Source organism: Calliphora vicina, chromosome 1 (assembly GCF_958450345.1).
Source record: "Calliphora vicina chromosome 1, idCalVici1.1, whole genome shotgun sequence".
Lineage (NCBI taxonomy): Eukaryota > Metazoa > Arthropoda > Insecta > Diptera > Calliphoridae > Calliphora > Calliphora vicina.
In genome coordinates, this window is record NC_088780.1 from 82517697 (window position 1) to 82582405 (window position 64709).

At 30.8% G+C, this 64709-nt stretch overlaps 6 protein-coding genes across 7 annotated transcripts in view; 3 read left to right on the forward strand and 3 right to left on the reverse strand.

Moving 5' to 3' along the window:
- The window catches only part of Zw10 (Zeste-white 10), a 10614-nt gene extending 6515 nt beyond the window's left edge, over positions 1–4099 (reverse strand). Inside the window, exons 1-2 of the mRNA XM_065515018.1 lie at positions 3293–4099; positions 2602–3225 (exon numbers count right to left, since the gene is read on the reverse strand). Coding sequence (XP_065371090.1) covers positions 2602–3225; positions 3293–3985 — 1317 coding nt within the window. The 5' untranslated portion in view covers positions 3986–4099. The remainder of the gene's footprint in view (positions 1–2601; positions 3226–3292) is intronic.
- A 1347-nt stretch (positions 4100–5446) lies between these two features.
- Positions 5447–6911, forward strand: LOC135949527 (probable histone-lysine N-methyltransferase set-23). Its single transcript, XM_065499116.1, has 2 exons — positions 5447–6170; positions 6232–6911. Exons 1-2 carry the CDS (start codon positions 5480–5482, stop codon positions 6396–6398), a joined length of 858 nt encoding a protein of 285 aa, XP_065355188.1. The 5' UTR covers positions 5447–5479; the 3' UTR covers positions 6399–6911.
- A 6205-nt stretch (positions 6912–13116) lies between these two features.
- On the reverse strand, positions 13117–14030 carry LOC135949528 (lysophospholipase-like protein 1). Its single transcript, XM_065499117.1, has 2 exons — positions 13874–14030; positions 13117–13804 (listed from the first exon to the last, which is right to left on the reverse strand). The coding sequence occupies exons 1-2, from the start codon at positions 13962–13964 to the stop codon at positions 13182–13184; spliced, it is 714 nt and encodes a 237-aa protein (XP_065355189.1). The 5' UTR covers positions 13965–14030; the 3' UTR covers positions 13117–13181.
- Positions 14031–20461: 6431 nt separating this feature from the next.
- Positions 20462–39370, forward strand: Keap1. 2 transcript variants are annotated; one of them, XM_065515020.1, is made up of 5 exons: positions 20462–20600; positions 34221–34555; positions 35174–35431; positions 35499–36181; positions 36256–39370. In XM_065515020.1, the coding sequence occupies exons 2-5, from the start codon at positions 34229–34231 to the stop codon at positions 37439–37441; spliced, it is 2454 nt and encodes an 817-aa protein (XP_065371092.1). In that variant the 5' UTR covers positions 20462–20600; positions 34221–34228; the 3' UTR covers positions 37442–39370. The 2 variants fall into 2 exon arrangements, with proteins under 2 accessions (XP_065371092.1, XP_065371091.1); XM_065515019.1 differs by lacking the exon at positions 20462–20600 and adding an exon at positions 30433–31089.
- Positions 39082–45323, reverse strand: mRpS11 (mitochondrial ribosomal protein S11). The gene is made up of 5 exons (XM_065515021.1): positions 45064–45323; positions 44878–45008; positions 44719–44819; positions 44577–44642; positions 39082–39325 (listed from the first exon to the last, which is right to left on the reverse strand). Exons 1-5 carry the CDS (start codon positions 45261–45263, stop codon positions 39218–39220), a joined length of 606 nt encoding a protein of 201 aa, XP_065371093.1. The 5' UTR covers positions 45264–45323; the 3' UTR covers positions 39082–39217.
- A 1652-nt stretch (positions 45324–46975) lies between these two features.
- Positions 46976–50410, forward strand: Ns1 (Nucleostemin 1). The gene is made up of 6 exons (XM_065515022.1): positions 46976–47102; positions 47165–47511; positions 47608–48143; positions 49286–49542; positions 49609–50022; positions 50107–50410. Exons 1-6 carry the CDS (start codon positions 47081–47083, stop codon positions 50283–50285), a joined length of 1755 nt encoding a protein of 584 aa, XP_065371094.1. The 5' UTR covers positions 46976–47080; the 3' UTR covers positions 50286–50410.
- Positions 50411–64709: the final 14299 nt, after the last annotated feature.

Below are 64709 nucleotides of genomic sequence, written 5' to 3' on the forward strand. Positions count from 1 at the left end.
ATATTTTTATGTTGTTGAAAAATGTTTGAAATTTTTCTTGGAAAATTTTTTATTTATTTTTATGATTTTCAGCTACAAAATGAGATTTTTTTTAAGGGGATGATATGCTTTATGTTTATTTATATTTTATTATGTTTAATGATATTTTTAATTTTCAGATATTGTTGATTCATCTTAAAATATTGGCCAGTATATGGCTATTATGGAAATAGTTTTGAATTAATTCATTAGATAATGCAATTATAATTCAATTTATTATAAAATATTATTAAATTTATGCAAAAAAAGCAAACATTTCCATCATGTACAAATTAATAATATTTATGAACATGTTCTTATTCTGAATGAAAAAAGTTTGAAAAAAAAAATCAAGTTCGATTAATAATATTTATTACAAAATTCATTCCAATTATGAATTTCTTTTTTCTGTGTTATATTTAACATAATTTCTCTTCTCTCTTTACAATTTGCTTTTTTACCCATACGGATTACTTTTCTGTGGAATTCGTGATATACGGAATTCATGTCACCTAATTTTATGATGATCGGTCCTTAATTAGTCATAGCTCCCGCTTCCGAAAATTACTTTAACGTGCATAAATCTCTTAAAACTGTTGGTATACACATAAAATTCAACTCTCATAAAGAAATTAATCACACGACCTAATTTCATGACGATCGGCCCATAATTGGTCATAGCTCCCATATAACCCATTTCCGAAAATCACTCACGAATATAAATTATTGAAATTTTAAAAGAAAAATTATAAAAGCAAATGAAACTCTTACCAAAGTTTCGTTGCAATCTATTTTACTGCATATTGCTGAAAAATTTTTTGAGATGCAAAAAGACGCTGTAATGGAAGAGGAGAAGACAGATTTTTTAAGCTCCAAATTAATATTAAGCTGTATCTCAGATCCATTAATTTCCACATCATTTTTATATAGGCGCTTACAAAAGCGGAAAAGTTCCACTCTTCCACCTGAAGTAATTCACTATACCCACCAAGACGATGAAATTAATGAAAGTTAAGAGTACCTTTTTGATTTAAATTTACAACATGAATTAGATTTAAGCAATTACTAAAAGTTTTAGTATAATTAAAATAAATTAATGTATTAAGTTTGCATTAATGATTGCAAAAGGGTTAATTTTTGGTCGTTAGTGGGTTAAATTCAATTTTTTTTAATATAATTATTCTTACTTATGAAATTCTTTAAGGTTTTGGTTTGAATACCATGATTTTGTAGTCGTTATTAATTTAGCACAGAAAAAGTAGTCATTTAATCTATAGTGCATAGATGAGGGATATTTTACTGAACATTTTACCATCAAAAAGTCATTTTCGTGAAAATCAAAGATAGAGGGTTTGAATATAGGCCCTCGATATACTTTTTATTACATTAGGAACTAATTTTAGATAGACTAAATGTATTGTAAATCATTACGGTACGTGTAGCGAAGCACACCGGGTTTTAGCTAGTTTTTAATATATGTAGCCATTTGGCCAATGACAAATTATATTACAAGTATTCCTATTATCTATTAAACATCTGCATTAGGGTGGTTTTATCTCATAGGGTAAAAAAAATTTTCCATGAAAAATAAAAAATAAAATGATTTTTAGAGACTTATAGATTTGAGCATATCTTCTTAACGGTTTATGATATCCCCATATTTTTTTTTTATTATTTATGGACAAATGTTATATTTTTCAAATATGTTAAAGGTAAATGGTATTATTAGGAAAATTATACATATATAAACCACTGAATTGCGTGAAAATATAAGTAAATTTTTGCTTAACAGACTTGCATGGACTTTACTTCAATTTTTTAATAATAAAATAAAATTTTTCTTAAAACTATAAGTGTAAATTTCATCTTTAAACATTTCTCTACAAAACTGCATCATTTGATTTTTGAAATTGTGTGTTTGAAAAATTGACTTTTTGACACCAAAATCCCTCTGTGTGGTATACCGTTAATTTGTATTATGTCAGGTATTAGGGTGGTTTTATCTCATAGGGTAAAAAAAATTTCAGAATTTTTTTGGAGGCACCCCCTAAAATGTTTCTTTCAAAGTTATGAAATCTCTATTTTTTGCAGTTTGGCGACTTCGGCGACCTATATCTCTGGAACGGCTAAAGCTATTTGCCCGTGTCATACATCAAATTAAAAGCCATACTGTTTATAACTATTTTTTTATATTCTAATCAATAGTGTTGCAATTTAAAACCTTTTTCGGAAACCATTCCATTATTGTTTTTATAGTGCTTTATTAATTTAAAACATTATCATTAAACAAACCGCATAAACAACATACTTTTTAATTTAGTTTTTAACAAAACTTACTTTTTTACTTTATTTTTTAACAAAAGGTTCTTTTTCCGATATTAAAATGGTTTTATATCAAACATCCTTTACATTTAATGTGGTGACTTATAGCAGTTAGATGTATCTATTGATAAGTAAAAAACTTGTTACCATTTCCAGGTTCATGCAGTTTTTTAAGGGGCGAAATAAATAAAACTCATTTTCCCAAAAATTTTAAATGTGCGAAAAAGTACATTTTGTGTAAACTATAAAATTAATACTTACCAAAGTACTTTTCGATATCATGCACTGAGGAAATAAAAATGGATTTTTGGCCACCTCCTCGGGTGTGTTGCCTTCAGCTATGGTAGCCATGTCTTGCAGATCTTTCTGCATTATTTCACGTGCGCTTTCTAAAACTTTCTTACTGAAACGTTGCCTGAAAAATGAATCAAATTTATGCGTAAACTCCGCTAGAGCACGGTCTGTCTCGGGATCAATAAAAAAAGCATCTGCCAATGTTTGTTCGAAACGTAAAACATCATCGACCAATGTTGACTCCTGAAAATCGTCCATGGTTTCTGGTACTGCATATGTCAGACACTCGTTAACAATGAGCTTTAGTAGTCGTTCTTTAATGTGACTTCCAATTATTGTAAACACATGTTGATCCGCCGACACATTAACATTTATATTGGCCAAACAATCTAATAGCGATTTGATATGTATAAATACTTGTTTGTATGAAGGCCTTAAGCTTCTTCCCAACTCCTTTAGGGAATACGATATATTGAGTTGTGAATATTCAGCATTATCTGTCGAATATTCCACAGAAACAGGTTTTGTTACCATCGGTACCAAGCAATTGTCCAATAAGAAATCACATATTTTCATAGGATTGTAACGAGCCTTAAACAAAAAACAAAAGTTATATAAATGTGGATCTAGTTAGTATTCAAACATTTTCCTACTCTACCTGGAATAGAGCCATAACAGTATCCTGCAATTGAGTAACATCTTTTGATACTTGAAGCGTAACATTTTTGGCAGACGGGAACGTTTTCTCCGAAAACTGAACAAGACGATCAAATCTTTGCTGCAAGTTTTGCTGCAATATATTGGCTTGAATATGATACTTCACTTTAATGGTGTCGTAACAATCGCACTTTTGAAACAATCGATCGACTTCAGAAGCTGATTCACTACAAATCAAACATTTTAGTTTTCCCAATAGATCTAGAACAATCAAGTAATCTTTGGTTGCATTGGCTTCTTCAACACATTGAAATAAATCATCGATCTTTAAGATGCGATAAGAAACACGTAGACCTAAAGATACTTCACGTAGCTCATCCACACAGTGCGTCAATTCAGCGTTGGCTTCGGTCAATGCCAGTCTTGCATCGCTTCCAATATTTTTCAATAAATGTTCTGTTTCACGCAATAAAGTCTCTCCTTCGTCAATGTACATGTCCGAGGTGGTGTGATTTGGCATAAAGTCTACATAGTTATCCTCAATGTGTTTACGTACGCGCTCCTGAAACCGCTTGATCTGATCCAAAATCCGTATAACGCTTGTTTTCGTACTTTCAGTACTCGAGAAACCACCATTTAGTTCTTGTTTTATATTTTCTACCATTGTGCCCACCATCGTTTTACTATCATCCATTTGTAGAAATCACTTATATATCCTATATCACTTTATTTTTTGCGAACGCAAGACGCTAAATTTAGTTTGCTGACTTTTTACAAAAACAGTGCACCACAATGCGAATTAATACATGGCAAAGCTGAATATTTTTTTAGAAATTAAACTGTCAAATTCACTTTTGTTTGCGGCTAAACACTACAACAAACAAAAAAGCAACAATGGGCATTCATGCTTTGACATCGCAAACATATTTATCAAAAAGAAACTGCGTGTTGTTTTTGTATTTGTTGTATACCTGCCGCAATCTTGTATAAATTCGCCTTGGTGGAGACATTTAAACAAATGCCGTTAAAACAGGGATGGAAAAGTTTACAAGATGAATCAAGGCGTATTTAACAAGGTGACAGCAGTGGCGAATTGAAATAAATCAGCTGTGCTGCCGATGGCACCTTATTAAATGCACCTTGGTGCCATCGAGAGCACAGCTGATTACAGAACTAGCACACGATAATGTCAAACTACATATATAATAAATATTCTACGGAACGCCATTATGTGAAATTCCATATATAAAAAATAAGTGAATTTAAGAAGGTGACAGCAGTGGCGAATTGAAATAAATACAGGCGAATTCACTTATTTTTTATATATAGAGTTTGACATACGGACGTACGGGCGGATACAAGGCGTATTTAACAAGGTGACAGCAGTGGCGAATTGAAATAAATACAGGCGAATTCACTTATTTTTTATATATAGAGTTTGACATACGGACGTACGGGCGAATATTTTTTATATATGTAGTTTGACATTTGTGCGTGCTATTTCTATAATCAGCTGTGCTGCCGATGGCACCTTATTAAATGCACCTTGGGCGGATATTTTTTATATATGTAGTTTGACATTTGTGCGTGCTATTGCTATAATCAGCTGTGCTGCCGATGGCACCTTATTAAATGCACCTTGAATACGCCTTGATATGGAATTTAACATAAATGCGTACCGGCGAAAACAAGGCGTATTTAACAAGGTGGCAGCAGTGGCGAATTGAAAAAAATTCAGGCGAATTCACTTATTTTTTATATATGGAGTTTGACATAATGGCGTTCCGGCGAATATTTTTTTATAAATGTAGTTTGACATTATCGCGTGCTAGTTCTGTAATCATCTGTGTTCTCGATGGCACCTTATTAAATGCACCTTGGGCGAATATTTTTTATATGTGTAGTTTGACATTATCAAGGTGCATTTAATAAGGTGCCATCGGCAGCACAGCTGATTATAGAAATAGCTCGCACAAATGTCAAACTACATATATAAAAAATATTCGCCCGTACGTCCGTATGTCAAACTCTATATATAAAAAATAAGTGAATTCGCCTGTATTTATTTCAATTCGCCACTGCTGTCACCTTGTTAAATACGCCTTGGACATTATCGTATGCTACTTCAATAATCAGCTGTGCTCCCGATGACACCTTATTAAATGCACCTTGCATCTCGCATTGGTCTATGGATTTATCGTGTGAAATTGTTGATGATTATGATCATTTAGATAATGATATTGAATATATTTTGGAAAATGTGCTTAGTGAAGAAGTCCAGAAATGCAGAAAGGACAGTGATGAATGCACAAAACTGAATGAAATGTTTAATACTCTTTTACTAAATAAATGTGAATGTAGTGAAGGACTTCAATGTTTAAAATGTTTCCATGGAGGTAATTACATATTCGATGAAGATTTCCAAGAACTTGTACTTAACAATTCTCCTAACATACCACATTTGATATACGAATGCACCCATTTATGTACGTGCAAGCCTGAAAAATGCCAAAACCGTTTAGTGCAATGCGGACCCCGAAAGTTTTTAAAAATAGTTGATTCTGCAAAATATGGTTCAAGAGGATTAATAACTACTCGAGATATACCTAAAGGAGCATTTATTTGTGAATATGCTGGTGAATTGTTAACAATGCAGGAAGCTAAGAAGGTTTTAAGAAATAATGAAATTGAACATAAAATGAATTATGTTTTATTTTTAAAGGAATCTTGTATACATTCATCAGCAAACAGTAACAGCGAAATATTAACCATAGTGAATCCTTGTAAAAAAGGAAATATTGGACGTTACCTGAATCATAGTTGTGAACCAAATTGTCAAATAGTTAGTGTTCGTATTGATTGTCCAATACCAAAAATAGGTAAGGCTTTAGCTGAGTGCAAATAAGTACATTTTTTAATAAATTTTTTAATTTATTTCAGCCATTTTCTCCTCTCGTTACATCAAAACGGGCGAAGAAGTTTGTTTTAATTATAATGAAGGTGTTAATTGCAATAGAACAAAAAGTGCATCAGAAATTATCAAAATTCCTTGTCTTTGCGGATCTGAAAATTGTGCAAAATACTTACCAAATTCGGAATGTTTGTAAAAGCAAAAGTTCTTACGCTTTAAACACGCCAATTATTTTATTTATTTTTGTGTTATAGTAATACAAAGCCATCTAGGCCAAAAAAAGTATTACAAAGTATCAAACAAGGCGTATTAACAAGGTGAGTGCATAAAATCAGCTGTTTCTTAATTCGCTGTGGTTTTATGTACACTATATGTCAAACATTGTTTATGTTTACATTTGTTATTGTAAATAACATAGTAATATTTTAATTCGCCTTGATTTTGACATTTAACGTACATTTTAACAAAAACAAATTGCCTGTTGTTTTTGCATTGTTGTATTTGTTGCCGAGACGCACTCACCTTGTTAATACGCCTTGGTATCAAATATTCTAAGTAAAGACCAATAAAATAACAATATCAGCCCAATTATGAATAAAAATTCCCTTTTCTCATTTTTCCTATTCAAATTCAATGGAAAAAAACTCCCGGGGGACAAACTCCCGCGGAATTTTTTATTCATAATTGGGCTGTATAAGAATATTTAAAAGTATGTATTTTTAATATTATCATTTAATCATTAATGGTAATTAAAAACAGCTAATCGTCCGTATATGGTAACACTTAATTTCAATTGTAAATAAATGAAAAGATCTCAAAAGCTTAAGACGAAATACATTATTGCTGTGAGAAAATATACGTAACTCATGCGGAAGACAGTTCCAAGACCATGTTACTCTTACAACGAAAGACCTTTCCAAATAGATAGTATGTAATTTTAAGTAGTATCAGTATTTTCGAGAGAAAATACACTTTTTGCACAAATGATTTGATATGTCACTTTTAATAATACGATAGGAGAAAACTAAGTTACGAAAACTTACAAACTGGTCAAAGTAGCAACCCAAAAAACTCTTAAGCCCTAATTTTATAAATCACGTCACCAAAGTGATATTATGTGCATAGCAAAAACAAAATTTCCCACATTTCAAAACAGAATCTGCCAATAACAACGATCCGCGGTCACCGTTGTCATATTGCGACACAAAAGTATTTCGTGCTTTGCTCAGGCTTGATCCAAGCCTAGTTGCGTCAACAGCTTTGATGTTTGTTTTGTAATCGCATATCTGTAATTAAAAATTATTTTCTCAAACTTATTTCATTCAAAATAAGAACATGTTCATAAATATTATAAAATTTTACATGACGGAAATTTTTGCTTTTTTTACTTAATTTTTTTAATAAATTGCATTATAATTGTATTATATAATGAATTAGTGCAAGAATATTTGCATAATAGCCATATATTGGCCAATATTTTAAGATAAAAAGGAGAATATCTGAAACTTAAAAATTATCATTAAACATTAAACAACACAGTACAACATTTTTTAGTTCATTGCTTTGGGACTCAATTCTGACAATTACACGTGAAAGTAGCCCCAAAATTAAGAACTTCTGCATCATTAGTTTTGTCAAGTTGGCTGCCGTATTAATTTAATGGCCATAGGAATTTTTTTTCCTCAAGGTGGATTTTTATCACTTTTTCTATATTTTAGCACGGTTATATCTCGTATACCGTACGGAATATGTCTTTTGTGGCTGAAGCAAAGTTGTAGATATTCAATAGTAGAAAAAAAGTATGGAACACACCTACCCGAAAAAGGTGCATCCAGTGCCTTAAAAATCGCAAAAATGCCCATTTTTTTTAAAATTTTTTACCAATTTTTCACCTTTTTTGCTCAATAACTGGATTACAAATCCAATTATGGACTGATCACCATGAAATTAGGACGTGTGATTTGTGTCTACATAATGTATGTATACCATAATTTTTAACACATTTATTCACTTTAAAGTGATTTTCGGAAGCGGGTCTTATTTGGGAGCTATGAATAATTATGGACCGATCATAATAAAATTTTTTGACATGAATTTTGTATATATAAAACTTATTTGGAGCGAAATTTGTGTATATACATTAGAGTGACAGCCGATTTTTTTTTTTTAGATTTCAAAGAGTGCCGGGTGGAATATTGTGACACTAGGCCTAAATGTTAAGTGCTGAAAATTTGAGCCAAATCGGGCAACGATTTCTGGACGCGCATCGAGGTCAAAGTTCAGATATATGCAAAATTTTACTGTTAATATGGAATAAATAGGTGAAACTCGTTAACTTTCTGCATTTTTTTCTAGAAATGTGTAGATTTATTTATATTAATGAATATTACATTAAAAAAAAATTTTGGAAATTAACCCTGTATCTCCTTTGGTTCAAAATGACCCAAAAACTGTATTATCGCCAAAATTAGAGAAAAATGCAAATTTTTCAGTTTTTGAAAAAATTTTGCTACTAAATAAATACTTTTGCAATTGAATGCAAAAGAATCGAAATATGTACGTAATTATCGTTGCAATGAGTTATAAATGACAAAATTTGATTAAAAAATGTTAAAGTTATTACAAATTCGCCAGACCATTAACGTGTTTCAGGCCACTTGAACAAAAAATTTAGGAAAAAAATTAAGATATTTCGAGAAAAATTAAAATAAAAGCTCATTTTTACTTAAAATATGTCCATATTTACTTGTATATGAGTTTTTGTCTTCGTAGGATACCGTTAACCTATTCGCAGGTATGGCAAAAAAAAATAATTTTTTTTAACGGCTGTTTCAAAACTCCATTTTCAAATTTTTAAAAATTTTGTTAAACAAATTTCAGAGTTTTTCGATCATCACATTGGGGTTTATTGAGATCAAAATAGGGAATAAAAATATGAAAAAATTATGTCAATACCTCTTACAGTTTTTCCGTACCTGCGAATTAAATTTTGCGTTTTTCAAGAAAAACTATTTTTTTGTCCATATTTAGGCGAATGAGTCCAATTTCCTTACTGTTATAAACTTTATGTAAAACCTATTCATAATATTATAGTCCTTTTAATTTGAAATATGTTCTGAAAGTTTTACTACAATCGGAAAACGATAACCTTTGAATCGTGAAGGTCAAAGGTCAAATTTTTCAATATTTGGAATTTCTAATGAAGAGATAGCGAAATGTTATATATTTTTGGGCCGATTTTAATGCAACTTAAGGAAAATATAACATAAAATCCAGAATTTAAAATAACAGCACAAAAATGGAAATTAACCCTTAGCAGCACTTGGGGTCCAAATTACCCTCAACTTTTAAAATCACGAAAAACACAACCATTTTGACCCCAAGTCCTCTTAAAGGTTAAAATCCATTTTTGCACAGTTGTTGTAAATGCTAGACATCAATATATATTTTCCTCAAGTTTCATGGAAATCGGCCCAAAAATATAAAACATTTCGCTATCTCTTCATTAGAAATTCCAAATATTGAAAAATTTGACCTTTGACCTTCACGATTCAAAGGTTATCGTTTTCCGATTGTAGTAAAACTTTCAGAACATATTTAAAATTACAAGGACTATAATATTATGAATAGGTTTTACATAAAGTTTATAACAGTAAGGAAATTGGACTCATTCGCCTAAATATGGACAAAATAATAGTTTTTCTTGAAAAACGTAAAATTTAAATCGCAGGTACGGAAAAACTGTAAGAGGTATTGACATAATTTTTTCATATTTTTATTCCCTATTTTGATCTCAATAAACCCCAATGTGATGATCGAAAAAATCTGAAATTTGTTTAACAAAATTTTTAATAATTTGAAAATGGAGTTTTGAAACAGCCGTTAAAAAAAATTATTTTTTTTGGCCATACCTGCGAATAGGTTAACGGTATCCTACGAAGACAAAAACTCATATACAAGTAAATATGGACATATTTTAAGTAAAAATGAGCTTTTATTTTAATTTTTCTCGAAATATCTTAATTTTTTTCCTAAATTTTTTGTTCAAGTGGCCTGAAACACGTTAATGGTCTGGCGAATTTGTAATAACTTTAACATTTTTTAATCAAATTTTGTCATTTATAACTCATTGGAACGATAATTACGTACATATTTCGATTCTTTTGCATTCAATTGCAAAAGTATTTATTTAGTAGCAAAATTTTTTCAAAAACTGAAAAATTTGCATTTTTCTCTAATTTTGGCGATAATACAGTTTTTGGGTCATTTTGAACCAAAGGAGATACAGGGTTAATTTCCAAAAATTTTTTTTAATGTAATATTCATTAATATAAATAAATCTACACATTTCTAGAAAACAATGCAGAAATTTAAGGAGTTTCACCTATTTATTCCATATTAACAGTAAAATGTTGCATATATCTGAACTTTGACCTCGATGCGCGTCCAGAAATCGTTGCCCGATTTGGCTCAAATTTTCAGCACTTAACATTTAGGCCTAGTGTAACAATATTCCACCCGGCACTCTTCAAAATTTTAACAAAATTTTTTTTCCATACAACTGATTGTCACTCTAATATACATATATAAATTAAACATTTATGACCGATAAAGCCCAATTTCGGGAGGACATTTGTATGGGGGCTAGGTGAAATAATGAACCGATTTCAGCCAATTTCAACAATCTTCCTTCTTGGGCCGAACAAATTATATGTACCTAATTTGTTTATGATCGGTCCATAATTAGTCATAGCTCCCATATAAGACCCGCTTCCGAAAATCACTTTAAAGTGAATAAATCTGTTAAAAATTATGGTATACATACAAAATTCATGATAAATAACTTTTATATACACACAAATCACACGACCTAATTTCATGGTGATCAGTCCATAATTGGATTTGTAATCCAGTTATTGAGCAAAAAAGGTGAAAAATTGGTTAAAAAAATTAAAAAAAATGGGCATTTTGGCGATTTTTAAGGCACTGGATGCATCTTTTTCGGGTAGGTATGTTCCGTACTTTTTTTCTACTATTCAATATCTACAACTTTGCTTCAGCCACAAAAGAGATATTCCGTACGGTATACGAGATATAACTGTGCTAAAATATAGAAAAAGTGATAAAAATCCACCTTGAGGAAAAAAAATTCGTATGGCCATTAAATTAATACGGCAGCCAACTTGACAAAACTAATGATGCAGAAGTTCTTATTTTTGGGGCTACTTTCACGTGCAATTGTCAGAATTGAGTCCCAAAATCATGTGTTGTACTGTGCAATAAAACATTCATAAATATAAAAAAAATATATGTAAAAGGTTTCGATGTGGCTATAGTTCCAGTGCACTTCTTGTTGGTTTAAAATTATTGCGGCATTTTGATTTTTCGTTTTTGGCTTGTAAGCTTATATATTCTTATTTATGTGGTAGAAGCCAGTATGTCTCGATTGGAGACTCCAACTCCCCAATACTTCGTGTGGTAAGTGGTGTACCCCAAGGCTCTGTTATTGGGCCATTACTATTTATGTTGTACTTGAATGACCTTCTGAATATAGGAAATGGTCTGCCTTGTAGGCCTTTTGTCTATGCAGATGACGTTCAGTTTCTTTACTATGCAGACTCACAGTTTCCTGATGTCTTAAAAGCATTTCATCCTCTTAAATCAATTTAATCATTTTCGCGCTTTTTATATCATTTTGTAGCATAAACATTAAACAATAAAACATTCATAAATATAAAAGCATTTCATCCTCTTAAATCAATTTAATCATTTTCGCGCTTTTTATATATATGAATTATATTTTTCAAGCCTTCTAGATTTTATTTCAAAACATAAAATATTAAAAAAATCATACTATTTAAGAAATTATTTATAAATGTTATGAATTGAAATCAATGAATTCGAATCATAATATTTATGTTGAAACTTTTTTCTGTGTAAAAAACAACTGAAATCAATTGAACAGTTTTTAAGTAATATTATTATATTACAATATGAATGCCGTGTTGCTATTGGTGTAAAAAAGATCACCAACGTTCAAATTACAATAGATAATAAGTGTGTTCGCGTAATTTCCAGTAAAAAAAAAATTACTCTCAATCTGAAAAATAACCAAAAAAGTACGCGAACAACAATTTGTAAAAATAAGTTGTATTTTATTATAAACCAATTTAAAACGTTTCTTTTGTGTTATTTTATTTCTTTTCTTTGCAAAACTTGTAAATTTAGTTAATTTTAAACTTTTTTGTTTTGTTTACATTTGCAACAATATGTTTTAAATGAATTTTTTATGTTGATATTTTTTACTGGACAAAAAATGTCCATGTTCTCTATCTACGAACTGTTACTTTTAACACTATCTTGCTCTCTCGTTACAAGTTTTTAAAAGTAAACGAACGAATTATTGCAAATTATCAAGTACACGAACACAACTAATAAGTCTAAATAGTAATAATAGCAACCCTGTAGCCAGCCTAGGACCATATGTCTCTATGTCAATACTATTTCTCTACAGACAATTGAACAAGTTAAAATGTCGACAAACTTTCCTTTAAGCGTCCGTAGAAATACATTAGAGACAACAGTTCTAGTGCATTTTTGGTGACATTGTCGACGATCGAGTCGTTTGGTTTTTTTTTATTATGCTGTGTAGTCAATAGGTATAGAAAGTAACTACCTAGTCAATAGTGATACAGTCTACTGGTGGATTTTCAATGACAAGCTAATGTTAAATGTCAATAGGAGATTTCATTGGCTGGGGTACATATGGTAGTAGTGCTACTGACAATGTCGCTAGTAAATCACTACAAATTTACTATTGGCATTCCCTGCAGGGAAACAAACAGTATATAAGTTTTTAGTATATGTATACATATACGGTTTGTTTGTGTTTTTACTCAATTTGTGGAGAAAAATTTTTGTATTTAATTTACGTTTATTTACATAATTATTTTTTACTTAAATCAGTCACAATAATCTTTTATTTATCTAGTGGTGGCAGTTTTTGCAAAATCCATTCTTGCAGATCCAATAGTTCCTGTTTTTTCAATTCGTGCAGTGTGTTCTTCAGTGGAGTAAATGAGCCCTTCACCCCAAGTTCCGATAGGTTTTCAAACGTTTCTTGTCCCCATTCTATAGGTACTAATGTGTCCCGTCCTCCGTGAAACATTTTTAGCTCTGGTAAAACAGTGTCTGACCCCGATTTGCTCTTAAGTGATTCGTACACAATTGAATTCCGATTTAGAAATGAGGAACAAGCAAACACTCCACCAAGCTGAGTGTTTAAATGATATCCAGCGTGCATTGCTAAAGCACCACCCATTGAAAATCCACCAACTATTATTCGATTAACAGGTACACCTTGAGAAACTTCGTCGTTGATAATGTCATTAACTTTTTTATATATATCTTCCAAACTTTGACTATTTTCTGGAGCTGTTATGGATATAGATTGCCTATCAAACCATACGTTCGACATTTGACCGCCCATTGGTGTGTAGGGTTTAAACGGTGCTGTTGGGTAGATTACTTTTATGTGAGGAAATTCCAAGTCACGTCCCAGCAAAAATCTAACCCATTCAATTAAATTTCTTCCAGTATCTCCTGTACACATACATTTTTAACGAATACTGTTATTCAGACGGATATTTAATAGTGTTACAGAAAACTCACCGGAACCATGTAGAAATATAACAGATGCATTATGTGAACCTGAAGTAGGATTAATATGCTTAATCAATAGCTTCATTTTTCGTAGTGTCATAGATACTAATTATTACAGAAAAACTTGCACAAATAAAAAATTACTCCACAATATATTAAATATAAATAAGTAATGTACATAGCATAATGAGATGTAGGTTAGAAATTACTACATATATAAATTCAAAAGAAGGCGAGTGCCAAGAGAACATGGTAAGTTAGTGTAGAAATCGTAAAAATAATTAGCGATTTTGGGAATTCTGAGAAATGGGGATTTCAAAATACCCAATTAATGAAAATGGGAATTCTAATGGATAAATGTATGAAATGTGTTGATAACGGACTGATTACACAGGGCACCAAAAGCTATGTACAAATTTTCACATGTACATGTAAGTGCCGTGAAATGAGGCCATAGGTAATAATTATTATCTATGGCCATATGGTCTTATTTCCCAACTAGTTGAGCAATAGAGCCATATGTCCTCATTGCCTATGACCTTATTTCACTGCGTCTTAATCAGCTAAGTAGTTTCGGAGTTATAATAACAAATTGAAGCAAAAAATATATTTTTCACGTGAAAATATCATTTTTTGGTTTTAAAAATATCATGAAAATCGAAAAAGTTAGATTCTTTTAAATTAAATTGCAAAAGTAATTATTTAGTGGCAAAATTTTTACAAAAACTGAAAAATTGCATTTTTTTTCAGCGTCATTGTGGCACCAGTTAACGTTTTGCTATCATCCTAATATTTTACACAACGTGTTTCTACAATACATAAAACAATTATGTACATTGGGGGACGGCCTCTACATAGAACATTTTTTTCGCCCATACAATCTTGGAGCACTTAGTATACATACATAAACATACATATTACTGATTTAACGAATTTAACGCATATACATATGCTAATAATTCGCTTATTTTTACCTATTAGGAGTCGCTGAAAAAGGTTTTAGCGAATTATAAAATAAGAAATTATATGAAAATTATGCATAAAGACTTTTATAGACGGCAATACTGAGTATTAATATTTGTCAAAAACTTATGAATCATAATACAATTTCATAGTCTAACTCCCATTTTCTCAATATCTGGTTATCCTGAATGAGAGAACTATGTATGTACATTAGATTAGAAAAAAGTGATTTTGTTTAACACCCCCCCCCCCTTCTCAAAATAATCCTTGGTTTGTTTTATGATGTTTTCCAAAATATTTTGGATCTAGTGATAACCGTTCGTGAGTTGGTCTGCTTTTACACACATTAAGTCTCTTTTGGATCTAGTGATAACCGTTCGTGAGTTGGTCTGCTTTTACACACATTAAGTCTCTTCTCTTCTTTCTTCTTGACTCTCTCTCCTATAAACTCAGACTTGCGGCAAGAAAACTTGCCCTGTGTTAAAACAATTCAAAATGTTTTTATTTCCATATACATACATATGTTTATAAATACAAATAAGACAAACAATTAACGCGAAGGAAATATAAAAAATAAATAAAATTTGCAGGAAAAATCAACAATCAATACAAAAATATTTTTAATACTGCCGTGTAAACATGAAATGTATTTTACAAAATGATTTCTTGACAAACTGAATGATTTTAATATTTTAAATTTGAAGTGTTAATACTCATTATTGCCGTCTATAAAAGCCTTAAATAATATTTTTTGTGTTCGTATTTAATTTTATCACACCATAAGCTTTACTGGTTTTATTTAGTTTGCAATAATATACGTTTTTAATAATATACTTAAATTACTGAATGTAGATGGCGGCTTTAACGTTTAATTTTACGGCCGTAAATTTGCTAAGCAGTTCTAAAAAATACTAGGAATTCACAAATTATTGGTATATGATTTTTATCCAATTTTTTAGCGTTTGTGATTTACAAAATAAGACTTTTAAGCCATCTATTGGCGAATAAAATAAACTTATGGATTTAATGTTACTTTGCGTTTGTGTGGGTTGTTGTCTTCGATAACTACAAATTGTATTACGTAAAATTCTACATCGGTAGTAGGAGTTTGTAATAAAGTGCTGCCAACAAAATAATTGTAAATTACACAGAAAAAAAATTTAACAAAATGGAAATTAATTTTTTTTAACTACACTTACACTGCAGCCACACGATAAAATTTTTCCTGATATTCTTTTACATACAAACAGTTACTAAAGTATACGTACGATTGACTTTATGGGCCTTTTTAAAAAATCTACATATATATTTAAAAATACAAGGCCTGACTCATTCATTAACTCACTCACTCATGACTGACTGATGAAGCAGTGAATGAGTGAGTGAATGAATGCCAGGCCTTGTATTTTTAAATATATAGATTTTTTAAAAAAGGCCCAAAAAGTCAATCGTACGTATACTTTAGTAACTGTGTGTATGTAAAAGACTATCAAGAAAAATTTTATCGTGTGGCTGCAGTGTAGTTAAATAAAAATAATTTACATTTTGTTAAATTTTTCTTTCTTTTTTATAAATAAAAAAAGTCAATCGTACGTATACTTTAGTAACTGTGTGTATACTCCCTGCAGTTCATTGCACTAGTTCCGTTACGTCGAATTAGTTAGCCACTGAGAACTACCACTAGTGAGTTTTCAACCCACTCGCAACGTTATTGACTGGTGAATTTAACACGGGGATGTCATTGCAAGTGGCCGATTGGCACACTCTGCATAACACTTCACTAATAAATTCAGTAGTACAAATACTCCAGCATTTGAGAAAAAAAGAAAAAATAAATTTTTCTGAGAGCGGGATTGAACACATAACCTCTTATTTTCTAGTCAAATGCTCTAACCACTAAACCACAGAGCTCTTATTTGTACGGCTCTCTAATTTTTATTAATGCATGGAACACATTGAAGACAGCAGGCTACCAACTGCAATCTGTCAAAATTAGAATACATACGTTTATATGAAGACGATTCTTTTGACGACAGCACAGCTACACGACCACACGATTGCTTTTGCCGCTGTAGCCGAATTAACCCTAGGTCTCCACGTAGCAATATTTATTGCTGCAATTGTCAAATTTGATTGCGTCGATAAAATTCGCGAATGTAGACTGCAAATTACCATATGTAGCAATCCATTGCGTAATGATTGCTCTACTGATTGCCTGAGCAATTATTGCTAAGCAATAAGCTGTCAGTTCAGTTGTAATTAATGTAAAATTGCATCTTTCTATGATTCGGTGCGATTAATTCATAAATATTTAATTTATTTAAGATCCAAAAGAAAAAAAACAATGAAATTAGTGAAAAAAATCATTCAACGCAAAATAAACCACTGTTTTTCATAGAACATCTCTCGTTGAAAATTTTGTATTTGTGACGAACGTTTTCTCCACCTAAAGCAATCAGCAATCACTCTGCTGTTGTTCTGCCGACGTTATTGTTTGAGCTTAGCAATAAAAATTGCTACGTGGAGACCTAGGGTAAACTAATTTCTATTTCTGTCAACTACAAAGCAGAAATAGTGTTGCTAATATAATAAAAAATGTAAATCAAATGAGTGCTTAAAAAAAATATATTTTTTTTACTTAATTAAGAGAAGTTTTTGATGTAAATTAATAACAGGTACATAATTAATTACAACTATATATATATGTTTACTCAAAATAATTGTTTAAATCTTAATTACTTTGGAATTTTGTACGGTTATTTTTTATTAAAGTGGCACCACTGAATTATAAATCAGCTGTTTACTTTGTAGCTGACGTCTTTAAAATAATTCAGTAGCTGCCACACGACTACAACTGTAACCAGCAGAATTTGTGTTCGTGTAGTCGTGTAGCCTGTTGTCTTGAATGTGTTTAATGCATTACACTGCAGCCACACGATAAAATTTTTCTTGATATTCTTTTACATACAAACAGTTACTAAAGTATACGTACGATTGACTTTTTGGGCCTTTTTAAAAAATCTACATATATATTTAAAAATACAAGGCCTGACTCATTCATTAACTCACTCACTCATGACTGATGAAGCAGTGAATGAGTGAGTGAATGAATGCCAGGCCTTGTATTTTTAAATATATAGATTTTTTAAAAAAGGCCCAAAAAGTCAATCGTACGTATACTTTAGTAACTGTGTGTATGTAAAAGACTATCAAGAAAAATTTTATCGTGTGGCTGCAGTGTAAGTGTAGTTAAATAAAAATAATTTCCATTTTGTTAAATTTTTCTTTCTTTTTTATAAATAAAAAAAGTCAATCGTGCGTATACTTTAGTAACTGTGTGTATACTCCCTGCAGTTCATTGCACTAGTTCCGTTACGTCGAATTAGTTAGCCACTGAGAACTACCACTAGTGAGTTTTCAACCCACTCGCAACGTTATTGACTGGCGAATTTAACACGGGGATGTCATTGCAAGTGGCCGATTGGCACACTCTGCATAACACTTCACTAATAAATTCAGTAGTACAAATACTCCAGCATTTGAGAAAAAAAGAAAAAATAAATTTTTCTGAGAGCGGGGTTGAACACATAACCTCTTATTTTCTAGTCAAATGCTGTAACAACTAAACCACAGAGCTCTTATTTGTACTGCTCTCTAATTTTTATTAAGAATTACATGTGAGTCTACTCTCAATGTTTGCATTTTCTATATCATTAGTGAGAACGAAAACACAAGCGGCCACATTCAGCATTACATGCGGCCATCGAAGTGGTATATTTTAGAGGATTTTATTTTTCTTGAATTTATTTTCAAAAACTAAAGACAAATATCTGACAATTGTTTATTACTGAATATGCTGGTTAAATATAGTGCAAATGATAACCATTTAACTACCACTTTAGCACAAAGTATACAGAGGCGTCACGAGACAGAAAATAATATCATTTTCTATTTGCCTCTTTCTTTATAAACTGCCCTTTTCATCGTTTTGTTTTGTTTATTTGTTTGTTTTGATTACATTACTTTTTCTACCATATTCGCGTTGTGTATAGCATATTACTTTAACACACCACTGATATTGTAGTACAAAATATTTGCTATCCCTTTTTAAGAGAACTGCCCTATCATCTGATTTTGAATTTTTGAAACGTCAAATTTGACATCTCTGTATACTTTGTGACTTTACCAACCACAGCGAACTAGTTAGTTGTACAAGTAGTAATATAGTTAGTGAAAGGTTTCCAATTGGCACTTTTTAAACTGCTGGGCTGTTTGTCAAAATTTATAAAAATTTAAAGCTGTGACGTAGGCTGCATGGAACTTGAAAACAATTTTAGTGCAAATTGTGCAAAAATATGTATGTAATCAGCTGTTTTCTTGATTGAAAATTGAAACACCAACTTCAATGAGAAATTGAATGCAAGTTCGTTTCAATTCTTTAAAGTGTGAGTGCAAAACTTGATCGTGTAACCCCCAAGTAACGTTAATGTAACAAGTAAGAAAGTGATTTTCGGTCCCATCGCCATGAAATAAGGTCGTGTTATTTATGTCTATATGAAAGTTATTTATGTTGAAATTTATGTGTCAACCAACAATTCTAGGATATTTATGCACGTTAAAGTGATTTTCGGAAGCGGGTCATATATAGGCAATTCCACGAGAATATTACTATGTGTAAGTATTTAGAGCTTATTACAACATTTTATTGGCAAAAATAATAGTTTAAACTGACTATGGGTTTAATTTTATAAAACGAAACGACAAATGTTAACCAAATTTTGTATGGAAAATATTCAAGTTTCAAACCCTTTTCCCAGTATTCTTCATACAAATTGCTTACGCTTCCAAACGTTTCGTTTTACAAAATGAGACCCTATATTCAATTTTTTAATTTAATTTAATTTTAATTTAAGCTCCCAATTAGCATATAGTGTGAAATGAATTTGACTCTGATTGTTTATTTGCTATTATAAAATTGTTTATTGAAACCGAATGTATATTTTCTATTATTTTTTGTACATTTTAGTTATAAACATTATCTTCTCTCTGGACACTTTTTAGATATAAATTTAGATATAATAATACACTAAAATGTATAAACTTGTGTGTATCATATGCGTGGAACGTCTTTTGGGACACTGGGACACTATAACGATAAGAAAGCGATATCATATTCGATGAATTCCAACTCCAAGATGATATGTTTGGGACACTTTTTGGATAGTAATTGTTGGCAGGGACGTACGATATACCCTTATTTCGCTCGATATTTTGGACAACAATGTTTCGAAAGAACTTTTTATTATTTTAAAATACATAAAGACCAAATTATTTTTCAGATACTCATATTCTTGCAAAATCTATGATATGTAATTGCCCATATGGGAGCTATGACTAAAATTTATATAGATATTTTAAAAATATCTCAATCATTTCACAAGATTCATGTGTTAGGAACAAACGGCCCAATTATAAACCTTTTATAAATATAAAAATTGTTTATGAATATGGGCAGTAAATTTACAAGTTGTTTAACTTTAAAACTTGCGCTTTTAGAACAATAATTTTTTTAGTGGCAGCACTACTGTAGCGTGTGAACTGCAGCCAACTTCACAGATTTTAAATAAAAAAACAGTCGATAATATGTCAAAGTTTGTGTTTTCGGAAAAACAATAGTATTGCAAAAAAGTCGGTGTTTTTTTTTGAGGGATTTAAAAGAAAGTGTTACATTTAACTTTTTAATTTTGAGATTAACTTATAGTGCTTCTTACATGTAAGTTATTTGTATATAATGTTATGGTTGTGGTAATAACAAAGGTGGAGATCCCTAGGTGTTTTATAATTTGGATGCTACGTCATTGTCCACTACTCGTTTAATTTGTTCTGTTTTTTTTATGTTTATTTGTGAGGATTACAATGCACTAGAAATGAAGTATGAAACATATCTAATATGAATATTATAATTACTGCAATAAATATTAATTATAATTTCCAAATTACATATCGGTCACTTTCCAGATTTATTAAATACTTTACGATGGTACGTATTATGGATGTATGGGCATACAAATAATAAAATTACATTTATTATAAACAAATACATACTATTTGACCATTTATAACGAAAAATAACTTAAATGCTTGATAATACTATCGGCTATCAATATCACAAGATTCTTAATTTCTCCATTTATTACAATATACATATTTAAAGAGATGCGTGATTTAATTTTTCTTGAAAAACATGACTGGTATATCCAAACATGCCTACATATGATACAAATATAAAACAAAGTTTGCATTTAGCTATGATTAGGTAAATATATTTGCGGTTGATACAAGTTTTCGCTAAACTGAAAAATATCAAATTTGCTTGTGTACAAAGAAAAAAAACATTTACTTTTTTATAGTGTTGGGAGTAAGGTAACTTGATTAGGTACTAATATAATATAAAGTACTATTAGGTACTAATATAATAAAAAGTACTATTTTTTTCAATAGGTGTGTTCGCGTACTTTCCAGTAAAAAATATCCAGTAACTTTATTTTAGAGAGTAAAAATAAATTACTCTCAATCTGAAAAATTTAAAAAAAAGTACGCGAACAACAATTTGTAAAAATAAGTTGTTTTTTATTATAAATCAATTCAAAACGTTTGTATTGTGTTATTTTACATCTTTACTTTGCAAACTTGGAAATTGTATTAATTTTCAACTTTTTAGTTTTGTTTATATTTGCAACCATATGTTTTAAATATACTGGACAAAAAATGTCCAGTAAAAAATATCATGTTCTCTATCTATGAACTGTCACTTTTAACATTCTCTTGCTCTCTCGTTACAAGTTTTTAAAGTAAACGAACAGAATCCTGTAACTTCCAGTGATAATTTGTACAAATTATTACAAATGATCAAGTACACGAACACTACTAATGTGATTTATATACATACATTTGTATACTTAGTATGTAGGTGGTAAGACCGTCTAACGGAAAAAGTTTATTTGTAACCCCCTAAACAAATTCAAATCTTAAGATTGTTAAATGATGTTTCCCAAAATATTTTGGAAATATTATAGGGCGCAAACAAATTGTAATTTTGAAAAATTAATACATTTTCTTCGGAGCTATTTATTAAATAGAATGAAATGCTCACCAAGACCTTTTCGGTATGCATTGAACTTGGATCATGTGGATTGGTATCGTCCCAAATGGGTAATTTTGTTTGTATTTTAAGATAAAATACGCTTAAGAATAAAATTTAACGAATTTTGCTTAAAAGTGACTTAATTTTTATGAATAATAATATTTAAAAATTAATTCAATATTTTTTAAAAAATAAACCAGAAATATCATTGAAAATAATTTTTTGTATGAAGTAAAGTGTTGGTGTTTAATATAAAATAATATAAAAAAGTATGGATGGTCAAGACCGACCATAAAAAACCCTGAGTAAATGAGCAAAAACATTTTTATTTAAAAATGTCAATAATTTATTTTAGTGAATGATGACGAACGGACGTTTATTTGACAGCACAAACACATAATACCCTACCACTATGGTGGTTTAAGCTATAAATAGTAGGACTTGCTTAAGATTATTTGAATAAATTACAAAATTTTAGGAGAAAACATTTCTTAAAGGTGGAATCCATGTGGTCACTCGAAAATATCAAACTTATTGAGGTTGTTAAAAGAAAATGGGCAAATCTCCGCACCTCTTTAAATTACAAAAATTATGCCGGCAAAACGTGCCCATTGATTTTATTATGTCTACGAAGAAATATTATTTTTTTTAGTATACAGCTTTAGGACGGAATGATTTTTAATCTACTGTATGTCCAATATTGTGTAAAAATTATTATCTTAGTATCCGTCTTTCTGACTATCGTTTAATTCTGACTTTTAAGTTAACATTGAGATATACCTACTTAAATCTCGTCATTTTATTTGTAGAAAAAAATGTACGCATGTAACTATGCAATTTGTGTTCTCATTTAAAAGATACATATCAAGGTGAATTAATACAAGGTGGTGGCAGTTCTACAAAAACAACAATCGATTTTGTGGTGGGGTTTTTATTCCAAAATGACCCGAAAAAAATGTTATCGTAATTAACACAACATTTGCCATCGCGTGGTGCTATGGGCAAAATTTGGTTATAGTCCTAGTGTACATACATGCTAAATATAAGACTAACAAGTAAGAGTGCTATATTCGGCTGTGCCGAATCTTATATACCCTTCACCAAATTATACTTGAAAATTTTAAATATTTTTAGGTAAACAAAATTAAATTTTTTTTCCAGTTGTTTTTTTAATTTTTTGGAAAAAAAATTTTTTCGATTGTTATTTTAAATTTTTTTTTTTTAAATTTAAAAAAATTTTTTTTTTTTAAATTTTAAAAAAAATTTTTTTTAAATTTTAAAAATTTTTTTTTTTTTAAATTTAAAAATTTTTTTTTTGTTTTTAAAAATTTTTTTTTTTTTAAAAAAATTCGGGTTCAAAATTTTTTTCCCGATTTTGACCCATTGTAGGTCCAACTTACTATGGTCTTATATACGTCGTTGCAAATGTCTTTGAAATATCTATCATTAGATATCCATATTGTCTATTAATGTCTTAGTAATCCAGATATAGGTAAAAAATAGGTCAAAAATAGAGGTTGTCTTGGTTTTTTCCTCATATCTCAGCCATTTGTGGACCGATTTTGCTGATTTTAAATAGCAAAATTCTCGAAAGCATGTCTGACAGAATTATTGAAGATTTGGATCCCGAAGATATCTGGGGTCTTCAGAAAACTGATTTCAACAGACAGACAGACAGACGGACAGACAGACAGACAGACAGACGGACATGGCTTAATCGACTCCGCTATCTATAAGGATCCAGAATATATATACTTTATAGGGTCGGAAATGAAAAATGTAGAAATTACAAACGGAATGACAAACTTATATATACCCTTCTCACGAAGGTGAAGGGTATAAAAACGTACTAAAATGTGTACATGCGGTTTATAACATTCATCATTGCCTTGCTGTTCAGTGTTTAGTTTTCTGATTGATCACGATGATTTGACAATTTCAACAAGTTGTTGTATTTAATCGCGTGCTTGTTTTGTATATAAAAATTTGTTTGTCATAAACAAAATTATATACGTCTAATATCCAATACGAAAAATAAATAAGTTAAGTCTTTTACGTTTTATTGTCTTACCATTGTTTCATCAACTTATAATAAGCAGTTCAGAAAATAGTAAAAATGTTTGCATGGAATTGTTAGAGCACATTTTGGGCTAGTGCTATATTTTAACATATTTTACACATTATGTTATGTTAAGTTAAACATTGTAAATGTACTGTAAAATCTGTAAAACTATAAATTCATTAATAAATGCAATTTTACAAGTACAACAATGGAGGGCCAGTGCAAGCAACGATGGGCGCCAATCAGCACTTAAGTTATCCACTTGAAGTTAATTAAGAGCGCTATAGAGTTGTGCCGCTCTAAATTAATCGTAAAGCTACATGAAAAACGTATAGCTTTTTTTTGCCGAGTTTCCTTATGAAAATGTTCATACCTGGTTTATTGATGCGCCTTTTGTAATGTTTAGTAATAAAAATCAAATATATCAAGGCGATAATGTATTAAATAATATCACTTTTGTTTCTAATAGTTAGATTTATATTTATAAAGTACGCAAGTCGATAACAAAATAAATATTAAATAATTTTAAACATTATTACATATTTGATTTAAACTGTGGGTAGGTAATAATCACGTGAACGTGTTCTTCAAGTTTATGGTGATGTGATCTGTTTAAATATTTGTAAAAATATGCACATGTGATATGAATGAAATGAAAATATGTATGATTTGTTATGTTATTATTCCTTTCCAGTATAACAGATAATAAAATATTATTTTTAATATTAAATAGCAATCTGAATAAAATATGTAGAATGGCGAGTTTACTATAATTTTTCTTGGATATTATGATAGCGATAATTGCCTGGAAAAACGATATAAGGAACGATACAATTTAGTCCGCAAATACTATCTGTGATACGCAAACGATATCACATATGATAGTTTATATCTAGATGATATCGTTATGTTGTTTTAGCAGCTTGAACAATTTTACAATATTTAATCTACAAGTAGATCAAGTAGAAGTAGCACAAATTGTGCTACTTCTACTGGGTGGGTCCATAAATCCACTGGACGTAGTGAAGTAGGGTTGGCTGGACAGTTGAATATGTGGAGGGTGTCAAGGGGACCCTGACCACATGCTGGTTTATATAGTTTGGTTTATTGCGATAGTAAACTACAATAATTTGGCATGTTTATTAAAAAAAATGAAATTCGAGTCTAAAAACTTTTAGTTTTTGTAGAAAAATTTTGGATAAATTTTGTGTAGAAATAAATTATTTTATACAAATTTATTTTAGCATACACTAGATACAATTAAAGTGTTCCAGCTCAAATTCATTTATTCGGAAAAATTTGTCTGCCTGAACTTTTAACAACAATCAAAATTGAAAACATAAAAGCTGTTACTCCTAAAACACTGTAATATATATAATTATATTTAAGCCATTATTATAAAATATTAGGTCGAAAACCTTTGTTGTTAAGGTACTTTATTTTTATATACATAATTATGTATTTAAAACTTGTAAATAAATAAATAAATAAATAAATAAAGTGTACCAAATTGCAGGCTATTATTGTATATATATTTAGTTTTAGTATACTGTTGCAATTATATATTTACAAATACATACATATTATGTATATTTTAAAAACGAGAAGACTTAGAAACTTTGGAACAAATAGTTATTGTTAATAGGTAAATGAACTAAATAGGTTGAACCAGTCTTGGATTAAAATTTAAGAAAAACTTTCTTCGAACATTCCACATGTTTCGTTCCCGATAACATTTAAATCATCTATAAAAATTGTGCACTTTGTTTTTTGTTTTTTTGTGACAGAGGCTTGTCGCTTAAGCTAAAATTTCTTAATAAAAAAAACTGAAAAATATATTGTTTTTAAAAGTTATACAGTAATTTTGACTTACCTGCACAAATGCAGTTAACCTCAATGCACTTACCTGCTCATTGATGCTGGTAAGTGCATTTACAGTTTACCGCCCAAAAAAGCAGCTAACGGCAAATAATTTACACGAAGCTTTGTGATTTTTCCGTCTAAAAATAACGTCAAATTGATATTTTAGCTACTTTTAAAATTATTAAGAAGTGTACAACATATTTTCATTCAAAATCGTATTTTCTTATTTGTTTTGATTTAATTTTGTATTAGGCAGCTAAATTTTTTTCATGAAAACCAGTTATAGCTTCCAAAAGTATTATGCACTTACCTTAAATGTGCAGGTATGAACAATGAAGTTTGGTAAATAAATATACAAAACACAAGTTTTGTGCACTTATATGCAAAATGCTCTTAAGTGAAAGGCAGGTAAGTCAAAACTACTGTAATATAATAATTTGAATTGTGCATAATAGTTCAATTCAAGGACCGCTCATTTTAGTTCATAGTTTAAAAATGAACTAGGTAGCTCTTTTGACTTTAACTGCCTATTTATTTAGGTTAGAGCCATTTTAGTTCATAGTTCGATGCTGAACTAATTGAGCAAAGGATTTGAACTAGTTCATTTAGTTCAAATAATGGAATCGTTCAATTGAATTAGTTCGTTCATGAACTACCGAAGTCTAATAATAATACTAAAACCTTATTTTAATATGCCTAAGATGTACTACTTGTGAAAGTGCCAAGAGCTTCTTGAGTAGTGGATCGTATATAAAATTTCACACGGAAACGCTATAACACTATTTTACTCTAGAAAGTATGCATTCTATAACGAAAGCTTTTACTAAAGTGGCACCAGAAACGGGTATTGTTTTTTATTTGTCTTCAAATATTTAAAACTTGTTGAAGAAAGAAAACCTTGTTCGTTTATCAGTCTTTATTGTGACAGCTGTATTTGAAACAGTGCTACTCTTGCGACATTATTCGCAATAAAAATTTCGTTCAATAATTTACATTCTGCTATATTTAAAAAGATAACCCGAACATGGTCTGCTCATAATCATAATTAGACAAAAAAATCTCGACTAAAAAACACACGATTTAGGGCTTTTCTATATTAAGGCAAAAAAAATTGCAGTCCTTTAACGCGTATTTCCAACATTACGATAATTATTCGTAATATTGGATATCCATTGCATTGATTACAAAAATATTTAATTTCTACAAATAAAAAGCCTTATATATGGGCAAATCCTGCGTCACGAACGTTTTATTCGTAGACGTCTTCATATTTAAATATGAAAATTTTTTGGTTTTTCAAATAAGATACCCTTAACGTATACTATACGCTATAGTGAGATTTAAGTGCAATTCCAAATGGCATAAGATATTATCTTTTAATTGCCATTTCTTGCGAAATAATTGATCGCAAAGTTTTGTGACGCACGTTACAAAAAATGGAAGTAACTTTAAAAGTTGAAGTGTTTTTTCGTAATTTTAGTGAATTTTGCATAATAAAGCACACAAAATCTTATTCCTAAAAGAAAGATGAATGAAAGAGAATTCTAATATAACTTATTTGCATGAACAAACTTTTGCCATTTTCATAAAAAGCTGAGAACATTTTGTGACGCACGTTACGTGACGATCATTACAAATTTTCCAGTAGCTTGAAAATGAGAAGTTGTGAAACATTCCATTAAAAGTGAAACTACCCAAAATTAACTTGTATTGTATTGTATTTAAATTAAATGGTCAAAAATATAGCTGTCAATCGAACCATCTTGTTAACACTTAAGTAATGATAAGAACACATTAAAAAATTTATTTTTTTTTGGATAATATTAAGATATCTGAGCTAGTGGTGGATTTGGTAATCATTTTTGTATGAATGACCATCGAAGTACATTTTGTTTATACTATATAAAATATAATATACATACCTAGTCTAATATTACAATTATAAAAATTTCCAAGTTTGTTTCATTTAAAATTTTTTTTGTTGGTAGACTGTTTCTGGGACTTGCCTATATGTAAATATATACATTTATGTATAAAATGAAATAATAATGACCTAAAAAGAAATATATTACAAAAAATATGGTTTAGTAAAGGAAAAACCCTTCGTCATCTTATATGCATATCTATAACTCGTAACTATGTTATGTATTTAATTTTATATATTTTTTTTTTAGATTTACTTAAATAACTTTTACTCAGGAATTTACTTTTGTAATATAAGTTTATTGGCCTTGAAGGCTTGTTATATTACTTTAATTGAAATAAATCTTCTTATATATAAATAGGCCACACGTTTTTTTGTGGTACACTTTTAAGTATGTTATTGTCCACCAATATTGATGAAACATATATGGTTTAAAAGATTATTTTCTCTAGATGTGCACAATATTTTTTTTTTTTTAAATTCTTTCCATAAAAGTGTTTTTAAATTTGCTTGAAAAACAACAACAACATGTTTATGCACATCTAAATACACGTGTATTTGTACACAATCGTGAAAAATATTTTTGCGTATACTCAAAGTAACTATAATTTTGTTATTAGTGGTCGAATTTTGACCACCAGGCGATCCTAGTATATATAAATAGGCCACACGTTTTTTTGTGGTACACTTTTAAGTATGTTATTATCCACCAATATTGATGAAACATATATGGTTTAAAAGGTTATTTTCTCTAGATGTGCACAATATAATTTTTTTTAAAAAATTCTTTCCATAAAAGTGGTAAAAAGTGTTTTAAATTTGCTTGAAAAACAACCACAACATGTTTATGCACATCTAAAAAATTCTTTCCATAAAAGTGGTAAAAAGTGTTTTAAATTTGCTTGAAAAACAACCACAACATGTTTATGCACATCTAAATACATGTGTATTTGTACACAAACGTGAAAAATATTTTTGCGTATACTCAAAAGTAACTGTATAATTTCGTTATTAGTGGTCGAATTTTGACCACCAGGCGATCAAAATTTTGTTCCAGTAGTTCATGAGAATGAAAAAAAAGCTTAAGCGCAATTGGATTCATTTTATGCATTGGAACAAAATTTGTCTTCATACTAAATTTTGTTGCTCTAAGTTAATTTAAACAAGAAATAAATAATAACATTTATGTGCTGTTTTTCTATAGCGAATGAGCGTTTTGAGTGGACGTTTTACATGTATTTTGTTTTTGTTACAATAACAAATCACATGTTAAATTTCCACTCAAAGTACTCGTTCGCTATACAAAAACAGCACATTAGTTTCTGTTGCTTGAGCTTTTTTTGCGGCTATGACTCGATATTATTATATTTTTTTTCTTGAATAACAAAGTAGAAAACTAAACTCTTTATTATACTTTAAATAACCGTGTTCCTAATATTTTTTTTTTTTTATTTATTTTATTTTTATTTCGATAATATTAAATTTATATACATTTGTCTTAGAAGGTAAAGAGTTTAGGGCTTATGCTCCTTTTCTACTTAATAATAAGCTGTGAATTATAATATATACATATATACAGATGATTTATTATTGAATTGAATGAAAAAAATGTTCAAAAACCTATTTGAAACAAATTAAGATAAAAAAAAAATATACTACTGGTAAAATTACGTTGAATAAAGTTCATTAATATGTGGGTACTGAGAAGTTGAACATCTGCTGTTGAAGTTTGTGGTTAATCTGACTAGTCTATCTTGGACAAGTTCGAAGCCAGCAAGATCATGTAGACGACGAGTGGAATAATGCCATGGTAGATTGAATACCATCTTGAGTAGTTTATTTTGTGCTACTTGAAGCTTCTTTATATGACATTTAGCGGACGAGAACCATACTGGTGCACAGTAGAACATAACGGGATGAAATATAGATTTAATAATTAATTTCTTGTTGTCAATATTTAGTTGAGATCTTCTATTTATTAGAGGGTACAATACTCTTATTAATTTGTTGATTTTATTAACTATATATGGTATATGGTTATTGAAGTTAACTTTGGTATCAAGTATAACACCCAAATATTTGACATCGTTGTCCCAAGGTATGTCGAAGTTTAAAAATCGCAACGTTCCTAATATTTAAACGTGGATTAACTATTTAATTAGTTTATTAATTTAAATTTAATCAAAAATAAAAATAATAAATATTTTTTAAGGAATTGTTATACCATTTAAAAACATTAAATTTTCGAACCGTTTTTATATCTCCTGTAATGTAATTTTAATAAGGGACATGGTGCTATTGTTATAAGTATTTGTGGGTACCCATATACATATTTATGTACATATTTATAAACAATTTAAAATACCATCATGACATTGCAGATTTTTACTCCTCTACTTAAGTAATATGGTATCAGCGAGATAATAGAGTTTTCGTTTAAAACATTTTGGTATTTTAGTATTTTTTTTTTAACAGAAACGTTTTTGGTTGTTTCGTGTATACGACCAGGTATTCACGAATGAAATCATTTCTTTTGTTTTGCTCCATCGATATAGTAGTGTATTAACGCCGGAAGCGTTTGAATGTATGTAGGGAAAAAGAGTAAAAAAAATATTTGTTTCAACATTAGTTCTGGGCTGCCATTCATTTTAGAATACGACATTTTGTTTGCATTTCCCGTTAAAAGTTTATAAAAAGTGATTAATAAAAAGTTAATTTTATCGTGAACATAATCGCCAATATATCTGTACTGATAGCGATCATAAGAATAAATTTGTATATCAAGTGTATTTTCTCTACATATGCATGTATCAGCAGCAATACGACACATTCAACATTTAACTTACTTATAATTAGATTTTGTTGTGTTTAGTGAACTTTGATCACACAATTTTAGTTGGAATATTGTGCTATTTGTTCTAGCTTTCATAAAATGGAAAAAAATATGTTGATAACAATAGTAATCAATCAGTAATAGAATAATTACATAGCGTTTGGCATAAATGAGACCAAGTATTTCAAATTGGAAGATTATAAACAAACAAACAAAAACAACACAAATTAATTGTGAAGAAACACATAAGTGCACATAATGCCACAGAGTATAGGAAATAATAGTATGACAACTAATTTCCCATATCCAACAAACTCAAATCGTCATCATCAGCCTCATCTTAGTAATGGATTTTATAACAACAATATCCGTAGCAGTAACAAACAAGTGGCTAGACTTGATAGTGGATTTTCGAATTCTCCTGTGGATATTGATGGTATGTTCTCTTTATTTTGTTTTGAATTTTTAAACCGGCACACAGCAAGCAGTCATCAATGTTCTTTCATTGTGAAAGTTAGAATTAAAAATGTGTATTTATGAAGTTGGAAATTTAGCGATTACAATTAAAAAATGTTGTAGAAAAATCAATTTGTCTTATAAACTATTAAGTTTTCGCAAAAAAGTGCAAAAATATAAGTAGGCATAAACGCATTAGTCAAATTGACAAAGACGAAATATTACTTTAAATTAATACGTTTATGTTTATTTAGTTGAAAACAAATGTTAAAGTTATTCAGTTGGTCTATAAACAGATTGTGAGTGAATCTTTATTTTTCTTTTGCTAATAATAATCCATTAATAAAAATACAAAATAGCAAGAACAATAATAGTGTTAACTATCCAACTCTTTTCAGGTATTTGATTTCATTCAAATGTACGCACATACGTTGTCTGTATTTTACTTCGAACTATTGTAGTTAGATACACACAAGTGCATACTTACTTATATGGCTACGTGAGCGTGACACGGCATTTTGTTATTATAAAAACTTGTGTGCTTTTTTGATAACATATAAAATCTCTCCACCCTCTCTCTCTCTCGAATCACTTCGCATAAATTGGGAAAATACCGTATAAACAAACACTGTGAAGTAGAATGGGTCTGAGTGAGTTTGCTTTTTGAGTGGCAGGTTTTATTTGTTTATTTAAACAATTTTAATTATTGGGAACTGATAAGCCAACATCAACAGCAATCAAGTCACCAAGTGGGACTACTAAAATGAATTTGCTAGTAATATTATATTGTAATAATTACTTTAACTTAATTTAATTATCGTTACTCTTATCAGAAGATTAAGCTGACCACGCAGTTCTTTATATGTGAGAACATAAGTGCTTAATAATTTATTTGTTTACCCTCGCAAAAATGTAAAATTTTGAACAATCACAAAAACCATACATAAAAGAGCATTATGGAAAAACAAACAAAATTCTGTATTTATTTTGAAAATATTTTTGAGATTTTTGGTAATTATTTTTTTTTTATCATCATTTATTTATTGTATCTTCATTATTTAATGAACTAACAATAAGTGGTTCAAAGGTAATTATTTGAAAATTTTATTTATAGAATTTGAAAGTAAATTTTAATTTGGCTCAAGTTCATTTATTATAATTACTCTGCAATAATTCAAAGAATACCTTGCCAAGGGCGTCACCATGTCTAAATTACTTTATAATGTTTAAAATTAAATTTTTTTCAATAAGTAAGTTAAAATGTAATATAAAATACTATTGGTCTGTTAATAACAAACAACTATTACGAATTATTACAAATTTGCACAGAAACATTTGAAATTTAAATTGAAAAACAAACAAAATTGGTGATAATTTGTAATAGTTTTTTGTTATTGAACATGAAAGGAAAATTGATATTCTCCTTTTACATAATCTGATGCGATTTCATATTTAAGCTTAGATACACAATAGAGTGGGTCGGCCGTCATCTCCTAGGATTATATTTTGCGAGTTCCTTTGAAAACTTTAGTAATTTTGTCGGTAAATGTCGCACAGTGGTATAGAAAAAAGAGAGGGAAATAAATCCGTAACTTCTAAACCCTTAGTCCGATTTGAATGAAATTTGACATGCGCAAAGAAAAAGTGTTTTTGAGTTTAAGTTTTGAAATTGGGCCACATGGGCCCACCAGGAGTCTCCAAAGTAGGACACCTCGGGTATGTCCAACGAACCTATTTCTTCGTTTGAGTTCCGATTTCAAAACAATTGCATATATAGAATCTCCTCGTCGAGCACTACAATAAACTAGCTATCAATTATCTTTATAATTTATTTGAAATTTGAAAATTAAATTTTCAGGTCTGTTGTTAAGTTTTCCCTAATTAATTTGTCACGTACAAATATAAATACATATATATCAATGGATAGGGGATTTTGTCTATTTTCGAAAATATGTATGTATAACTTTTGACAATTAAAAAATTCATGGAATACTTTTTTGAAAAATATGACAAAAAAAGCTTTTTATCGAATGAAAACATATTTGGCCATCTAAAATGGGTTACAAAATTTTTTAAATAATGTATTTTTTGTCTTTGCTTAATTCTGTTATTTTGAAATTTTTATTAACATACGTTTTTAAATCAGCAAATATTAGTTTTTGGTTAACATAAGAGCAGATTTAACAAGTAAGAAAGTATGGTCAGTCAGGCCCGACCATGTAATACCCTACACTAATTAAATAAGCAAAAACATTTTTCTTTTGAAATTTCAATAATTTGTATTCCTGAGTGATTTTCGTATGTGGGCCTTATGTGGGAACTATGACGAATTATGGACCGATCACCATGAAATTAGGTCGAGTGATTTACGTCTATATTGAAGTTATTAATATAATATCGATCCTATAATGAAAGGGCATGTTGAGTAGATAATTTTTGTAGAATAAACTTATAGTCCCGCTAGTCTGATTTTTTTTTAAAGTGGGTCAAAGTTTTAATTTTTTGGTCGAAGGGAGCATGATACTAAATGAAAAAAATGTTGTAAGTTAACGTCTAAGAGAAAATCAAAAGAAGTCCTTTCAAAAAGGACATTTAAGGATTCAAATGTTCCACGAAAATTTTTGTCGGAAAATTTCAGTGGGGTCTCCAATGGTACCAAAGTTACGCTTAATTCTTTTGTAGAAAACATTTTTTGTTATAATAGCTTTAACCGTTAAAATGTTACATTGATTAAAATTTTATATTTTTGTTCATGGAAAATCCCAATATTAAAATTTTTTAGTTTCTAAGGTAAATGACGTCCGAAAAATTCATAAAATTATTTCATTTCACTAAACTGTTAATCTTCAAGTCCTAAGATTTTCACCAATACCAACTACTTATACATCATGAGCTTCACAAACCTTGCTCCCTTTTGAACAATTTTTATATATTCCATGCAAAGTGTGTTTTGGAAAAAACGTACAAAATACCGCCATTTTTACATGTTCCAACTTTGTAACTTTTTACAGGGACGATAGTAGTTATAGTAGTTATTAATCTTGTATAGTTTAAACAAATTACAATGTTTTTGTATAATGATGTGCTAATTGATAATAATTGAATTTGCAGATACTGAAATGGATGTTACATCCGATAACAGTAGTCGATCCCTGTCACATTGCCAAAGTGCCTGCTCATATGGCTCATCAACAATTGATGAACATGATGATTTAAATGCCAAAGATGATGATATGACATTTTGCATGTCGAACTATGCAAAGGAAGCTTTAAAAATGATGTTTATGATGCGTTCCCACAATATGCTCACCGATGTGATACTCGAAGTGAAACAAGAGCTTTTCCCAGCACATAAAGTTGTCTTGTCGGCAGCATCGCCATATTTCAAAGCCATGTTTACAGGAGGTCTAAAGGAGACCGAAATGTCTCGTGTTCAATTACAAGGGGTAAGTAATTAGCTTAGCACATTTGCACACTAAGCTACAGATATTAGAGTGTCCCATATGATAAAATATATTGTGTTGTGATTTTTTCTCAGAAATTCCATTGAGAGTTTATTTTACATGGGGGTTAGGAACAGATATGAATCTATATTTATTTGCTGTAGTTGGTAAACTAGTTTTGATGTTAATACAATTTAAATTTAAAAAATGAGAGTGAAGACATACTACAAATATTAATGGAGGAAACATATGTTAAAAACTACTGATATTATTAAAAATAAATTTCAATATTGATATTAACTAAATAAAAAAAAATACAAATTCGAGGTACATATTTAAATGTATAATTGTATTGCCACAAGGTCATACAGAATGTAAACGATAAAAATATATGTTATTTTAACCATAATTAACTTTAATTTTTGTTTAACAAATTGTAAATGAGAGATCTTGATGTTTAAATGATGGTAGTGAACTAGAAATTCCTATTAAAATTTTATTTTATAAATTTTTACCACATATCTATTTTTGGACACTCTAGTATACTATGTGCATTTCTTTGCAAAAAATAAAAAGCTATGTTTTTTGTACTAAATATACCTTATGTGTGTGTTTATGTAGGTATGTCCGACAGCTATGGGTCGCATTATATATTTTATGTACACAGGACATATACGGGTGACCGAGGTGACAGTTTGCCAGTTGCTGCCAGCAGCAACTATGTTCCAAGTGCCAAATGTTATTGATGCCTGCTGTGCCTTTCTAGAACGACAATTGGACCCAACAAATGCGATTGGAATAGCAAGCTTTGCAGAACAACACGGCTGCACTGAACTCCAGAAGAAGGCCAATCATTTTATAGAACGCCATTTTACACAGGTATAATGTAACTGAATATTTCTTGATGGTATTTGAATTAATTAAAGATTTGCCAATTAAATAAAAGGTATGCCAAGAGGAAGAGTTTCTACAGTTGTCTGCATATCAATTGATTGCATTGATTCGTCGCGACGAACTAAATGTACAGGGTGAAAGAGAAGTTTATAATGCCGTCCTAAAGTGGGTAAAATTTGACGAGGAGAATCGTTATCCAAAAATGGAACACATTCTGTTTTCGGTTCGTTGTCAATTTCTCACACCCACATTCCTTCGCGAGCAAATGAAAAACTGTGATGTTTTGCGCAAAGTACCTGCTTGTCGTGAGTACTTGGCAAAGATTTTTAAAGACTTGACTCTGCACAAACGGCCGGTTGTAAAGGAACGTAAACCAAATACAACCCGCATGATATTTGTTGCCGGTGGATTTTTTCGCCAGTCTCTAGATATTTTAGAGGCCTACAATGTTGACGATAAAACATGGACAACATTGCGCAGTTTGCGAATACCGCGTTCAGGTTTGGGTGCGGCATTTCTCAAAGGTGTATTTTATGCTGTAGGTGGAAGAAACAATTCAATTGGATCGTCTTATGACTCGGATTGGGTTGATCGCTACAACGCATTGACTGAACATTGGAGGCCGTGTGCTCCGATGACGGTGCCTCGACACCGTGTTGGTGTTGCTGTTATGGATGAACTCATGTATGCAGTGGGCGGATCGGCTGGCTCAGAATATCATAACACAGTTGAATAGTAAGTTCGCGCGATGCACACATACTACGTGTGATACAATGGCATTATATATGATTAAATTTTTCTTCTTTCAGTTACGATCCAGAACTGGATCGTTGGTTTCCAATTCAACCAATGCACGCTAAGCGACTGGGCGTTGGTGTGGTTGTGGTAAATCGTCTTCTTTATGCAGTCGGTGGCTTTAATGGAACAGAGCGTCTGGCTTCTGTTGAACGCTATCATCCGGAAAACAATGCATGGAGTTTTATTCCACCCATGACTTGTGGTCGCAGTGGAGCCGGTGTAGCTGCAATAAATCAATACATCTATGTGGTGGGAGGTTTCGATGGTACACGACAACTATCGTCCGTGGAACGCTTCGATACAGAAAATCAAGTTTGGGACCATGTGGCTCCCATTAAAATTGCCCGTAGTGCATTGTCGTTAACATCACTTGACGGAAAACTATATGCAATTGGTGGTTTTGATGGAACAAACTTTCTTTCAATAGTCGAAGTTTACGATCCGAAAACCAATTCATGGGAACAAGGTACTCCGCTAAGTTCGGGACGATCAGGTCATGCATCGGCCGTTATTTATCAGCCTTCGTGTGTTAATAATTTCATGGATTGCATTGAAGACGACGGCCAAAAGCGTGATGGTAGTGGTCCGGGTAGTAATGACAGTCGATCCGATGATAACTCAAGCGACCAACCCAGTGGAAGTCGAACGGACGGTTCATTAGGTGGAAGCTCATCGTTTGTTAGCTTTCAAACATCCTTCGGAAGCAGTGGATGTCGAAATTGCGAAACTGAAGTAGTACCCACTTCAAAGGAAAAAGAAATTCCCACAAACAGTGAGAAGAAGGCAAACGACCAATTATCATCATTATCTTCAATAAAAGACATTCCTCATAGAAAGCGCCGTAGTCGTTGGTGCAAGAAAATGTGTGAAATTAGAACCGAAGAATCAAATGCAACAATAGAATCACCAATTATGCCGTATTTAGAGCAACCATTATTATCATCTCCGTTCGAAAGTAGCGATATTGAAAATTCCCATACTCTGGTTAATAATTACGTTAACAACTCCAACGATAATAGCAATACGAATGCAAATAACACAACAGCACTTCCTTCTCCAAATGCTAAAAGAAAATGCCAATTCAAATCGAAATGCCTCATCGAAGTCATACGCAAATGCAATGCTCGCAATATCGTTCAAGAATATCTGAACTCATTGCTAGAGAAACATTCCAAAAAGTTTGTAACGTTATCATGATTGTAAGCGTTTGCAGTAATACAACTGTTTTTTACATATTTAAGACATTGACTAGGTTAGTTACACAAACAACATTCACAGATTCATACTTCGTCACCTAAAACAAAAAAGACCACAAAATATTTAATATGAACTCGTAAAATGCAAATTTTTCCAAAAATATTACACAATTATATTCATGTTTTCTTAAGTTATCTTAATATGCACATACATATATTCTATTTGTCTTACGATATGTTGTTAATTGAGAAAATTTTACTAATAACATGAGACAAATTATAATTTTATGGTTTTATATGCTTTTAGTGGACGACTTACTTTACTACATACACACGTATAATCCTATTCATAAAATAATGTATATTATACCTAAGTGTTCTCAAAGTCTGGTGTTATATATAGAATTACAAATTAAATACAAAAGCGGAATTCATTTTTTATTGTAAACTACGATTGCAAATCTTGCAATAATTAGCTAGTCTAGCATAAATACAGCTGTGCACTACAGCAAAAATTCAGAAACTGTGATTTACTACACTGGACGTAATTTACTGAAAGACAAACATTATATTCATAATAAGAATATCCATATTCACTTTTCATAGTAAACTAATTTTACAAAATGATACAACCACAACAACAAAATATATGAAACTGTGTTTTGCTAATGATTATTGAAAAACAAATAATTAAATTAACCAAATAAGACATAAGCAAAAAAAAGGACGATGGAATTTCTAATTTATCGTCTGATTATCGTCACAAAAATTAAAAAGAAAATAAATTGAAACGAATAAACTTTAGGGACAATAGAAAAGAAATACATATCATGATTTTGGATATTGAAAAAGGTTGTTCCTCTGATCAAATCGTGAATTGCATATTTACATCACGGAACTTACGCAAAATTACAACGTAATTACGTTGTTGCGATTATACGAAAGATCGCATTTTCATGAATTACTTTACTATGAAAAGTGAAATTTCCGCTATAGATTTTTATTCAATTCCAACTGATTAATTTTACAACATTGTAAATCGTCGCTGAAATTAAGCCATTATCTATCTCTTTTGGTTCAGAATTTATGTGTAATTTTATACGACTTTGTTTTGTTTTTGGCTCTTCACGATAGTTGTTGAAAAACACAGCTGTGTAACTTGTTTTGTAGGTGCCAGATTTATATTACAAAACTCACTTGAATTTTCTGCACTACTCTTGACTCAGAGCGCAATAAACGCTGTACATTTTTTATTGAATTTAAATTTAAACACTTGAAGTATTAAAAATATTGGAAGTGTTGCCCATGTCAAAATTATAATAATAATGGCTATGTGCAGTTTCTAACGTAATCAGTGTAATCAATTGCAGTGTAAATTATCTTTATAAGTTCATTCCAATATAAATAGTTATCCTACATTAGTAATTTTCACTTCTAAGCTTTTACTCAAATGGGTCTATCATGGATGGCAACCGAACTAAAGTTGCGCTGTCAGTTTCCAAAATGGTATTACAGATTGCAAATGACAGCTATCATTTTCTGTTCAACGCAACTGAAGTTCGGTTACTATCCACTATCGACCCATAATTTTATACACTTTCACTGACATATGTTCTGATTTAATCTAAATTGAAAGAATAGTTTACTTTGGAATATTAACACGTTTGTATGTATTTTCTTTTGTATATATTAGTTATTTTATTTTATAAAATTATTTGTATTTTTTTAATAATTATTATTACGCATTAAACTTGTAGCTGTATATAATAATAATTGCTTACAAACTTCTTTGTTTACGTGGTCGTGGTGGATTCCATGATACAGGGGTATTATCAGTTATTGATATAATGTTTAAACCGCTCATTTGTAATCCCTTAATGGCAGACTGAAAAAAATAAATAATAATGATACGATGATAAATTAGCACAAATTTGTTTTATTGTTTTTCTAGACATACAGTGACTCACAGCTTTTTTGATGCAGGTAAAATTATTTTAGAAAATCGAAAATTAGTCAATGTTCTTTCAATTTATCAACCAAATTTTATATAAAATGTAATGAAATGTTTGAACAAAGACATTTCATTCTGGTAGTCCGTTATTTTTGCAGATGAAAGTAAATATAACCTTTTCACGGCTTATTTCGCGCATTCCTTCAATGAAAATTTCCATCTCTTATCTGCATTATTAAATATTTTATTTGGAGCATATCTACCCTTATCGTCTATTCTATTTTCGTGGGGAAACCTTTCTATAATGTGCTGGACGATGGAGACTAATTACAACAATTTCAAAAATTTTCGTTGGATTTTGCACTATTTAAAATGAATCGCGTCTTTCTTTTCTCAACTGAAGTTTGTTTTCCCATTTTTATATTTAATATATTTTCATCGTATTTTTATAGCTTAGCGCCTAAACAAAAAAATGCACAGCACCGTTATTTCATTATCAGAGAAAGTATAAAATACACTGCATCGATTTTCTAAAATAATTTTATCTTCATCAAATAAGCTGTGAGTCACTGTATATGTATGATTAAATGTTTTAGAATTTAACAATAACGGGTTTATGATTATTAAAAAACGGTTTCTCGAAATTCCAACTGCATTTGTAAGTAGATTGGAACATTTAATTATAGAAATAACAAAATCAGTCTTTCTTATTTTGTACTATAATTCTAACCATACTTTTCGATACGTTATTTACTGTAATATCTGATTTCTGAGATTAGCATGCTCCCAAAAAAACGAAAATATGCACTAAAAACCGAAATATTCACAAAAATATGCAATAATAAAGTATTTGCGCTGAAACTAGAACAACACAGCTGATTTTTATTTATCTATTTTGAAAGTGCTTGGGTTGGTCAAACTGAATTTATTTTGAAAAAATAATAAATTTTATTTTCAAAGAAAAATATTTTTAAATCAAAAAACCTGAATAAAAAGATTTTATATGTATAATGAAATTTTGATAAGCACTATTAAACCGTTGTTCTTTTTTAAATATAATTAAAATTGAACGGCAGTTTTTTAGTTAATATGTAAAAATAACAAAAGCTTTGCGTTTACATTGGTAACGGTTTTGTCAAAGATTATTTACTTTAAAATTCACTTAATTTTTCCACCAATTAATTGCACTTTCTGATTTTTTTACAAATCTGCCGGATAATATTTCACTTTTTAAATAGCTTAAGAAAAATCTTTTAAAATTCTTGTTAATAAATGAAATAGGTAATTTATTTATGAAAATAATATTAAATTATCTAAAAGATGCCAAAATAAAATGTTGTTTATTTTTTATTTGACAAATTCAATTTTGACAAAACCTATGCACTTGTCAGCAAGAAATATTGTGTTTGTTGTCGAAACGCTCTCACCTTACTTATTACCATAGAGAATAGACATAGAGCGGTGCTTATTACATCATGATACAAATAAAAATGAAATCAACACCAGAATTTGTATGTGTTGCTTTGCCTTCTAAAAATAACACGGTGTTACGATGAAAAAAAAACATGGAAAAAGGCCTAGCGTGGGTTATAGGTCTTGCTGAGTACACTACAAATTGTCTCTAAAAATTTCAGAAACACCCTCAAATTCAGAAGTTATTCTGAAAAAACGTTTTCAGTGATGTTCGTCGACTTATCGACCTGTAGCTTAGTCAGTTTTTGTCCGACTTTAAATTTTATAACGGGTTTGGAAAGAAAACTTATTACGCTTTAAAATGACGTGCATTTTTGATAGATTTTTAAGTTATAAGTATTGTTTTTGTTAAGAATATCTAAAATAAAAACAAAATTTATCAACTTTTTTGATTTTAGTAGCTTTTCATTGCTTATTTTGATATGAAAGTTTATAAAAATTTATACCAACATACACATCTGCTCAAAATAATAGATACACCTAATTGGAAAAAATTTAAATGGCGGTAACATTGAAAATTTCCTCGCAAGCGTTAAGAATACATCATATTATTAAAATTTCTATCTGGCAATGTCATGTCAGTCAAAAATCTGGCAACTATTTGCTTTCATGTTGATTTTTAAAAACGAATTTATTTGAATTACAAAAAATTATTTGCTCATAAAAATAGATACACATCAGTAATTTGTAATTTGTTTATATACAATTTTTTTTTTTGTGCAATTTTTTGTTCCTATTTACGTGAAACAGTAAGTATAATTTAAATTTTAGCAACAATTTTATAAAAAATAGGACTCTTTTGAAGAAAATGGGACGAAATCATCATTGTACCGAAGATGAGAAAAAAATTGTTCAAACGATGAGAAATCAAGGAAAATCATTACGGGAAATAGCAAAGAGCATAGGAAGATCTTTACATTTTGTCCAAAATGCTTTATCTAAAAAACAAAAAAGAGAAACTCGCGGTAGACCAAAGAAAACCAGTCCAGAAACAGATAGGCGGATCGTCCTTATGGTTAAAAAAGACCCTTTCATATCATCGAAAGCTATTTCTGCGGAGCTATGTAACGAAATCAGTCCACAAACAGTTCGTCGTCGTCTTTTACAAGCTAAATTGCCGGGAAGAATTGCCAGAAAAGTGCCACTAATGCGCCAAAAAAATATCAAGACAAGATTAGAATTTGTCCGGGTGTGAAGACGAAAAAAATGGAGAAATATTTTATGGAGCGACGAAACAAAAATAAATTTGTTTGGAAACGACTGCCAAAGAAATGTACGCCGACCAAAAGGAAAAGAATTCCACGTTAAATTTACAAAAAAGACGGTAAAACATGGCGGGGGAAACATAATGGTTTGGGGTTGCTTTTCATGGAATGGTGTTGGTCCGATATTCCGAATAGAAGATACCATGAATGCTAGTGGGTATAGAGACATATTGGAAAACGTAATGCTTCCATATGCATCGGAAAATATGCCATTAATATGGACATTCCAGCAGGACAACGACCCAAAACATAGTTCAAGATTAGTTAAAAACTGGTTCTTGGAGAATAACGTACCTGTTTTAAGCTGGCCCAGCCAATCCCCTGATTTAAACCGAATAGAAAACTTGTGGAGTGAATTAAAGATAAGGCTTTCGAAGGAAGTTTTCAAAAATAAAGACGATTTATGGGAGAAAACGCAAAAAATATGGTACGAGATTCCATTGGAGAAGTGTCAGAACTTGATATCCAGTATGCCCAGAAGAGTGGAGAAAGTTTTACAAAACAAAGGTGGATATACTGGATACTAGCTTTACTTTAATAATAAACTAATTTTTTTAAGATAAAATTTATTAGCTTTTGTTTAATAAGACTTTTTAAAAATGTATCTATTATTATGAGCACCAAATTTTTCGAAATTTAAGAAATTTAATTTACTTTATAATATTTATTATTAATTATGAAATATTTTGTTTTTGTTTTTTACTCTCCTTTTAACTATAAATAAAAATCGACTGAATTTTTTTTATAATTTTACAATATACCATTATTTTTTTTCGTTTTTAAAAAATAAATTTTGGTGTATCTATTATTTTGAGCAGATGTGTATATAGAAAATTTAGTTCTTAACAAAACATGGTTTTAATTATTCAAATCGGATGAATATTCTAAAGTTATTCAACTTTTAATTAACACCATTTTTAGTATTTTCTCCCCCAGCGCATATAAATAAAAGTAAACAAAAAACTGTAGAAAAAAAATATTTGTAAAATTTTGAATTTACAAGGTAAATTTGTTCGAACTTTTTTCAAAAAAGTTTAATAACTTTTGCAAATATATACCGATTTTAACAAGTAATATCTAATTTTTCCCATATAAAGTTGTCTTTAAAACATTGTGCAAAAAAGAATAGGTTTTCATAGAAAAAAATAAAATTAACTATTGTTGAATATGAAAAATTACGAAAAAAAAATAAAGAATAAAGCGAAACTTTTTATAAAAACTTACGCAATTTTTTTTGATATACATTTTGTGTATACATTTTATGGATAATTCTTTGTCTATCCATAATTGTCTATAATTTTGAAATCGGTCTAAAAATGTGAGTTAGAGGTACTAAAGTACTACGACCTACCCTAAAACAGTTTTTTCAAAATATCTCAAAATTTTGAGGGTGTTTCAAAATCTTTGAAAACGGTATTAGTATGTCCTCACCTAGGCATATTTTCGATATTTTGTTCTTCATATAAAATTATCACTTGACGCCGGGATTAAAAAATAAGGCCCTTAAATGTTGGTACAAGTTTCAAACAGTAAAAATACATCATTAATGACAAATTACATTATGAAAACATCGAAACAAATTTTAATTTTTTTTGTATGGAAATTAGTAAGAAATTTTCGTCATACTTTACATTTTAATTTCAGATAACTTAGAACTAATTTGTGCAAAAATCAATAACAAACAAACCGTATTTGTGGCAAATTTTAGCCAGCTAGCTAGCTCTATTCATTTGAGCCCTATATTGTTTTCAACAGACAGACGGATGGATGTAGCTTGATCGTCTTAGAATCTTACGAGGACCCAGAATATATATCTGTGGAGTTTGGACAAAACATCTTAAGTCGAGATAAGAACATATCTTAGTTTTTTTATAGTAAGACTAACTTTTCAAAACCCTCCTTTTACACTAATCTGCGTCTTCTTACGAATATTAGTTTCTGAGATATCATAAAAAAATCAACTTATTTGGAGTTGTTGTTGATTTGTTTTTGACAAAACAACTTAATTCGCAAAAACGGTTGAATTTATCGATAATTATTTTATTATTTATCCTTTGTATAATTCTTTGAGACAAATAATAAAGTTCTTCAAGGACAAATAATAAAATATTGATTGATAAATTCAACAGTTTTTGGGCTCTCCTAAAAAATTTAAAAATTCCACTTAAGTTGTTTTGTCAAAAGTTCACAGATATACTTTTTGATTATAACACCAATATTTTGATATATTACAAAAAAAATTTAAATATGCAAGTTATATGCGCACAAGAACAAAATATGCAACATCAAATCGATGTAATTTTGTTGAAATTCATCTGGTTCGGAAAAGTAATTGGTCAAAATTGATTTTGGGTAACTAATTACAAACATATAATTGTATGAAAATCGCAGCCCTGATCATCATTACCAAATTGGTTCAAAGGATTTAAGCTAAATAAATTACTTACCATTCTTCCGGGTCCCAATCCACGAACTTTAACTCGAATAGTCTTCCAGCCCAATTCAACAGCTTTCTAAATTTGAGTTGACGAATTCGTATTGACATAAATAAACAAAATTATGAAAAGATACTTTATTCTAAACACTTACACTTCCTACACTAATCGCAGTAGCCTGAGCAGCGATATTAGTACCTTTTCGAGTATTTTTAAAACCTTCAATACCACAGGATCGGATCAGACGAGGAACACCTGATATGTAATCCATAAATAATATGTATTTGCAATAAAACAACATACAAAAACGTACCTTTGCTATCAGTAAATGATATAATGGTGTTGTTGGGTGATACCCGCACATGAGCCACAGGAAGTTCATTGAATGGCAAACCATTAAACAGTTGTGTTGATGTACCGGCATCAGGGAAAAATTTTTCCTTTCTAAAATTAATGATATGCATAAACATATATTACAAGATTTATTAAGAGGTCTTACTTTCCCAATAAAGTATCAATGTCAATGGACTTTTCGCCGGCTGTGCCTTCGTCTTTTGCTGGCATTGAAGCTAACATCTCCTTGCGGTCTTCAGCTTTATTCAAAATTGCGCTGGTATGCAGTGCAGCGAGACGTTGATTTTGGGCAACATTACGAACTGTTTGTAAAATTTTCGAAGACAATATAGTTCTTAGAGACATTTTATTTCAGAATTTATTATAAACAGTAAAAAATTAATAAAAATTAGCACATTCGCACGATATCTACACCATTCAATTACATCACAACAGCAGCTGTATATACAGCTGATAACAAGATGGTTCATACAAATATATTTTCAAGAGATGGTATCCTCATACGAATATGAATGTTGTTTTTCAGATTAAATTTATTAATTTTTTTTATTATTTTTTTTTTATTATTTTTTTTTTTAATTCTAATTTATTTAGTTTGTGGTCAGATTTACATAATTTTTAATTTGTTATTTATTTCCATTATTACGCTACTCCATTGTCTAGCAAAAGTATGAGAGATATAAGAGTTTAACCACTGTCAAATAGTTAATTCTTACTTGTTTTCCTCCTATTTTTTGCAATTCTAGAAATGAAATTACGTTCATGTTTCCCGAAGCAACTTACAGTAGATGAAAAAACAAATTTTTATCAAAAACACTTAAATTTGTTGTGTGATAATCAAAAAAAAATTTCATTGTTTTGGTAATTCACATTAGGGTTCTATTGTTAAAACAAGTTATCGACTTTTCGAATTTTATAACATAACTTTTAGACTCTAAAATTTAGAGTTTAACAAAATTTGGTCTGTTCCAAGGTATATTAATTAATATACCTTAGTCTGATCAATAACAAAAATATATTACGAATTATCACAAATTGTTTATAAATTTTCCAGTTTTTCAATACAAATTCAAAATGTTTGTGTGAAAATTTGTAATAATTCGTAATAGTTTTTTGTTATTGAACAGACCAATTGTTACAAAAAAAAAATAAATAAAAATTTAAAATTAACTATTTATGGAAAACGTAATCAATCGTTTCGATTGTTTGAACCAAGGCGAATCTAATATTCTAATTAGATTCGCCTTAGTTCAAGGCGAATTTATATACCAGGTGATGTCGATTCTACAACAAGTACAACATTTACAAAAACCACTTGCAATTTGTTATTGTTTATGTGGTTTAAGCTGTCAAAGTTTGCCTGTTGGTTTTGTTACTTTTACGTTTGTTGTAGCATTCGCCGCAACAAACACAGGATAATTGACAGCTCAAACATCCAAATAACATTAATCAGCTGTGCTGTCAACACCACCTGGTATATAAATTCTTAAAAACAGCTCAAGGTGCATTTAATAAGGTGCCATCGGCAGCACAGCTGATTATAGAAATAGCTCGCACAAATGTCAAACTGCATATATAAAAAATATTCGCCCGTACGTCCGTATGTCAAACTCTATATATAAAAAATAAGTGAATTCGCCTGTATTTATTTTAATTCGCCACTGCTGTCACCTTGTTAAATACGCCTTGAAACAGCTTATAGTTTTTTTTATTTCCATTCATTGAAAAATATTTTCAATTATGTGAATGTATGTGTTGGAAGCTTTTTTTCAATATTTCTCTTAGTACGGAAAAAACAAAAGTTCTATATTAAAATAAAATCGACTTTAACAAAAAACAACTTTATAATTTTGTTTACGTTATTTTTTAAGTACATATTTAACTTAAATAATAACCATTTCCAATTTCACCATCAGTTACTATAGAAACTGATGGTGAAATGGTCCCAATATGATGAAGTCTCCTGAACAATTATTATTTAAATTTATGTCGATCTGGTAGCATAAATCAAATGTACTGTCAACTGTCAAATTAAATCACAGGGCAACAACTAAAAACGCATTTAAACATCTTCGTTGTTTGTCTGATAGAATTTTGGTTTCACGTGTTTTCTCGGCTAGTGCAGTTTGTATTTTAAATCATAATAATAAAAAGGAATTAAAATGGCTTTGAAACGTCTTAAAAGTAAGTTAAATAGTAATTATGTATATGCATTTTAAATTGATTATGAAATTTAAACATTTTAGCTAAAAAATCTAAACGGATGACGGGAAAACTTAAGCACAAAATTGAGAAAAAAGTACGAGATCACAATAAAAAAATAAAACGTGAAGCAAAAAAGAATCCCAAGAAGGGAAGTAAGAAACAGAAATTGATACAGATTCCAAACATATGCCCTTTCAAAGAGGATATTTTAAAAGAAGTCGAAGAAGTCAAAAAGCGTAAAGAAGAAGATCGCCTAAAGAGGCGAGAAGCTTTTAAATTGGAAAAGGATCAAAATAGATTCAAAACTCTTGAGGCAATGGTTGATGATGCTGATGTGCGTGGAACAGTACACACTATAATGCACGAAAATGACACTGGAAATAATCAGGTACATTGATCGAGAAATATTAAATTGATGGTATAAAATCTTTCGAATTCTATTTCTAATGTCTATTTTTTTTTATTCGTTTTCTTTTATAATTAGAAAGAGTACAAAGAATCGGCATCTAAGGAGCAATCACTAAAGCAATATTTCAAAGAGTTTAAAAAGGTTTTGGAAAACGCCGATGTTGTTTTGGAAGTCGTGGATGCTCGCGATCCTTTAGGAACTCGCTGTACAGAAGTTGAACGCGCTGTTCGTTCGGCCCATGGCAACAAGCGCCTAGTTTTAATATTGAACAAAGCTGATTTGGTCCCTAAAGAAAATTTGAATGCTTGGTTGAAATATTTCAGACGTTTGGGACCAGTAACGGCTTTCAAAGCATCCACTCAAGACCAAAACACAAAATTGGGCAGACGCAAATTTAACCAAATGAACTCTGAAAAAGCCATGCAGGGCTCTATGTGTATCGGAGCCGAGTTGCTGATGTCCATGTTGGGTAATTATTGTCGTAATAAAGGCATTAAAACATCAATACGCGTAGGTGTTGTCGGCATACCAAATGTGGGAAAGAGTTCTATTATCAATTCCCTGACTCGTGGCAAAACTTGCTCTGTTGGATGTACACCCGGTGTTACTAGGTAAGAACAGTTTTATAAGATCTTATTATAAAACAAGTAAGAGTGCTATATTCGGCTGTGCCGAATCTTATATACCCTTCACCAAATTATACCTTAAAATTTTAAATATTTTTAGGTAAACAAAATTTAATTTTTTGGAAAAAAATTTGTTTCGTTATTTTAAATTTTTTTTTTAAATTTTTAAATTTTTTTTTTTTAAATTTTAATTTTTTTTTATTAAATTTAAAAAAATTTTTTTTTTCTTTTAAATTTTTTTTTTGAAAAAAAAAATTCGGGTTAAAATTTTTTTTCAGATTTTGACCCATTGTAGGTTCAACTTACTATACCTTAAAATTTTAAATATTTTTAGGTAAACAAAATTTAATTTTTTGGAAAAAAATTTGTTTCGTTATTTTAATTTTTTTTTTTTAAATTTTTAAATTTTTTTTTTTTAAATTTTAAATTTTTTTTTATTAAATTTAAAAAAATTTTTTTTTTCTTTTAAATTTTTTTTTTGAAAAAAAAAATTCGGGATAAAATTTTTTTTCCGATTTTGACCCATTGTAGGTTCAACTTACTATGGTCTTATATACGTTGCAAATGTCTTTGAAATATCTATCATTAGATATCCATATTGTCTATATTAATTCCTTAGTAATCCAGATATAGGTCAAAAATAGGTCAAAAATCGAGGTTGTCTTGGTTTTTTCCTCATATCTCAGCCATTTGTGGACCGATTTCGCTGATTTTAAATAGCAAAATTCTCGAAAGCATGTCTGACAGAATTATTGAAGATTTGGATCCCGAAGATATCTGGGGTCTTCAGAAAATTGATTTCAACAGACAGACGGTCAGACAGACAGACGGACATGGCTTAATCGACTCCGCTATCTATAAGGATCCAGAATATATATACTTTATAGGGTCGGAAATGAAAAATGTAGAAATTACAAACGGAATGACAAACTTATATATACCCTTCTCACGAAGGTGAGAAGGGTAATTTTTTAGATATATGTGGAGTGTAAATAGAAGTGAAAAAACTATTTTTTTGGTGAATTATGAAGTTTAGAGCAAATCTCAAAATTTTAATATTTCACAGGATAGAATTCTTGTTTGAAATAATAATATGTAGACTAATTACTTTTTTTAAAATTTTTCAGAGCAATGCAAGAAGTAGAATTAGACTCAAAGATAAAACTTATTGATTGCCCTGGTATTGTGTTTACAAGTTCCGGAAATAATGACAATATGCCAGCCGTTTTAAAGAATGCCCAACGTGTAGGCGATGTAAAAGACCCTTTCACAGTTGCTGAAAGCGTTTTGAAGAGAGCCAGCAAAGAATATTTCTGTAAATTATATGATATCACTGAGTATGATACATTTGAGGAATTCTTTGCTAAAAAGGCTGCTAGAATGGGTAATTTAAAACACAAAATTGTTTATAATCTAATATTGATCTAAATTTGTTATTATTTTTTTTTAGGAAAATTCCTAAAGAAAGGAGTTCCCGACGTAGTTGCCGCTGCGCGTAGTGTATTAAATGATTGGAATACAGGAAAAATTAAATATTGCACTCATCCACCAGAAGTTATAGAAAATAATGATGTTCATGTGAGTGCTTCCATTGTTCATGCAGAGGCTCGCGAATTCGATGTTGACAACTTCGAAGCAATGGAAACTGATATTTTAAATAACTTTGATGTTAAAAAAGATGAAGTAATGGAAATTACCTCTACCGGACCCGTTGAGTATAAGGCACCGAATGAAAATGAGGATGGGGACGAAGAAGCAAACACCGTCATTGATGAAAGTGATTTACATAGTAAGGGAAAGAAACGCAAATTGGATGAGGATGGTAATAGAAAACCAAAAACAGATCCCACCATGGAATTGGAAGGTATGCTCTTAAATTATTTAAATATGCCAAATCATTACTGTGGTTCTATTAGGAATATAAAATTAACACATATATTTTTCGTAGGAAATCAAACACTCAACAGAAATATTAAGGAACAGTTGAAGAAAAAGAAGAAACAGAATGCACGTAATGAAAAGAAAGTTTCTAAAATTGCTGATGTTCTGGATAATTTCAGCATAAGTACATCAAATGATGATAAGGATGATAAATACGACTTTGATGAGGACTATGTAATTGAATAATTTGTGCCTACATATAATATGTATTTTAATTTATAGTTAAATAATATGTATAATACGTTATATTGATAGTTGGTATTTAATTTTTTTTACATACAACAAAAATATATCAGTTTTTTTCTTTTATATACATTAGAGTTCGTTTGTGACCAGGTCACGTCATTTGTTTTTCTTGTATCATAATTTTTCTGAAGGGTTTTGCGCAAATAGAAATAATGGCGTCCTTTTTTTGGAAAATTTTCACTCCTTGTGGTGGTTCAACGCACCTAAGACGCGCATTTGAGCACATTTTTCTGTAGAGCAAAAAACGGTTGATTATATTGCAAATCTGATTTCAACAGTCGATTGTGCATCAAAAATTAATACAATTAATGTTTTTTGAATCCTTAAAAATAGTTCCAAAAACCCACAACAGGGGGCGCAAATTTCATAAACAAAATAAAAAAAGTATTTTAGGTTTTTTAAATATACACGATGAAAGGGCATTTTAAGCTTATCAAAATGGTACCAATATTTCCTTTCTATCACAACCCTTTAAAAAGTTATGTGGCTTTAAAAATGTTTTGTTAAGGCAAGCTAATAAAAAAATTTCAACTTTTTTTAACCAAATATTATTTTCTTGTTAAATAAATAACTTTGAAGCCACATAACTTTTTAATGGTTAGTGATAGAAAGCAAATATTGGTGCGGTTTTGCTAAGCTTAAAATTGCTTTTCATCGTGCATGTTTAAAAAAACTAAAATTCTTTTTTTTATTATACCCTTCACCTTCGTGAGAAAGGTATATATAAGTTTGTCATTCCGTTTGTAATTTCTACATTTTTCATTTCCGACCCTATAAAGTATATATATTCTGGATCCTTATAGATAGCGGAGTCGATTAAGCCATGTCCGTCTGTCTGTTGAAATCAATTTTCTGAAGGCCCCAGATATCTCCGGGATCCAAATCTTCAACAATTCTGTCAAACATACTTTCGAGAATTTTGCTATTTAAAATCAGCAAAATCCGTCCATAAATAACGGAGATATGAGCAAAAATCCGAGACAACCTCTGAAAATTTCATCAAAAAACACAATGTATTGTATGCTTTGACAAAAAAGCAACAAAACGTATGTTTTTGGATGTGCATGCTTTGCGTATTTTGTTTTTTTTGTGTTTTGTTTCTTTTGGCGTTGTTGTTTTTTATACAACTAAACGTTTGTTTGGTTGTGTGTTGGTTTTTTTTGATAAAAAAGCAACAAATCGTATGTTTGGATGTGCATGCTTTGCGTATTTTGTTTTTCTTTTGTGTTTTGTTTCTTTTGGCGTTGTTGTTTTTTATACAATTAAACGTATGTTTGGATGTGTGTTGGTTTCATTGGCTTGCGTATTTTGTTTTGGTTTTTTCTTTTGGTGTTTTGTTTCGTTTGGCGTTGTTGTTGTTTTTTGTGTTCTTGATAAATTTAGGATGCTGTACGCTGAAAGTGGGCAATGTACATACATATATACTAATTATAAAAAATAATAAAGCATCCACAACAAAGGTGAAGGGTATATAAGATTCGGCATAGCCGAATATAGCACTCTTACTTGTTTTTTTATGAGATTTGCGCCCCCTATTGTGGGTTTTTATATTTATTTACGTCATTAATTGTATCGGCTCTAAATCATTCAAAGAGTCAAATATTTCCTAAAACTGATATGCACATTTCCAACTCTGATATTGAACGACTTCTTTTAGAAAAGAGAAAACTCAGAAGAGAATGGCAACAAAATAGATCACCTGCTGCAAATCAGAGGCTGTCTGCTGCTAGTAAAAACCTGAAAAAAGCCCTTCAATTAGAAGAAGATCGCAGAAATAGAAATTACATTCAAAGTTTGACAATTACCAAACCCAAATTTTTCCCTTTGAAAGCAACGAAAAATATCAAGCCACCGGTAGAGGGGCAAAGCCCTTTAAGGAAAGCTGATGGTACCTGGGCTGGCAGCATGGAGGAAAAGGCTAAAATATTTGCCGATCACTTAGGTACAGTCTTTCAACCAAACTCGCCAACAACTGTTTTTGAACTTGAAGACCCACCTGTGTCAACATTATCTAATGATGACATATTAGATATAAGCCCAGAAGACATTAACGAAGTAATCAAGGATAATATAATATTAAAAAAATCACCTGGAAATGATTCTGTTACACCTACTATGTTTAAAAACTGGTATATAAAATAAAATGTTTGCTGCCACCATCTACTCATAAACTATTGGAATCTTATCTATCGGACCGTATATTTACAGTTAAGTACAATGATAACGTCATAAGAGAATATAGGATTGGAGCAGGAGTACCACAAGGAAGTGTTTTTGGACCTACCCTCTATTTGATTTACACCTTTGATTTGCCTACGAGCGATGAATTGACTATTTCTACATTTGCTGATGTGTGGAAACATGGTTAATCAAATGGAGAATACGTGTAAATGAGTTAAAAAGCAAACATGTTACGTACACACTTAGGAGGGGATGCTGTCCACCTGTCACACTTAACAATGTTAATATACCTCAGTCCGATTATGTTACATACCTTGTATAGAGTTTTATTTTAATATTAAAACAATCTTTTTATATCAAAAGTTAAAACAGAATAATTTATATTTTATGAAAATATTTGATTTATACAAAAATGGGTAAATTGATTAAATTTTAAAATATTAAAGAGGTTGCCACATTACTCCCCTCCTAGTTTAATTAATATTAAACGATATACATTTTTATTGTTATTCTTTAAATGAGATTTCAATAAAGGCAGGTTTGAGACGATCTTTTGAAACACTGTCTGTTCGAGCGCCAATTTTTAGTTTAAAATATTTTTCATGTCGCTCTAAAACTTTGTATGGTCCACTATATTTTGGATCTAATGGTTTTCGTACTTCACATCTTAACCAAACATGAGTGCATGAATCAAGATCTTTATGAATAAATGGTGCTTGTTTTGAGTGATTGCTAGCTGGTTTTGGTCGTAATGTTTCCATTGTGTGTTTAAAATTCGAAAAAAATTCAGAAATATTTTCATCTTTTTCAGACTTTTTAAAGAAATCTCCTGGTAAACAAAGTGTTTCGCCATAAACAAGCTCCGCTGGTGATGCTTTTATGTCTTCTTTAAACACTGTTCGCAGACCAAGGAGAACGATTGGTAATGTTTTTGTCCATTGTTTATTTTTATGCGAAATAAGGGCTGCTTTTAATGTTCGATGGAATCTTTCCACCATTCCATTTGCTTGTGGATGAAAAGACGTTGTTTCTTGCAATTGTGCACCGACCATCTTTGCTACATCATTAAATAATCTTGAATGAAACTGTCTACCTCTATCTGTATTTATAAATTGCGGACATCCAAAACGACAAATCCAGTTTTCAAAAAATGCTCTAGCAACTTTTTCTGCAGTTATTCCCTCCAATGGTACAACTTCTACCCACCTTGTGAAACGATCAATCATTGTTAATAAATAACGATAACCTTCCGATGGTGGTAGTGGGCCTACAATATCTAAGTGAATACTTGAAAACCGTTGAGTTTCAACAGAAAAATTACCAACTGGAGTTTTAGTATGTCGTGAGATCTTTGACGATTGACAATCTTGGCATAATTTTACCCACTGGATGCAGTCTTTCTTAATTGAAGGCCAAATATATCTATCAGTTACTAAACGTTTTGTTGCTCGAGCACCGGGATGAGCTAAACCATGAATATTATTGAGTATTGTCTTTCTAAATTTCAATGGTATAAATGGTCTTGTTCGATTTGTTGAAAGGTCACAATATAATTTAGCACTACTATTAGGTATTTGCACGAGTTTCAAATTAAGACCAGTTGATGAATTTTTCAAAATTTCTTGTAATTCAGTATCCGATTTTTGCGCTTCAGCGATTTCTTCATAGTTAATAAATGAAATTTCTTCTACTCTTGATAGTGCATCCGCCACTGTATTCTGTTTACCTGAGATATGTCGTATATCGGTTGTAAACTGGCCGATAAAATCAAGATGGCGAAGTTGACGAGGGCTAGCTTTTTCAGGTTTTTGACTGAAAGCAAAAACAAGAGGTTTATGATCAGTAAACAACACAAACTTACGACCTTCTAACATATGCTTAAAAAATTTAATGGCATTATATGCAGCCAATAATTCTCGATCGTATGTGCTGTAGTTACGTTCAGTTAACGACAATTTTTTGGAAAAAAATCGCAAAGGTCGCCAAACACCTTCTTCTCGTTGTTCGAGGACTGCCCCCATTGCCATATCTGAAGCGTCAACTTTTAGACAAATTTCTGCATTTGAATCCGGGTGTACCAATACAGCTGCATTTGCTAATGCAGTTTTGCACATATTAAAGTCGTTCTCCAACTCCGGAGACCATGGAATGAGTCTTTTATCATTCTTGACAGCACCTTTTGTTTGGTCATTGAGTCTTGCTTGAATTTCTGCTCCATTTCGTAGAAATTTTCTATAGAAATTTAGCATAGCTAAGAACCTTTGTAGTTCTACAACAGTGTTAGGCTTTTTAAAATCGATTATAGTTTGAACTTTCGATTTCATTGGCGATATACCAGATGCAGATATTTTAAATCCAATGAAGTCTACTTCTTTTGCACCAAATATACATTTTCCAGGATTTATTAATATTCCATGTTCACTAAAACGTTCTAGCAATACACGAAGATGTGAAAGATGTTCTTCTTCATTTCTTGAAGCGATTAAAACATGTCTATGTAAACGAATACGAAATTTAATCCTCTGCACACTTCATCCATATAGCGTTGGAAAGTTTGAGCTGCATTTCTGAGTCCAAAAGGCATCTTTAGGAACTCGAAAAGGCCAAAGGGTGTAATTATCGCCGTCTTGGGTACATCGGCAGGATTTACGCGTATCTGATGATAAGCTCGTACAAGGTCCAGTTTCGAAAAAATTTTGCATCCTTTTAAATTATAATTAAAATCTGTTATGAAGGGAATCGAATACTTATCTGGTACCGTTTTTTGATTTAGAAAGCGGTAATCTCCACATGGACGCCAGTCTCCGTTGCTTTTTGGTACCATGTGTAGAGGATTTGACCATTCACTTTTCGAAGGTTGAATTATTCCTTGATCTAACATAAACTGGAACTCTTTCTTTGCAATTGACAAACGTTTAGGATCCAATCGTCTGGCTTTTGCCGTCACAGGTCTTCCGGTTGTCTCAATAAAATGGAATGCTTTAGTGTTTTTAGCTGTTAGAAGCGATGAGTTGATGCTTACAACATCAGGAAATTGCTGAAGTAGTTTCTGATATATAGAATCATCCTTAATAATATGAGAAATCATTGTAGATGATGATTCAGTTATTTGTGCCAATGATTTCATCAAAGTTTTTCCATCTATTAACGTACGATTATGAAGATCCGGCAAAAGATGGTGATATTTTAAAAAATCTGAACCAAGAATTGGACGAGTAACATTCGCAACAATAAAAACCCATCGAAACGACCGCCTTAATCCAAGGTTCAGCTCCAACAATTTTGTACCATATGTTTTGATTTCTGTACCATTTGCAGCATAAAGTTTTAGTGGACAACTTAAATTTGATTTTATAATTTTTCTTGGATAAGGAATTACTGACACGTCGGCACCTGTGTCTATTACAAAATTCCATTTTGTAACACGATCCATAATAAGTAGGCGGCTGGTTTAAGACAAATTTGTTTCAGATGCCGCATTGTCCGAAACAGCTTCTAGTTTTTTGATTGTTGATTATAAGAGCATGGTGGTATACATTTTTCAGCTCTATCTTCAAAACGACTATGATACCAACACCAACCACTTCGTCTATTACGACTTTTACTGCGATGTCGTTGTTTACCGTCTTCACGAAAATTACTTCTTCTCCTGGAAGATAAATCAATTTTCTTTTCCAAAGCTTCAATTTTCGCCGAAAGTTCTTGAATAATATTGTCAGTAGGTGATATTGCGGATACCTGAGGATATGCTATATCCATTATCTTATCCGCCTGTTGTGCAATAGTCGGTAAATCTGCATTGCTTGTAACCAGAACTGAGCGTATGTTGTCTGGAAGTTGATCTAAAAATAATGTTTTGAGGACATTGTCGCCTATATTATTACCAGCTGCAAGAGCCTTCATTGACTGCAAAAAATGCGACGGTTTTTGGTCACCAATTACTAAGCCACCAAAGAGTTTCTTTAATTTTGCCTCTTCTGAAACAGCAAATGATGAGATGAGTCGCTCCTTGATTGCGTTGTATTTTCCGACTGGCGGCGGTGAAACCAAAATATCTCCCACAAACTTAAGATATGTTGGATCTAAATTTGCATTTACATGAGAAAATTTAGTTTCATCTGTTGTTATATGAGCTAGAGTAAAAATGTTTTCGATTTGGATAAACCATAAATGGGGTTGCTCCGACCAGAAATGTGGTAACTTCTGTATGTTTGCAGTCGCTGCGTTTATATTGTCATAAGGTTGATCCAAGGCAGACCTCTCTTGAGAAGAAGCAGAACTTGAATCTCCAATAGATTCACGTACAGGTGAACGTGTTGTAGGCATTTCGGGGTCACCAAATTATAGAGTTTTATTTTAATATTAAAACAATCTTTTTATATCAAAAGTTAAAATAGAATAATTTATATTTTATGAAAATATTTGATTTATACAAAAATGGGTAAATTGATTAAATTTTAAAATATTAAAGAGGTTGCCACACTTGGTATTCACTTAGATAGAAGACTTACTTGGCGCCGTCATATAGAAACTAAGAGACTTCACATGAAGTTAAAAGCATCTAGCCTTCACCGGTTAATAAGTGACCAATCAAAGTTAAGCCTGGACTATAAAGTCACTCTGTATAAAATCATTTTAAAACCAATTTGGACATATGGAATCCAATTGTGGGGAACGGCCAGTAATTCCAGTATTGAGCTTATACAGAGGTCCCAGTCGAAAATTCTTAGGACCATGACGGGTGCACCTTGGTACATACGAAATGAAAACATCCACAGGGACTTGGAAGTGCCACTAGTGAAGGATGAGTTTAAGAAAGTCCGCGATAAATATATACTGAAACTGCTATCCCACCCAAATCCGATTGCTCGGCTTCTAGCACAGAGCCAAACCAGATCAAGGCTTTGTAGAGGAGATCTACAACCCCGCTAAGATGAGGTCCATGCATCAAGCAATGCTCTCTTTAGAGAGCAATTAGTTTTAATTTTAGTTATAAGATTTAATCACTTATTGTTAGGCCTAATGATATAATAGGCAGATTCAATAAATAAATAAAAAGTTAAAAAAAAACAATTATTTTTAAGGATTCAAAAATCATCAATCGTATTAATTTTTGATGCACAATCGACTGGTTAAATCAGATTTGCAATATATTCAACCGTTTTTGCTCTACAGAAAAATGTGCTCAAAATGCGCGTCTTAGCTGGTCTAAGTAATTATTTGTTCCTTAAGCTTACTATCTGGTCACTAATTTAAAGAAAATATGAAGTTTATCGTTTTTAATACCGTAATTTTAAAATTGGTTTGACATACATAACTTTGTGATTAAAAATATTGTTACGTTTTTACCTTTTAAAAATGTTGGATACTTTTGATTGCAAATAAAAGCAGTTTAGTTGTTTAAAAATTGTAACAACTCAACAACCTATCACAGAATTCCATTCCGATCGAAAGTGGAATTAATTCCGCATTTTGCTTCTTCAGAGAAAGTAAAACGAACATTTTTCCAAAAATTTTAATCAATTTCTGTACCAAAAACTTAACTTTTGTTTTAATATTAAAAACGTTGTCAAATTAAAATCAGAAATATATATAGAATTATTAAATATTTTTTGAATTAATAAGTTACACGGAATCTGAAGAATCTAAAACGAAATCGATCGGTATAAAAACTACGGAATTGAAACCATTCCGAACAAAATGTGTAACAGGCCTGTTTATTTATACAAATATACAGAACAACGGTTTAAATCAGCGAAATGCAAACTCACACCACTACAGTTTTTAGATATTGTAGTTGTATGAGTTGAGAATTATTCTCTGGCAAAAACAAAAACAACTAGCTGAAATAATGAAATAAACAAGCATAAAAGCGTAACACAACCTGCTTCTATCAATGCTCATGCACAAAGTATACAGAGGCGTCAAATTTGAAAGTTCAAAAACACTAAAATCAGCTTTTTTTGAAATTGTTTCGATAGAAAGAGAAAACAAATTCGCGGTTTAATACAGACAGTGAGTTAAAACAAACACCTATATAAATAAGCACAAAACCAAACCAGTTGAAATTGTTTCGAGCGAAAGAGACAAATATATTTGTTTTGCCGTGTCGCCTCTGTATACTTTGTGGCTCATGCGAGACTGACTGTTTTTATACAATGTGTGTGCTTGCGTACATGTGAAAATAAAGACAAGAGAGCTCATTTGAGAGCTCATTGCATTTCGCTGGTTTAAATAGTCACTGAGTGTTTTAATACACACACACACGTTTATAATTCACAACTTATACAGCACACTTTAAGGCAGTTAATTTGTCTTTACTTAACGATGCTTTAAATTAGACTGAATGGTGGATATTCTCACTGCTTGATGCTTCTTGAAAGCTCTGGCTGACTTCATAAACGATGTTTCCAAAGCAAACCTGCAAAGATTTCGTTTACAAGGCAAATCGATACTTTATGGTAATACTGATTTATTTAAATTTGCATTTAGTGTTACCATACTTACAAACAATGCTAATAACTGCATGTAAGTAAGTAGAAGCTTCTACTGATGGACAGGCAGTCATTAAAGACCATTAAATTCAAATCGCTAATGTAAATTCGTAACACTGTCCTCACTTAAGACTGTTGGTCCCGAATAGACACAGATCCCGAATATACACAGAAAGCTAATCGTTCTAGATGCACAACCTTCTTTTTTTTCTTTTTTGTGTTCTGTACACCACGTCGTTTAATTTCTTTATCACCTTCCCAATGGGTTATATAATAGCACAAACTGGCCTTCGTCAAATCCTTCAGAATTCTATATCTGGCTTTATCATATCTGGCTTTAATTTTGTCAATTGATGAAGTTCGTATAGGTCCTCTTGCTCTTGGGTGCAGTTTTCATTGTCTTTATTTAAGGCTGAAGGTTTGATACCAAATTCTAAATCGCCAGGCGATTTCTGCTCAGGTATGTGTTAATCGCCTTTTGATGTGATGTCCTTTTGATGTGCACTGACCAGTTTACTTTAATATTCCTCCAGAGTACGATTAAATCGTTCGACCATCCCATCAGATTGAGGATGAAGTTTTTCGTATTTTCCTTGAATACGACACATTTCCTTGAATAGTCTACAACTATAGACTATTCCACAGGTATGATTTGATCAGTGGACTTTCGGCGGATATTTCATTGCGGATAGGCTTTCTGTCCTTTTCTTTAGCCGATATTATTTTTGCAAGTATGGGGTCCCTTCTTTGCACTACAGACAAATCTTTACTGGACTCTATATGCATTAGTCGAACATCGATGACACATTCCTTTTCCTCGGCTTTTGTACAATGCTTGCATCCCACGTTACAGAGCCGTCTTGAGAACGCGTCCGCATTGCCATGTTTCAAACCCTAAAAGTTAAAGTCATAGCTCTGAAGCCGCTCAAGCCAACGAGCCAGTTGCCCTTCAAGTTGTTTAAATTGCAGCAACCACCTGAGGGCAGAATGATCGGTTCTCAGTTGGAAGTGTTGACCATATAGACACTTGTGGAAATGTTTCACACACTCTAATACTGCCTGGAGTTCGCGTCGCGTTACGCAGTAGTTTCTTTCAGGCTTCGAAATTATTTCTGCTGTAATAGATTTTACTCCAAAGGAATGGTCGCTACTTCTGGGTTAGCTCATGTAAGCTTGCGGTTACACTGGCAAAATTCGGTACAAATCATCGGTAGTACGTACAAAGGTCTAGAAAACTGCGCAATTCGTGAAGATTTTATCATAATCTGTTGATATGCCGTCAACTGTTACGTGATGCCCTAAATACTTAACTTCTTTCTGGAACAATGACCATTTCTTTGCACTAAGTTTGAGTCCAGCCCCTGATATTCGTTTAATGACTTCTTCAAGGTTTTTCAGGTGTTCACCGAAATACTTCCCCATGACAATTATGTCATCGAGGTACACCAATCATGTCATCCAGTGAAGTCTTTTCAGCACACGTTCCATTAAACGCTCAAATGTGGCTTGAGCATTGCAGAGTCCAAATGTCATCACATTAAACTGCCATAACTAGAGACGCCAAACGGGGAATCCCGTTCCCGAAAAAAATCCCGGGCTTTTTTAATTTTAAATCCCTGTTTTTTCCAAATCCCGTTTTTCATAAATAAATAGGGGAAATTGTCATTTTTGTGTGCAAACCAAATCCCGAACCCCGGGATTTTCAAAAATCAGTCCCGATTAGCATCTCTAGCCATAACCCATCAGTCGCGCTAAAGACAGTTTTCTCGTTGTCTTTGTCTGAAATCTCTACCTGCCAATAACCACTTTGTAAGTCCAATGTGGATAACCCTTTTGTTCCAGCTAATGTGTCCAGGGTGTCGTCATTTTTTTGTAACAGGTAGCTGTCTTTATGTCGACGCAAAATAAGCCCATAAAAAAGTTTCTGACTGTGGTGGTAGTTTCTGATGATCGAAGCATTCTTACTTGAGTTCTATTTTAATATCCGACGTCAAGGGGTATCTCCACAAAATCATAAGTTTTTGTCCCATATCCAATGTAATGCCATCATGAAATCAGCACCAAAGATTACTTCGTCCACGATGCCGGCAACAATAAATACTTGATTGACGCCAACGTGGGGCAGAATCGAAATTTTTTGGAAATAAATCTGGCATTTCTAAACGGCTGGTCCGATCGGGATAATAATTTTACATGGGCGTAGCCAAGGAGCATTCGAGTTTAAGTTATTAAAATTGGACATACAAATGCTCCAGGGGTGGCTTTATGGGGGCTCAAATTAGGGTACCTGCGACATATACAATTTTTAAAAACGTGCAATTTGTTTGTTTCCTATCCGATTTCAAAGATTTTTAAATTTTTGGAAAGCGCTCGGCTAGGTCTTGTGCTATTTATCTCTTATAATTTCCGAGTTATAGGCATTTCAAAATTGAAATTTTAAAATTTTGCCATACCTTTTGGACCGAATGGACTCGAATTTTTTATTAGTTAGACAACTAAATTACGAATAACATACAAAAGATTTCGGAGCAATATCAAATATGGATCCAAAAATAAACGATTTTCAATTTAAGTATTCAAAAAATAGTTGATTTTTGCTGTTTTTTGGGCGAAAAGGTGACTTAACTCTTTTTTTATTAAAAAACAACTTTCTTTAAGAACATATAACAACTTTATGTTTATCTGAAAGATATCTTTATGGAGAACATTTTGATATAAAAACATGTCCTATTCTTTGAATATGTCGCCCCTACGCCTTTCGGAATTTGACCTATATTTTATCAAAAATTCAAATTGGGCCACATGTTCTAAAATCCCAAAGCTGGGATCAGAAAACAAAAAGTAACTTTGGAAACCTTGATGTGTTCCCTATTTATCGCCAAAGTATTTTCCCAGCCCCGAAGGAAATGTGGACCCTATAGGTAAAATTGTAAAAAATACCATTTTTGGGATTTTCGCTAAATTTTTTAGGAATTGCGGGATTCCCTTTGACGTTTTGACAAGTTTTTTACACCTTGTTATTTAGAATGACAAACTTAAAAAACGTTGAAAATTTCATTGAGTTTCGTTATTAAATAAAGATTTTATTACATACTAGCTGTCTCAGCAAACGTTGTTCTGCCATAGCACACACAAAGTTTAAAGACTATAATAGTACTCCACATATGCAATAATAAATTGTTCCTTTGTATGGGAGGTGCCATTCACATTGTTCCTATATAGGTCAATTGTGAATCTAAACCATCCAGGGACCCACTCAAACACACACAACAAATTTCATCGAAATCGGCCCAGACGTTAAGGAGGAGTTTAGTTACTAACACACGTACAGAAGAATTATATATATAAAGATTACATATTCATTGAGTTTCTAAAACTAAAATTTATATCAAAATTTTAATAGGATTGCAAATATTAGGAACAATTTGATCCACATTTATTCCGAGCAATATTTTTTTTGTTAAGATAAGTTAATTTTTGGTCTTACATAAAAAATTTCAAGTCAATATCGCAATTAGATTCAAAAATATTGCACTTTTTCATACAAACTTTTTTTTATAAATTTTCTTAATATTTTATTCAACACAAATCATTGGTTCTGACTAGAGATGCTAATCGGGACTGATTTTTTAAAATCCCGGGGTTCGGGATTTGGTAAAGAATCCCGAAATCCCACCCGGGATTTTAGATTTCCCGAAAATCCCGAAAATTATAAGAAATAAACGTACATAATTATGTCTTTACAATTGAAATTTTTATTTAGTCATTCATTTTTATTAGACACTAAAAAGCATAAAATACTTGCATGAGTACATTATATAAGAAGAAATAACAATAAAGTATGTATATTAGGCCGGGTCGAATTGTATGGACGATAAAAAAGTAAAAAATCGTATAGCAGAAACGAAATCTACGGAAAATTCTAAGAAAGTTTTCTCAAGAAACCATAGGTGTAAAATCAAATCCTATCTTGCGCATTTCGTCTTTTATCCAATAAAAAAAACTATTAAAAAAAATTTTATATTGAAATATTATAGGATAAAAGGCGAAATGCGCAAGATTGGATTTGATTTTAGACCTATGGTTTCTTACGACCCACCCTAATGTATATACTGGTAAAAAACAGTACCTTAGTAAAAAAAATAAAATACCTTACACTGCAGCCACACGATCAAGTTTTTCTTGATAGTCTTTTACATATACTGTTTGTAAAAATTTATAAAAATTGAAAGCGTTGACGCGTCATGACGTAGGCAGCACGCAACTTGAAAACAATTTTAGTACAAATTGGACATAAAAATGTAATCAGCTGTTTTCTTGAATGAAGAATTGAACACCAACTTGAATGTGAAATTGAATGCAAGTTCGTTTCAATTCTTAAAAGTGTGAGTGTATTAGTAAAAAAGTGTGAGTGTATTAAAACTTGATCGTGTAACCCCCAAGCAGTGTTGCCAATTCATGGTGAGCAAAAAGGGCTAAATACTTAGAAAAAAAAGGCTAAAAAAGGGCTAAAAAAAGGCTAAAAAAGGGCTAAAATTTTTAATTAAAAAAATACATACACTTGACACAAAAAACAACTTAGAATGTTACATTTGGCTATGCCGGATAGACAAACAAAAATGTATGAATATAACACACGTTCAAATGCAAGAAAATAAGAATATTTATTCCTGTATGTTGATCCTTAACTTTAAAATAACTTAATATGGGGCCACACGTATATCATATGCCGATGTTTTTAAAGCCTCGTATTTATCACCTGGCCTGCAAAATGCTCCTATGCAAATTTATTAATATGAAAGACAAATTATGTGTAAAGTAATCCTTTGTGATAACTTCGATGGAGAATATTTTGATAAGTGAATATATGGCAAATATGCCTCTCATGTAATGCAGAAAAAAAATATTCTAAAAATTATACACGTTGCCGGACAGAATTGATTTTCATTGCCATAAACATAAATTTTGCCATTAGTTAGTAAACAGCCAAAATATGTAAACATAAATATTTAATTTAAATTTGGAAAAAGTTAATTTTCTATATTTGATCAGATAAAAATGATCATACCTAAATTATTATCGATAATGAACTGAATTTTTCTTTCTAAATTGTTTGGATTGTAGTCTTTGAAAACGGTATACTATGGAAGGTCCAACCATTTGTATGTGCTTAAATTGTTTACTGGTTCAACATTTTTAGTTAATTTTTGACATAATATCCCTGCCAATTTTTTTGAACTGATTTTACTAATTTTCAACAGCAAAAATTTCAGATCATTAGAGTAAATATATAATTTTCATTAGAGTAAATATATATGGCTAAATGAAAATAAAAAAGGCTAGAAAAAAGGCTAAAGGCTAAATTAATTTTTTTGTGGCTAAACAAGATTGAAAAGGGCTAAATTTAGCCCAAAAAGGGCTAAATTGGCAACACTGCCCCCAAGTTAGTAAATAGCTTCTTTAGAATACTATTGCATCTATGGTTTCATCTGTCATTCTGGAACGAGTTTTGTTTCCGACATATTTTGCTGTCGAAAAACATCTTTCACATTGGCAAACCCGTTTGCTAATACTTATAACAAATCTGCAAGTATTTTCATCTTGTTCCTTCAGAAATAAAATGATTTATTTCTTTTGCAAGTTGCAAATCTACATTATAATTTTTTTTTTTCTTTTTTTTTTTTTTTTC

Excerpts from the sequence above, each read along its gene's own strand:
- LOC135949528 (XM_065499117.1), bottom strand. The coding sequence starts at position 13,964 with ATGACACTACGAAAAATGAAGCTATTGATTAAGCATATTAATCCTACT. Across the intron at positions 13,805-13,873 it reads TATATTTCTACATGGTTCCG|GAGATACTGGAAGAAATTTA; the intron begins GTGAGTTTTCTG and ends GTATGTGTACAG.
- Keap1 (XM_065515019.1), top strand. The coding sequence starts at position 30,912 with ATGCCACAGAGTATAGGAAATAATAGTATGACAACTAATTTCCCATAT. Across the intron at positions 34,556-35,173 it reads CTCGTGTTCAATTACAAGGG|GTATGTCCGACAGCTATGGG; the intron begins GTAAGTAATTAG and ends GTGTTTATGTAG. Across the intron at positions 35,432-35,498 it reads TAGAACGCCATTTTACACAG|GTATGCCAAGAGGAAGAGTT; the intron begins GTATAATGTAAC and ends ATTAAATAAAAG.
- LOC135949527 (XM_065499116.1), top strand. The coding sequence starts at position 5,480 with ATGGATTTATCGTGTGAAATTGTTGATGATTATGATCATTTAGATAAT. Across the intron at positions 6,171-6,231 it reads TTGTCCAATACCAAAAATAG|CCATTTTCTCCTCTCGTTAC; the intron begins GTAAGGCTTTAG and ends AATTTATTTCAG.
- Ns1 (XM_065515022.1), top strand. The coding sequence starts at position 47,081 with ATGGCTTTGAAACGTCTTAAAA. Across the intron at positions 49,543-49,608 it reads TAAAAAGGCTGCTAGAATGG|GAAAATTCCTAAAGAAAGGA; the intron begins GTAATTTAAAAC and ends ATTTTTTTTTAG. Across the intron at positions 50,023-50,106 it reads TCCCACCATGGAATTGGAAG|GAAATCAAACACTCAACAGA; the intron begins GTATGCTCTTAA and ends TATTTTTCGTAG.
- mRpS11 (XM_065515021.1), bottom strand. The coding sequence starts at position 45,263 with ATGTCTCTAAGAACTATATTGTCTTCGAAAATTTTACAAACAGTTCGT. Across the intron at positions 45,009-45,063 it reads ATTGATACTTTATTGGGAAA|AAAGGAAAAATTTTTCCCTG; the intron begins GTAAGACCTCTT and ends CATTAATTTTAG. Across the intron at positions 44,820-44,877 it reads ATCATTTACTGATAGCAAAG|GTGTTCCTCGTCTGATCCGA; the intron begins GTACGTTTTTGT and ends ATTACATATCAG.